Source organism: Camellia sinensis, chromosome 6, assembly GCF_055761805.1.
Source record: "Camellia sinensis isolate YWXY chromosome 6, ASM5576180v1, whole genome shotgun sequence".
Lineage (NCBI taxonomy): Eukaryota > Viridiplantae > Streptophyta > Magnoliopsida > Ericales > Theaceae > Camellia > Camellia sinensis.
Window position 1 is genome coordinate 200,057,631 of NC_138966.1, and position 72,089 is coordinate 200,129,719.

General features: G+C 37.9%; 4 protein-coding genes and 2 long non-coding RNA genes across 6 annotated transcripts in view; 4 read left to right on the plus strand and 2 right to left on the minus strand.

Annotated features, from left to right (window-relative positions):
* Positions 1–14,183: 14,183 nt before the first annotated feature.
* Positions 14,184–14,948, plus strand: LOC114296125 (uncharacterized). Its single transcript, XM_082876911.1, has 2 exons — positions 14,184–14,360; positions 14,463–14,948. The coding sequence occupies exons 1-2, from the start codon at positions 14,184–14,186 to the stop codon at positions 14,946–14,948; spliced, it is 663 nt and encodes a 220-aa protein (XP_082733037.1).
* Positions 14,949–14,981: 33 nt separating this feature from the next.
* LOC145793993 (uncharacterized) lies at positions 14,982–15,434 on the plus strand. Its single transcript, XM_082876912.1, has 2 exons — positions 14,982–15,003; positions 15,109–15,434. The coding sequence occupies exons 1-2, from the start codon at positions 14,982–14,984 to the stop codon at positions 15,432–15,434; spliced, it is 348 nt and encodes a 115-aa protein (XP_082733038.1).
* A 16,878-nt stretch (positions 15,435–32,312) lies between these two features.
* On the plus strand, positions 32,313–32,867 carry LOC114296126 (uncharacterized). The gene is made up of 2 exons (XM_028240417.2): positions 32,313–32,382; positions 32,482–32,867. Exons 1-2 carry the CDS (start codon positions 32,313–32,315, stop codon positions 32,865–32,867), a joined length of 456 nt encoding a protein of 151 aa, XP_028096218.2.
* A 234-nt stretch (positions 32,868–33,101) lies between these two features.
* On the plus strand, positions 33,102–33,554 carry LOC145793994 (uncharacterized). Its single transcript, XM_082876913.1, has one exon. It carries the CDS (start codon positions 33,102–33,104, stop codon positions 33,552–33,554), a length of 453 nt encoding a protein of 150 aa, XP_082733039.1.
* A 14,930-nt stretch (positions 33,555–48,484) lies between these two features.
* Positions 48,485–49,274, minus strand: LOC145793159 (uncharacterized). The gene is made up of 3 exons (XR_014333802.1): positions 49,229–49,274; positions 48,781–48,845; positions 48,485–48,686 (listed from the first exon to the last, which is right to left on the minus strand). It is a non-coding gene; the product is annotated as an uncharacterized LOC145793159 (long non-coding RNA).
* A 45-nt stretch (positions 49,275–49,319) lies between these two features.
* The window catches only part of LOC145793158 (uncharacterized), a 25,613-nt gene continuing 2,843 nt past the window's right edge, over positions 49,320–72,089 (minus strand). The window contains exons 3-5 of the long non-coding RNA XR_014333801.1: positions 61,633–61,689; positions 49,671–49,751; positions 49,320–49,554 (exon numbers count right to left, since the gene is read on the minus strand). This is a non-coding gene — a long non-coding RNA (uncharacterized LOC145793158). The remainder of the gene's footprint in view (positions 49,555–49,670; positions 49,752–61,632; positions 61,690–72,089) is intronic.

The following is a 72,089-nucleotide window of genomic DNA, read 5'->3' on the forward strand; positions in this document are numbered from 1 at the left end:
AGTAAGAAGTATTTTCTCTAAAGGAGGATGACTAGAACTAACAGAAGTAGTGTCAGAAGTTTTCCATTTATGTTTTGTGATTGTATTAATCTTTTTGTAATATTTGTCAACATATTCTAATATAGGTAATTCAAAACCATATTCAATCATAAAATCATACCATTGTTTAGTAATTTTGGACATTTGAGCAGAATTATATTTGGCATAATAAGCATGTCTTTGCGTTCTATTTTCCTTAGATTTGAAGTCAATAAGTAATTTATCTAGATCAGGTTTAAAATCTTTTTTGAGTGTCATTAGTGGAGGATTGACTGGAGGGATAAATTCTTCAAAATCAGTTTGAGTTGGAGAATTATTAGAAGCAATTTCTTCTTCAGGTAAATGTGTGTGCGTAGAATAAACAGGTTTACTAATTTGGGAGGAAGTAGTATTATCAATCCCTTTTAATTTATTAATAGAAGGTTGACCAGTTTGACCAAGATGGATTTGACTATTTTTTCGAAATAATGGAGTATTAAATATTTCATCTTCAGTTTCAATTTCAGTTGGAACACTGGATATACTATGTCGAGAGGATTGACTGCGATTAAATTTAATTCGGACAGTACCATCATTGTATTGTTGAATATCTTGGATTGAGGATTGTTGTTGATTAAGTTTGTAATTTTCATTGACAGTAACCCATTGATCAGGTAAATCAATATTTTTCCATTCAATCATTTGAGGAACATTAATATTGGATTCATGATTACTACTGCTTTGGATTAATAGAGTTTTCTCTTTGGGACTCTTGTGTAAAGCATGAACATTTAAATTAGTTTGCATACATTTATAATGAACACGATATATTAAAGCAATATTATGAACTTTTTCTTTCATGTTAGTAAATGAACCATGTAATTGAATGTTTAATGTTAAAGCATCTAAAATATGTAGATCTCGTAAACTAAGTGTAAAATTAGGAAAATAATTAAAATGTACTGGACCTTTATGAAGACCAGTTTCCATCATACCCATTAAACTATCATTGTAATTAAGAAAATGAGCACCTTTTAAACATAATAAAACAGAGGTATTTCTTCCTACTATGGTTAAGGGATTAATGCCAACTTGAATTAAACCAATATGCATAAAATTATAACCATTATTTAAATGTCGTTTGATTAATTTAGCATCAAGTAATCGGCAGGTTTCTTTGGGTTTTTCTAAAGCATAAACTTGTTCAATAGTTTTAACATGCAGAGCGACTTTAAAAACATTCTGTATAAAAGTAGTTTTATAAATTTCTTTAATTGGTAATTTAGGTATATTCCATCCTGCATCAATTTTATCATTTTGTATTTCAACATCTTCTTCATTAATTACTAATCCTTGATTAGGTATTGAGGGCAAAGTTGTTGACCTAGAACTGACTGATTAGTTACTTCTAAATAATCGATTCATTGTTCTTTTTAATTAATCAGTTTTACAGAGACCTTAATACATACCCTATTCTAGTCATGTTATCACATACCAAAATGGTTTGAGTACAGACCCTAAGGACTTACTCTGGACAGGGAATGAAAGTGGGTGACTTAAACTAGGTGGATAAACACAGACTGATCTTGTGGGTGATTAAGAGGAACTGAAAACTAGATTAATCAAATAAACAACAGAATTGATTAATTAGAAGAAATAAAGCAGTGAGAAACAAGATTCAACATAACGATGGCTCTCATACCAAAATAATTATATAAATTATTTTCCGAATTAAATGCTTACAGAAAATAATGTCGAGGCTTGTGTTGGATATAATCTCCTTAAAGTTGATTTTGCCCTCGCTCCGGTGCTTCGAGTTTTACCGGCGTCTACTTCCCAGGATGCAACGACTAATACTTAAATTTGCAGCACTACAAATTTAAGTCTGGTGAACCAAAACTCTATTGTAACTCTCTCTTTTTCTTCCTAAAAATAAATGTAGAAAAGATACAGAAAGACAGAAGAAGAGTAGCAGGAGAAGGACGAAATTCTGATGGAAAAATTGTGTCTTATGAATTGCTGGAAGCATGCTTTATATAGATAGAAAGGTGGCTGTTCCGAACAGGTGCCAACAGATAGGCAACTGTTCGGACAGATTCGAACAGATAGAAAATTTGTTTGAACTGTTTGGACAGTTCCAGATCTATTCGGGAAAGGGTTCAACAAGTTCAAACTTGTTCAGGTGGAAACCAACAGGTATGAAACCTGTTCGGACCTGTTTAGGTGAGAAAAAATTTGGACCAAAATTAATTTAATTTTTTGAAACTGAAATTCAAAATAAAATAAATAAATACAAATGTTTTTGGCCCAAAAAGGATAAGTATTGGGTTGGACAAGCCCAATCTAACCGACCGGCTGGACAGATGGACGACGACGGCGCGCGCATGTGGTTTTAATTTTGGGTCCAATGGGTCTAGCCCACTTCACCCATAACCTCACCCTTCCACAAACTTGGGTACCCCTTGGGGCCAATCCCAAGTATCCAATGCTAAGGTTTATAAACCCAAACATTTCCTCAAGCCTTTCCAATGTGGGACAAGCACATTCACAAATGTGTAGAAAACCCACCAAAAAACTAGTTCCATGAACCCAAAAACGCGCATTGAATTCTCATTCATCAGGAAATGGTTTTAAGCAACCAAATACATGAATTTATTCGCTACGCGGCATTAAACATGAACCCAATTAAAAACGTTAAAAATAACGCTTGGGTCCCACCTTAATTAATGCTCAAAGTAAGAAAAAAATAAGGTAATATAAAAGCCATTTTCCAACAATCCCCCACATTAATGAAATTCACGAGAATGGACATGCAACAAGATGCAAACAAAGAAAGAGTACATTAAGAAGATACACCACATCGAGATAGGTAGCTTTTGGCTTTGAACCTTTTCTAGTGAAAGCCTATTGGACTTACTGGCTAACCAGTGGACACGATGCCTTGAACTGTTCACCTGTTTATGTAAACGAAGACAATAGACTACACATAATGTACCCACAAACACAGTTTGGTTCTTACGGTTGTGTTCATTTTGGCCCTGAACAACGCCTGATAATTTATGAGTGCTCTAGAGAATTTAGCCTTCTCAATTCTCACAGAACCGGCCCAGTTCACACTCATATAGGTGATTTCTTATTAAGAGTATCCTGCTATACCCCACTTGGATTCCCAAGCTATAAGAATCATTAATAGCAAAGCTTATCCTACTAACACTGCAGGTATAACTCTTCTTATCATAGAAATGGGTAGGAGTAAACCTCCTTAGTGATATGTGAAGTCATCCATAATTTGGTTGTCCCTTTGAACCTAGATCTTGGGATCTCCAGTTAACTAGGTTGGGTTGCCAATTTGGTGACTTTTAAGTAATAGGCTTTAATCTCATTCCCCTTGATAAATGGTACACTTGCTTTCTGGCTAGCCCTGTAGTCAATAGATCTGCAATATTCTCCTTTGATTTTACATATTCTATGGAAATTATTCCATGTAAGAGCAAATGCCTAACGGTATTATGTCTTCGACGAATGTGTCGAGACTTACCGTTATACATATGATTATGTGCCCGTCCTATTACTGTTTCACTATCACAATGAATGCATATAGCTGGCACAGGTTTAGGCCACATTGGAATGTCTTCTAAGAAATTACGAAGCCATTCTGTTTCTTCTCCTATTTTATCTAATGTGATAAACTCAGATTCCATTGTCGACCTAGCTACGCATGTCTGCTTGGACAATTTCCAAGAGACTGTAGCACCTCCCAGGGTAAAAACATATCCAGTAGTGGATTTTGAGTCTTTAGTATTCGATATTCAATTTGCATCGCTGTACCCCTCGAGTACTGCTGGATATTTGGTATAATGAAGGCCATAATTCTGGGTATGTCTTAGATACCTAAGTATCCTAATTATCGCTTTCCAGTGATCGGATCCTGGATTACTTGTGTACCTACTCAATTTGCTTACAGCATAGGCTATATCTGGCCTAATGCAATTCATTAAGTACATAAAACTTCTGATTATCCGAGAGTACTCTAATTGTGATATGCCTACACCTGTATTTTTTGACGAATGAAGACTAATATCAACAGGTGTTTTAGCAAGACAGTCGTCATGCTTTCCAAATTTCTCTAGAATCTTCTCAACATAGTGAGACTGAGATAAAGCATATCCTTCAGATGTTTTAGTAATTTTTATTCCTAAAATTACATCTGCTACTCCCAAATCTTTAATGTCAAACTTTTGGTTCGACATTTTCTTTGTGGATTTGATCATGTCATTATCGCTTCCAATAATGAGCATGTCATCCATATAAAGACAAACTATGACATAGCCTTTGTCTGTGCTTTTAATATAGACACATTTGTCACATTCGTTTATTTTAAAACCATCCGAAAGCATAGCATGATCAAATTTTTCATGCCATTGCTTCGGAGCTTGTTTTAATCCATAAAGGGATTTGACAAGTTTACAAACATTTTTATCTTGGCCGGGAACCTAAAACCCTTCCAGTTGTTTCATATAGATTTCCTCATCTAACTCGCCATTCAAAAAAGCTGTTTTAACATCCATTTGATGTATTTTCAGTTTATACAAAGCTACAATCACAATCAACATGCGAATGGATGTTATTCTTGTCACTGGTGAATAGGTGTCAAAATAATCAAAGCCTCATTCTGTCTGTATCCCTTAATAACAAGCCTAGCCTTGTATTTATCTATTGAACCATCTGCTTTCATTTTTCTCTTGAACATCCACATATATCCAAGAGGTTTACATCCTGGTGGAAGATCCACCAATTCCCAAGTATGATTTTGCAGTATTGATTCACAGCCTCTTTCTACAATTGAGCTTCAGGACTTGACATTGCTTCCATGAAGTTTTGAGGCTCATTTTCTAACAGGTATGTTAGAAAATCTGGACCAAATGATTTAGAGATCCTAGCCCTCTTGCTACATCTAGGTTCATCTAATTCATTATTATTTTGGTCTTCATTGCTACCCATAGCAGTATTAAAAGTTCTCTTATTTGAACTTTTCTCTTCAATTTCCTTGCTAGGAAAAATGTGTTAAAAAAACGATGCATTTCTTGACTTAATAATAGTGTTTACATGCATATCCTGATTTTCAGATCTATGAACTAAAAATCTATATGCACTACTATTATTGGCATATCCAATGAACACACAAACAACGGTCTTTGGTCCTATCTTAGTCGTTTTGGGACTAGGGACTGCCACCTTGGCAAAATACCCCCACACTTTGAGGTAATTATAGGTAGGTCGTCGACCTTTCCATAATTCATAAGGAGTTTGATTGAGTTTCTTGTGGGTACCCTGTAAGGATAAAGTTAACAGACAAAATTGCCTTTCCCCACAAGTTCTGAGGTAACCCTGAACTAATCAACATGGCATTCATCATCTCTTTAAGAGTTCGATTCTTTCTCTCAGCAACACCATTTGACTGAGAAGAATAGAGTGCGGTGGTTTGGTGAATGATATCATGTTCAGAACAAAATTCTTCAAATGGTGCATCATACTCACCACCTTTGTCACTCCTCACTATCTTAATAGTTTTGCCAAGTTGATTTTCAACCTCAAGTTTATATTGCCTAAAAGCTTCTATGGCTTCATCTTTACTTCTCAATAAGTAAACATAGCAATATCGAGTGCAATCATCAATAAAAGTAATAAAGTACTTCTTACCTCCTCTAGTTTGAACAAATTTTAAATCATAGATATCTGTGGGAATTAAACTTAAAGGTTCAGTACTTCTTTCAACTTTATTAAATGATGCCTTAGTGAGTTTTGCCTCAACACAAATCTTACATTTATGATTAGGATCAAATTCTAAGTTAGGTAAACATTCTAAAGCAACAAGTCTACGTAAAGAATTAAAATTAACATGTCCTAATCCACCATGCCATAAGAAAGAAGACTCAGCAATATAAACAGAAGATGTGTTCTTATTATTAAAAGCCAAATTAGGTACAACAGTATTTACATTGAGCTTAAAAAGCCCATCACTCATGTGACCTCGCCCCGCATACATTCCACTCTTGGAGAATACAACTTTATCAGATTCAAAGACTAATTTAAACTCATTCTTCATCAACAATAACCCAGAAATCAAATTCTTGAGAATCTCTGGCACGTGGAGTATATTGTTAAGAGTGAGTTCTTTCCCCGAGGTCATTTTTAGCACAATCTTTCCTTGTCCTTCTAGAGTTGAAGTGGAGGAGTTTTCCATAAAAAACTGTTCTCCACTTTCCACCACTTTGTAGGTTGTGAACATCTTCTTATCTGCACAGATATGACGGGTTGCTCCAGTATCCACCCACCATTCCTTGGGATTGCCCACCAAATTTGCTTCAGAGACTACTACAGCAAGATTGATGTCAGCTACTCCATCGGAAAGATAGAAATCCTCAGCTATGTTCACTTGTGCTGGTTTTTGCTTGAACTCCCTCCGTCCATGCGAACGTGACAATCCTTAGCACGATGCCCATCTTTGCCGAACACAAAACACTTGCCTTTGAACCTCTTGTTGAACACGTTGTTGGTCATTTTGTTGATCTTACTAGTGGATCCTTGTTTGGGACCATTGCCATCATGCTTTCGCTTCTTGTTGTTGAACTTTGACCGATGTTCATGTTCCACAACATTTGCTTTAGCCTGTACGACATGGTTTCCTGACTTTTTTTCGGAACCTCGGTTGTCCTCCTCAATTCGGAGCCGCACTATCAGTTCCTTCAATTTCATCTCCTTGCGCTTATGCTTCAGATAATTCTTGAATTCTTTCTAAGATGGTGGCAATTTTTCAATGATTGCCGCTACTTGGAAAGATTCATTGAGAACCATCCCTTCCGCATGTATGTCGTGGAGAATTAATTGGAGATCTTGAACTTGGCTAATAACTATTTTGGAATCCATCATTTTAAAATCCAGAAAATGACCGACAACAAATTTCTTTGTACCGGCGTCCTCTGTTTTATACTTATAATCTAGAGATTCCCACAGTTCTTTAGCTGTGTTTTTCACACTATACACACTGTACAGTGTATTGTCCAACTCATTGAGGATATAGTTTTGACATAGAAAATTACCATGTTTCCATGCATCGACTGTGGCAACCACTTGCCGGTCAGTTTCTCCCTCGTTCAGTGCCGGTGCCTTTTCATGATGAAGCGAGCCAAATTCAATATGGTATGATAAAACATCATCTTTTGTTGTCATCTTTTAAAATCATTACCATGGAATTTTTCTGGCTTCTCCCCATGATTTACCAGTACTGCCGGAGTCATCACTGGCACAACAGGTGTTGGGTTTTGAGTAATAACAGTCTCAGTACTGTTAATTTCAATTGTCATAATTCTAACAAAATAAAAATTGTACCAATCACAAATTTATACAAAAACGAATTTACACACAAAATAAACAGAATAATATTTTGAAACAAAATTCCAATGATAAACTGTATATTACTATTACGTTATCAAATAAATCATTAAACAGTATATTACTACTATTTAATTTCCCGAAACAAAATATTTGTCTGCCTATCACAAAAATAAATAAAAATAAATCTACTTTTAGATTGTTAGAAACCACATAGGTGCATGTGTGTAAATTAAATGTATAAAAAAAATAAAAAATAAAATAAAATAATTCAGAAAATAATTATATAATTATATAAATTATTTTACAAATTAAATGTTTACAGAAAATAATGTTGAGGCTTGTGTTGAACACAATCTCCTTAAAGTAGATGTCGCTCTCGCTCCGATGCTTCGAGTTTTACCGGCGTCTACTTCCTAGGATGCAACGATTAATACTTAAATTTGCAACATTACAAATTTAAGTCTGGCAAACCAAAACTCTGTTATAACTTTCTTTTTTTCTTGGATTAATTACCTAAAAGTCCTATCTACACATTTGGTGGTAGCTTAGGTCCTATCAAAAAAAATTTGAACCAATAAGTCCCATGTACAGGTAAAAAGACGTTTTGTCCTTTAATCCCAAAACTGAGAATGTTCTCAATTTATAATTATCAAAACTAGGAAATTTCTCAATTTTTTTCTAGTATGAACTGAAAATATTATCAAAACTATCAAAACTAAAAAAATTATAATTATCAATTTTGAGAATTTTCTCAATTTTTTTCATGATTAAAATTGAGAATATTATAAATTGAGAAGGTTCTCAATTTCAAAAAACTTAGATCTCTCTCTCAAATGGCAGTGGCATCTGTGAACTCAGTGAAAACTGAGAGTTTGCCGATCTATCTCTGCAAATTCCCTGAGTGAGGTGACAGTAATTTCCTCAATTTACACAACAACTCTGATTTGACGACCACGTCGCAATAATCACCACATGAAATACCAAAGGTTGTATCATTTATGTGTATATATATATATTATCATATTACAGCAACAAACACAATCAATTTTCAATACCTGAAACTACAAAAGGAGAATTCAAGAACTGAATTAATTCACTGATTTAAAGCAAAAAACCACATTCATATACAAGAAACAGACTCAATGTATTGGAAGGAATGAAACCAGAAATACATAAAAGAATCCTCAATCATGCCATTACCATCGCAATGCTCTGCACCAACATCACATATCTTCTCGAAACCCTTATCACCAAGATTGTTCCGTAAAATCTTACCCGGTACGTGCAGCACCATAAACGAGTCATCATCTTTTTTCTCTCGTACAAGCGAAAGTATAGCGAACGAGTAATACATTGGGTTCCACGAGAGCCTCTGCATCATCTGGGGAAACGCATCTCCAACTGAACCAAGATCGACCTGGTACTTCACAAAACAGCCAGAGTAATATCTTTCTATCTCATAAACATCGAATAGTAGCAGCAGCAGCAAGGGTTGAATCGGTGAAGAAGGGGTCACCGGTGTTGCTGACAGTGATACCATGGCAGTGGCAGGCGGTGAGGTCGACGTGGTCGAGGTCGGCGCTGGAGCTGACGACGCACTAGACGGAGGGGAATGAGGAGTCATATGGAGGAGACCAAAGACTGGGTCTGTGGGGGAGGAGAGAGAGAGAAAGAGAGAGTGTGTGGTTGGCAAGGAGGTCTTGGAAGGGTAAATTGGCCTATTAAAAATTAATGGGACTTGAAGGAGCAAATAATTTTATGTAGGACTTATTGGATTATAAGTTTACAAAATGGGACTTGTATGTAAATGGCCATTTTTTCTTCCTAAAATAAATATAGAAAAGATATGGAAAGATAGAAGAAGAATAGTAGGAGAATGACGAAATTCTGATGGAAAAATTGTGTCTTATGAATTGCTAGAAGCATGCTTTATATAGACAGAAAGATGGCTGCTCTGAACAGGTGACAACAGATAGGCAACTGTTCGGACATATTTGAACAGATAGAAAATTTGTTTGAACTGTTTGGACAGTTCCAGATCTGTTCGGGAAAGGGTTCAATAGGTTCAAACCTGTTCGCGTGGAAACCAATAGGTATGAAACCTGTTCGGACTTGTTTGGGTGAGAAAAAATTTGGACCAGAATTAATTTAATTTTTCGAAACTGAAATTCAAAATTAAATAAATAAATACAAATGTTTTTTGCCCAAAAAAATAAGTATTGGACTGAACAAGTCCAACCCAACTGACCGGCCGAACGGACGGATTGCCGGCGGCAGCGCGCGCGCGGTTTTTATTTTGGGTCCAATGGGTCTAGCCCACTTCACCCATAACCTTACCCTTCCACAAACTTGGATACCCATTGGGGCCAATCCCAAATATCTAATGCTAAGGTTTATAAACCCAAACAATTCCTCAAGCCTTTCCAATGTGGGATAAGCACATTTTACAAATGTGTAAGAAACTCACCAAGAAACTAGTTCCACGAACCTAAAAACGCGTGTTAAATTCTCATTCATCCGGAAATGGTTTTGAGTAACCAAACATATGAATTTATTTACTACGCGGCATTAAATATGAACCCAATCAAAAACGTTAAAAATAACATTTGGGTGCCACTTTAATTAATGCTCAAAGTAAGAAAAAAAAAAGAGAAGGTAATATAAAAGTCATTTTCCAACATAAACCCACCCTGGCGTAGGGACCATGGAGAGGTGGTGGATATGAGATAAGGATGCCAGACGGGTTGGTGGTGGATCTGTGCAAAATAGAGTTGGGTGGGGTAAGGGGGGATTTTTTATTTTTTAAAATCAAAATATTCAGTTTTCAAGCATAAAATTCTAACAAAGTAATGAATGTGGTGACTAAAAATATCATTCTCTATCACTATTATTTAATAGAAACAGACATGATTTAGATTCACGCGAAATTAGAATATTAGAATTTAAGTTGAAGAAAAAGTTAAGATTTAATTTATTACAAAGATTAAAGTTTAGTTTTTTTTTACTAAATAATTTTTTTTTAAAATTTTAATGTCTCTCTTACGTGGCACCTTATATAATTTCGTAATTTTAAAATAATGGTAATTATTTGGCCACTCTCCTGAATACTTTGATACATAAGTTTCCAATTTATTATATTTCTATTTTAAAATAACTACATTTTTTCAACCAATTAAGACTTTCTCTTTTTAATTAGTAGACTCTTAAATATTACAAGCCTTCAATTAATTATCTCCCCCGTTCCAAACTTGCCTCCAAAATAACAAAATATTAAGGGATTTTTATTGATAAATTCCATTTAGAAGTGTTTTAACCCAAAAAGTTCGTGAAGGAATTTTTTAATCCATTTAGTCCCATATATATATAGTTTTATTCCACAAAATCTTTTTTCTTGATTTATACTATTTTCTTGGACACTTATACCCTTATATTTAATTTTGATACCCTTATAAATATTTTTTTGAACGGTTAGCAATTTTATGATGTGAACATTAATATTTTAAAATTCACATTGGTAGGAATGTAAAATTGGCCCGTGGGCGGCCCGAAACCCGCCAGTGAGCCGGGGCGGGCCTGGCCCGTTAACAATGTGAATATTCACATTGACATGTTAACATTCACATTAATAGGAGTGTAAAATTGGCCCGCGTCCCGTGGCGGCGCGAAACCCGCCCGCGGCCCAAGGGCGGCCCGGGACGGGCCCGGTCCAGCCCATTGACAATGTGAATATGTACATTGACATGTTAACATTCACATTGATAAGAGTATAAAATTGGCCCGCGGTCCATGGGCTTCGAAAAGCCCGCCCGCGGTCCGGCGCGGGCCCGGCCCGGCCCGTTGACAATGTGAATATTCACATTGACATGTTAATATTCACATTGATAGGAGTGTAAAATTTCTCCGCGCCTCGTGGTTGCCCGAAACCCGCCCACGGCCCGTGGACGGCCCGGGGCGGGCCCGGCCCGGCCTGTTAACAATGTGAATATTCACATTGACATGTTAACATTCACATTGATAAGAGTATAAAATTGGCCAGCAGCCCAGGGCGGCCCCGACCCGGCCCGTTGACAATGTGAATATTCACATTGACATGTTAACATTCACATTGATAAGAGTGTAAAATTGGCCCGTAGCCCGTGGGCGGCCCAAAGCCCGACCGCAGCCCGAGGAGGGCGCAGCCCGACCCGTGACAATGTGAATATTCACATTGACATGTTAACATTAACATTCATAGGAGTGTAAAATTTGCCCGCTGCCCGAAGCTTGCCCGCCGTCCAGGGTAGGCGTGGCCCGGCCCGTTGACAATGTGAATATTCACATTGACATGTTAAAATGTACATTGATAGGAATGTAGAATTGGCCCGCGGCCCGTGGGCTACCCGAAGCCCACCCACGGCCCGGGGCAGGCTCGTTTGGGTCTGGGCCCGAGCATATCCGAGACCCTAGGTTAGGGCTCAAGTCATCACTTTGAAGCCTGGCCCGGCCCATCAGCCCGCTTAAGGCCCATTCAAGGCTTGGTCCGAGGCCCAGCCCACCCGAGGCGCAATGTATTTTTTTGTGGAAAATAATAAAATTTTGGTAGAAAAATTAAAAAGAATTAAAAAAAAATGGCTAGGCTTGCCCAAGCCCGACCTAAGCTCGAGGCTAGGCCTAGGCCCACCGGCCCGACCCGAGGCTCAATCCATCGGCCCGTCCAAAGCCCGAATACCCTTGTGCCAGGGCTAGGGCTAGGGCCTGGGCCTAATTTTTTGGCCCGTGGGCCAGCCCGACCCGGCCCGGGAAAAGCTCGTTTGGGCCCAGGCTCGAGCCTAGTCCGAGACCCTAGGCTAGGGCCTGGGCCATCACTTTGAAGCCCAACCTGGCCCATCGGCCCGGTTAAGGCCCATTCAAGGCTCGGTCCGAAGCACGGCCCTCGCCGAGGCCTAGTGTCTTTTTTTGTGGAAAATAATAAAATTTTGGTAGAAAAAATTAAAAAGAATTAAAAAAAATGGCCAGGCCTGCCCCGGGCCGCCCACGAGCCGTGGGCGGGTTTCGGGCAATCACGTGGTACGGGCTAATTTTACACTCCTATCAATGTGAATGTTAACATGTCAATGTGAATATTCACATTGTAAACTGGCCAGACCGGGCTCGCCCTGGGCCGCTGGCCAATTTTATACTCTTATCAATGTGAATGTTAACATGTCAATGTGAATATTCACATTGACAACAGGCCGGGCTTGGTCCACCCACGGGCCGTGGGCGGGTTTCGGGCAGCCACGAGGCGCGGGCTAATTTTACACTCCTATCAATGTGAATATTCACATTGTCAACGGGCCAGGCCGGGCCTGCCCTGGGCCGCGGGCGGGCTTTTGATTGCCCATAGGTCGCGGGCCAATTTTATACTCTTATCAATGTGAATGTTAACATCTCAATGTGAATATTCATATTGTCAACGGGCCGGACAGGGCCCGCCCCGGGCCGCCCATGGGCCGCGGGCGGGTTTCGTGCAGCCACTGGACGCGGGCCAATTTTACACTCCTATTAATGTAAATGTTAACATGCCAATGTAAATATTCACATTGTCAATGGGTCGGGCCCCTACACATTGACAATATGAATATTCACATTGACGGTGTGAACATTCACATTAGGGGTATTTTGGTAATTATGTCACCCATAGGACTTATTGAAACATAAGAAAATAATGTGAACTAAATGAAACATAAGTAGATGAAAATGGTATTTTTGTCTTCTTATCTCAAATAGGACCTAATGGAATAGTCAAAAAAAATATGGGTTGGATGAAATAAAGCTCTTAGAAAGTAGATTTATCAAAAAAGCTCCCAAATATTAATTCTTCCTCAATTAAAAAATCAAAACTAAACATTCTTCCTATTACTTTAGAAAGAAAAAAAAAAATATTTTTGACTTTTTGATTGAGTATTATTTAGAAAGGATTATTGACAACTAACCACACTCTTCATTTTTTATTAGTTAAAATATTAAAAAAAGTAATTATTTATTTTGCCTAATTTTTATTCTATCTATATACATCAACACTACTCTTTATTTTAGTTATCTATATACACAAACTGTTTGAAGAGTCTTACAACCCCAAGACTCTTCAAATGTAACTATTCTTGATGAATTTTGTTAAAATAGCTATTGTAAGAGCATCCACACCATTCTCTTTAAATTTTTAGTCAAATTATAACTTAAAAAGCTATTTTGCTATTTTAGCTAGTCACATTTTTAGTACTCACTTCATCAAACTCTCTATTTTAATTCAATCTAGTTAAAAAATTATTATTTTTATTGTATTTGTTTTTCTTTCTTTTTTTTATTAAATTAATGAGTTGGCTTGATCAAGTAGCATTTCCAGGGGCTTGATCAAGTAGCATTTCTTGGAGGAAATAGGGGCTTGCAGTTCGGCTCGGGCAACCATCATGCTAATCTCCAATTAAGTTGAAATTTTATGTGGTTGATCTACTCAATCAACTCTAAAATATGAACGGATCGGATCATTAGAAAGTCACTGACACGGTGGCCAACTGGTGCGTTTCGGATAAAATATAAAGACCCCAAATCCAAAACTAGACCATATTCTTCAATCATTCTACTGTACATTCCAACGGCTATATTTATCAACGGTCAAAATTTTTCAAACGGTCATATTCCTCTACTATCAACAATAGCATATGTTCTCTAATTCTCACAATCTAAATGAAATATTTTTCTTTCATTCTATCGTCATTAATTTTTTATATATGAATCTTCATTTTCTAGACATGATTCTTTATGACTCCAACTCCGATGATGAGTTGGAGATAGTTACAATAGCTTCTATGGAAGCCGAGAGTTCATCAAAGTCACGACATGCTGATCGTAAACGACGCGAGTTCCTTTGGCGTAATCCTTTGCAAGGCCATCAAAGGTTTTTTCTCGACTATTTTGCTGATCTACCAGTATATCCTCCCAAATTATTTCGGAGAAGGTTTTGAATGAATTGTTCTCTTTTTCTCCGCATTCAATCTGAAGTAGAAGCTTATGAACCATATTTTGTTCAGAAAAGAAATGGTGTTGGAGTGCTCGGTTTGTCTTCTCTTCAAAAAATAACTACGTCTCTTAGAATGTTTGCTTATGGAGTAGCAGCTAATTTTATGGATGAATACTTGAGGATTGGAGAAAGTACTGCAATGAAAAGCCTAAAGAAATTTGTCAAAGCAGTGGTTGCAATTTTTTCTTATGAGTACTTGAGGTCACTGAACAACGACGACATTGCTAGAATTCTAGCCGTTGGCGAAAGTCGCGATTTTCCTGGGATATTAGGGAGCATTGATTGTATGCACTGGACCTGGAAGAATTGCCCAACTGCATGGAAAGGTATGTATACTGGCCATGCACATGAGCCAACAATTATTTTGGGAGCAGTAGTATCATATGATCTTTGGATATGGCATGCATTTTTTGGGTTACCTGGGTCTAATAATGATATCAATGTTTTAGAACGGTCTTCGGTATTTACCGAGCTTGCTCAAGGGCGTGCTCCTTGAGTTAATTACACCATTAATGGAAATGAATATACCATGGGATACTACCTTGCTGATGGTATATATCCACAATGGGCAACTTTTGTGAAAACAATTCCTTGTCCACAAGGAAAAAAGAATAAACATTTTGCTGAGGCCCAAGAGGCCTATTGAAAGGATGTAGAGCATGCATTTAGAGTGCTTCAAGCACGTTTTGCAATTGTGCGTGGACCTGCACGACCATGGGATCTTCAGACTCTTAAAGATATTATGAAAGCTTGTATAATACTACACAACATGATCATTGAGGATGAAAGAGATGACGGAGGAGAGCAAAACATTGATTATGAACAAATCGATAAAATCCCTCATGCACAAGTGTCACTTGAACGTACACCTGATAACATGGAATTTATTCAACAACATCGTCGCATAAGAGATAGAGAAACTCATTCTCGACTCCAATCGGATTTGGTTGAGCACTTGTGGCAAATTTATAGCCAATCTTAGGTTGGAATAGGCAAATCTATAGCCAATCTGGAATTAATGAGAATGGACCTAAACACTACGTTGGTTCTCATGATTACAACCTTTGCTGTAGCTTGTAATTTTTTTTTTTTTTTTTTTGAACTGTTGTAGCTTGTAAGTTGATTTTTTGGAAAGTCATGTGTTAGACATATAGATTTTGATGATTTGATTTATATTATGTTTTTTTATTTTGTTTGATGAATTCATTTGATCAAAATGTTATAAATTATCCACATTAATTCATCCTATTATTTTGTGGTTTTTGGAGGTGAAAATGACGCCCAAATTCAGCATAAAAATAGTTACAAAACAGCCCCAAATTCAGCACAAAACAACCCCAAATTTAGCACAAAAACAGCTGCAAAGCAGCCCTAAAACAGCAGCAAAATAGCTCTGAAACAATAGCAAAAACAGCAGCAAAAGTATCCGAAACAGCAGTAAAAACAACCTAAAAAATAGCAGTTCAACTCAGTTTCATTCTGAAATAGAATAACCTTTATAGCACCAAACTCCAACAAGTAGAGCTTACAAAATGCCAATGTATTATATAGGCAAAAGTTACAAAATATACATAAACCTTACTTTAGTCAAAAGTCACAAAAAATAACCCCTATTTCTACATCATGAAACCATATAGCACAAAAGGATCCAACTATTTCATCCAAACAAAATCTACCAAACTAACAGTCAAAAGTTACAAAAAACATAACAGTTTCATAAATTACTCAGAACTGTTGCTCTTTCTTCGACTCTCAATGATTTCCATTTGACGTTGATAATAGTATTCTTGTTGCATTGGGGGCATCTCACTCGTATCCATCATCATGATTCTCTCTTCTTTTTTCAATTTCTCCAATTCAGCTTTTTCAACATGAATAATATACGATTTCTCAAGCATTTCAAGTTTTTTCTCAGTTCCTTTCTTTCTATCTTCTTTCATGTCAATTAGCAAGTCTGCAATTGGAGAACTTGTAGTATCTTGGCTCTTCAATTTTTTCAGCCTTTCTTTTCCTTTCTTCTTGCCAATTGGTCTCTCCAATTGTATATGCATATCTCATGAGATCTCATCTTCCTCTAGATTGACTAACTCTGGTGTTGAAGGAGAAGATATGGAATTTCGATTCCTTTTTGGATTCTTCTTTTGGTTCGTCTCAAACCATTTTGGTTGATGCCTCAACACATTCCAACAATGTTTGAATGGGAATGAGGTGTTATGAACCTCCTGGTACATAAGTTTTGCCTTGCCAATCTGGAATATATATATACATATATATATCAAAATTTTAAAATATATTGAATGGTAAATGTTTAAATATCTATGTAACTGATACCTTGTCTTGCTCATTCACATCGCTTTCACGCATTGATTCAATTTGAGCAAAGTACCCACAAAACTTATTGGTTCCAAGTTGAATGATTGACCACCAGTTCATCAAAGAATTATCAGTACGTTCACTAATAAATGTTTTGTGCTCGTGGAAGTACTCCCCAACGCTCCTCCAGAATCTCTTACTTTTTTTTCTCATTTCCATGCACTGTATCCACGCTAGTATTAAGCCAAGCTGATATAAGCAAATTGTCTTCTTCTTTAGAAAAGTTGCCACTGCATGATGTTTTCGTAGCAGATTCTTTTTTGGTTGAAAACTGAGATTATTGGCTAGCACCTTGACTAACTTGGTTCAGATATTGAGACTTCATGAATTGGTTGTCAAGGTTGGAGCCTTCTTGTAAAAGATTGGTCAAGAAGGGGTCTCCACTTGAATCCATCCTACAAGATAGAGTGAATCAAATCAGAATGAATCTAGCGTTCAAGATAGAGTGAAAATTTTCAAATTGAATCCATTCCAACAAGACAGTAAGTTAGCACTTTCATATAGAATAAAATCAATTCAATGAAGCCTACTAAGACCACCTCCAACCCTTAACTCAAATTTGGGGAAAAGAGCACATGTTTTAAGTTTTCGTTGGATTAAATAAGAGGAGTTAACAGCTTTTTTCTGTTACAAAAATTAAATTTGATATGAATTTGAGTGAAGAATTTGAGTCTCCCTTTGAGTAAAACTCAAGTTGATATAAGTTTGAGTAAAGGATTGAGCTTGGAGGAGTGTTTTGATAATTGTTTACTAAAATTTGAATTTTTTTCTTTTTTGAAAGGCAAAAAGAAGATTTTATTATGTAGACAAAATTACATAACAAAAGCTTAATATAAGGAAGCATCATAGGTAGCTAAGCTAACATCCCAACAAAGTTAATATGGAAGCAACTACCCAATCAAATGCTAGCAAACATTGCAAACAAGGTTGGCAAAAAAGTGTTGGTAAGGCACCAACACAACCAACTCCCAGCAAGCCAGAAAATGCCCTCTAGATTGTGCAGGAAATCAATGATACTCCACACCATACCAGCAAAGCATCCATTTGAAAACTAGCATATTCACCACACTTCACACCTTCTAAACCTTATCCATATTGTTATACTCTAAAATGGTATGCTGAGAAAGATTAAAATCTTAAAGCACTACTTCCTTTCTATTCTCCTTAAAGAAAATAGAGACCAAAAAGTGGAGTCGAAGATTAAACAATAGGCAGAGGTAGGATGACTTAATTGTAACTAAAAAAAAGCTGCGGATGACCATTTCTTGCCCCTTTGACACAAGAGGACTTTATCTTTCTCTTTAATTTCATTTGTCTATGCACATCAAGAACATTAGCTTTATATGCCTCAGATTTCCGACAATAGAAAAGTTTCAATGCCTTAATTAGATATATAGAAGGTAACAAACATAAAGGGCTAAACATTTGGTTTTGGCTTAATTTGTTGTCTAACTTGAGCACACTTCCCCTTTATTTTTTCTACTTGTTCTTATTGTAATTCAACTTTATCTATCCTCTTTGTGAGAGTTATATTCAATGACATGAACAATCAACAATACATTTCACATTTGATCACTTTTAACTAAATAGTGGTAGACATTGGGGCAAATTAATTTATGCACTAATTACTCAACAAAAATCTTAAAATTATATCATAGTTGTATACAATGTGTATATATATAAAAAAAAACCCATAAAGCTCACAAACTATATATTTTCTTTACCCAATTTTAAAGATTTTAAAAATATACAAGTAATCTAAGCTTTTCAATATCAACATATATATACATATGCATTCGCTTTCATTGAGGCAATTTATCAAACAGTTGTGATACAAAAATTTTGTGCATACAAATTTTCAAAGATGTTCAAACAACTTAATTCAATCAAAGAGCCATTGATGGTTCTCAAATAAAATTACAGACCCCAATTCAACCAATCTAATCCAAATCTAGAGTACAACACAGAGAGAGAGAGAGAGAGAGAGAGAGAGAGAGAGAGAGAGAGAGAACCTGAGTTTCAGATATGGTGAAAGCAAATGCTGTGGAGTGGTTGCCGCTATGTAGTTTTGGCGCAGAAGAGGAAAAGGGTAGAGCTTGGCGGGAAAAAAAATAATAAAAAAATGAATAACGATAAACAGTAGCTCGGTAGCATCATCAAATTTTGGCGCCCTTGTAGTGAGATTGATGCGCCTGGTTTTTTGGAGTTCATCTCGCTAGTTTAGCTGGAGAAGCTGTCTACCAAGTTTGATGAGGTTGCTCTAATAGGTAAACCACTGAAGTGACTAAAATATAATATTATTAGTTACAATAGTTAACAAGTATCATTTAAAGAGTCCTTTAAAGATTAGGGCTGAGCAAGAAATCCGTATAATCTGTAATCATATCCGGTCCAGTCTAATCCGGTAGATTTGGATTAATTTTTTGAAGCCGTGGTTCGGTTCCGGATTAGAAATTTAAAAATTCGTAGACCACTGATTGGTTTAGTATTGAACCCCACGATTCCGAATTGGAACCGATCCGGACCGTATACAAATAGTCTATCTTTATACTATAGACCCTCTCATATAATATCATTTCTTATTCCATATAAAAGCTAAACCAGTTTTCTTATTGCTTTTATTTGATGTTATATTTAGTTTTAATACAGAGAAGAACTCTGCATTGTGTAATGTGCATCCAGTTTTATTGCTTTTGTTTGTTGCTTTTGTTTATTGCTTTTGTTTGATATTATGTTTATGTTTTTATGAAATTAAAATATTCTATATATTTTTTTTGTTATTTAATTATGTAAATCTGTGATTCTAAACCGATCTAATCTGTGTTCAAACGAATTGGTTCGGATTGATTCCATGATATAAATGAATTGGATTGCTTTCAATTTTTTAAGAACCATAAATAACAAATTAATTTTAATTTTATCTCAATCCAAACAAATCCAAATCATGCTCATCCATATTAAAGATACTCTTAGAATTGCCTTGTGTTACTATGCTACAAATACAAAACAATTTGTTAGAAATTGTTCATAAATGAGACACAAATAGTGGATCCCACCCTTTGTGCCTCATATATGAAATTGTTCTGTATTTGTAGGTTTTCTTCCTTTTATTATTTTCTATATAAATTTGTTTCTTGATTTCTGCCATTAATTTGTTTCTCAGTTTAGAAGGTAACTGTTATGTAATAATTGTCCTCTTGACAAAATTGGTTATTTTAGTAAGTTATTTAGTTTTTTTAATTATTTTAGTCTGACTAAAATAAAATGCTAAGGCCCCCAAAGTTGGGGATCTTTATAACCCTTAAAATGATATGGACCAATCATGTATTTTTGTTTTATTTTTATTTTTTCCTTTCATTCCTAGACCTATCTCAGATGAGTGAGGGTTATGGGGTTATATTTTTTGAGAGTCTGTACTATTGTTGCTGACTAAAATAGTTATATTTGAGAAGAATGTTAGATTTTTTTAGTTGAATTTAATGTTTGTAAAATAAAAAATAAAATGATTATGGATTTAATATGACATTTTATCTTATTAGCTATTTTAATTTCTTTTTTCTTTTAGTACGTACTATTTTAACCTAAAAAGTCAAAAAAAAGTCACTTCCTAAGCAGGGCCAATATTACATTATACAATTCCAATTTAGAAGGTAAATCTAACCTAAAATTTTTTGGTGATTTTAATTTTTAATAATTTTCCCATTTAAAATCTATTATAATGATTTACCATTCGGGATAAGCTCCCTTATCGGGATAGCATACAATTCTACTTAGAAAAAATCAGAAGTAGAATCAAATTTCTTTCTATATTCATGCACTCTCAAGAGTGAAGAGTAATCATTGTCCTCCCCTATAAATAATGCTCAAAAAGCTTGGTTTCAACAGTGCAAATATACTAGTTGTTCAAAATCCAAAGTTTGAGAGATATGGCAAGTGCTAATTTTAAAGTGGTTCTCTTAGTCATTCTTTTCGTTGTTGTATTTGGTCAGTCTCGATCCCTCTCTTTACCTCTGCTAATTTCAAAGTCGTTCTCTTAGTCATTTTTTTCGTTACTATATTTGATCACTGTCAATCCCTACCTTGATCTCTTTCTTATCTCTTTGTAAATAAATACTAGTTTCTCTGTTCATGCCTCAAAATTCTCCTACGATTTTTTAATTGTGAATTTTTTAAATAGCGCAGCAAAGGATCTCGGCCACTTAAATGGGCTGGTTGTGACTTTTTAAAATTTTGTATTAGGGAAATGATTGAGACCCCCTCCAATCACTATTCCCACCACTCCCACACACATGTGGCGGGTGGTGATTGGAGGAGAAGGAAAAAAAGAAAAAGAAAGAAAAAAGAAAAAATGGCCAATCAGAGAGAGAGGGGGTCAAAGGAGGTGCCTCCTTGAGAGGGTCCAACTCATTTTCCTTTGTATTATGTGTTGTTTTAAATGTTTGCTATAACATTTGTTTTACATTGTAAAATTATTTTAAATAAACTAAAGTTCTATTTTTTTTTGGCAAACTTCACTTTACCCTCCTTTGGTTTGTGCCATATGCGGTTTACCCCTTTGACGTTTAGAAATGATCATATAACTCCCATGTAATTCGTGGACTAAAGTATACCGTTAAACCCGTTAACGATTCAATAAAAAAAAATACTCTTGTATATAAAAAACTTAAGTATGTGAATTACGGATATTTTCATTATTTGTTTAGAAGGCAAAATGTACTTTAACTTCTATGCTTTATTTCATGTGCGATTTACCTTGAAAATTAGTATATAACTCGCTTATGGGATAGAAGCATATGGGAATGCCACGTTGAGTTTGAGAATGTCATATTGGGTTTAGGATGTTACATGTTACATTTATGTTTTGAATTTTAAATTTCCAACCATATAGATATGATCACAAGCTATGATAATATAGGATTTTGCATATATGATATTTCCATTAATCAAGTTATTTTGAATTTCAAAAGCATATGGGAAAGTCCGAATGTCTTGGGAAAATCCCGTTTTGTTCATTTGGGATTACTACTACAGTTTGGACTCAATGTCACGGTTCTGAATCTAATCTCGCAAAGTGCAATGCAAGACTGATAAATCACTAAAGAGTTCAAATCCGGCAAATCGTTTCGGAAAACTAATTTTTGTAAAGAAGTACCAAACATGGACTGCTTTGCCAGATACAGAGTCACAACCTAAATATTTTATTTTGGAAAAATTTAGGAAACCCTGACTCGTGCCTAAGGCCATGTGTCCGTCATCACCAAAGTTGCCTTGGCTCGGGAACTTGGGTACGAGAGGGGAAGGTCATGCAATGAGCACCCCCGCTCGCCCGATCAAAGGATCGGCCTGTACTAAGCATGATATCTTGTTTTTAAAAACACATGTGTTCTTATTCCAGTTATTAAGCCTAGAATTACTATGTAATGCGCACAACAAACTAATATAGACTAGATCGCCTAAGTTGGAACAAAACATTGCATATCCGTTTGTTTGGAAATAATTTGAAGTTTGCTACTCGCAAGTAGGCTAAATTTGAGATTTAATGAATTGTTCCAATTCAAATAATCCAACCTTCACCCACAGGCACTCAGGCAGTTATATCAAATAAGCAGTTAGCCTCATGGAAAGCATGCTATCATGGTAACACTTACACTCATGCAAGATGCTAAAGCATAAACACTCACAGTGTACTCCGAGCCAAAACAGAGAACTAGTTAGAAATCATGCATGACCCTAGTTCATGTTAAGATGGCTAATGCAACGCATAAGAAAATGCATCTAAAATGGGCTCGGCTATTCTAAGATGGCGTATGAAATGCAATAATTCGATACATGTATTCAACTTGGAATTGAAATACAATGCAGTTAGTATGATGCGCCAAGCCCGGTGCATGCAAGACAGATGAATGATGCACGCATGCAGACAGAAAGATGCTAATTGAAAATGCCCTAAAACTAACCACTGAAAGCAGGTAAGTAAAAGGGAGAAAGAAATGGGGATTGGAAGACATGCACACACACACGCACACTTATTACAAAAATGTGCCCTCTCGACGGAGGGTCTGAATGAATAATACAAACCGACTAATTAACTAACTAACAAGCTAATTAATTATTACACAACCAAACGAATAACAAGCTACAACTAATTATTACAACTCTTAATTAATTGAAAAATTAATTAATTAATTACATATTCGAATACTAACTAACAAGTAAGCATTAAAATATGTAAACTAGGCTTCCTCAGCTCTACCTTGAAGAAGTTGAAGATGCATGCTCAATTCCAGTCCCGAAAGCTCTCCAAATACTCTTTAGAGGCTCTGTCTGCAGGGTGTCCTTGAGAATTAGCTGCTGGATCTTACCAAAATAGTGCTGAGGAGTGCACTAGTGGCCTGCCAGCCATGAGGGGCTGCTGCCGACCACCCAGCCGGCCAAGAGTGCACACTGCCGGCCAAGGATGAGAAGGGTGCCGGCCACTGGTGTGCTGTGACACCAAACTGCAACAAAGCACAAAATAGAGGAAAGAAAGGGTCTCCCAAGGGTATGCACGTACTATGCCCCTCCATATCATCTCGAAACATCAATGGAAAGGCATAATTGGATCCAAAACCATCAATCGAGCATCGCAATGCGTGATAGTCAAAGATCCAATTTTTACAAACTCAATAAATGCATGACAAACAAGACACTAAGACCACAACCTTATCATGAGTGATCAAAGGCAATGGAGACCAAAGGAAGATTGGCTCATTTCATCACTTCAAGTATGAAATGAGCTAATCCACATTGTGTTCAAACACAACACCAGGTTGAACACAATGCAATGCAACATAAACATGTAAACAACATGCAAGAATCATGCAATGCGACAAGCATGCGACGACATGCAATGCGACAAGCATGCAATAACAACACAATGGAACAAGCATGCAACAACATGCTATATACCAAGCATGCAACAACATGCAAAAATGGACTAGCATGTAACAACATGCAAACTAGCAAGCATGCAACAACATGCAATGTGACAAGCATGCAACAACACGCAAAGATGGACTTAAACCAAAATGGGCAGACCTCAGGCATGCCCAAATCAGTTGCCAATGGTGATAAAATTAAGGCACATGAAGCATATACAAGCATGCACATGCAATGGCCCATCAAAGAGGCCTAAGAGCACAACTCTCAAGAGTGCTCAAAGAGTGACAAATGTGGAAGTGTAACAACACTAAATGCACTAAAATGAGGTAAAAAATGATGCCAAATCATTCAAACAAAGCAAGCATAGCATGCAAAGGTCCTTAAGCATTAAAGCTAACAAAGAGGACTACAAAGGGGGCATGCAATACACGACACAAATGAATGAAACAATCATGGACAGAGCTGAAATAGGTCAAGACAAAGACCATAACATGCTAAGATGGAGGCTCAAATACCTAGGCAAGATGGCATACATGCTAGGCCATAAGTAAGGCAACAATGCACAACACTTAAAGGCATTCAAGGCATGAAAGAAGTGGGAACATAGCAATGCTATAAGCTCTGAAATAGAGTATTAAATGATGCCAAATCATCTAAATAGCTCAAAGATAGCATGCATGATTCAACAAAACACAAAGCTAGCAAGGCCAATTGCACTACAGCTATACAAAGCATGAAGGGTATAGCAAAGGCAACCCAAAAAAGTCCTAGAACATGTCAAAATGATACTAAAACATGCATGGAATGGAGCGAAAACAAGCTAACATGAAGGGCATAAGGCATGATGCATACAAGGCAAATAAGGTGGATTACACTACACCTATTAAGACCAAGCATGGGATGACTTAACCAATAAAAATCAGATTTATATCATGGCAAAACAACCCCAAAAAAACATTGAAATGGTGGCTCGCAAGCAAAGGCATGAAGGCATACGCAATGGTCCATGTTAAGGCATAAAGGGGCAAACCGTCCAACACATTGAATGAATGATAAATGCAAGTATATGAGCATGAAACATGGTTTAAATCACATAATAAATTATGCCAAATCATTCAAATAGTCCAAGTAAAGCATGCTAATGGACTTGGTGCACAAAGCTAACAGGCTAGATTGAACCATGGCTATACAAAGCAAGCCATGCATGGCCAAAAAAACCTAAATCAGAGCTAGATCATGCTAAAACATGGACAAAAGCTTCTTGAATTTAAGCCAAAAGCATGCTAGAATGACATGTTAAGGCATGATGGATGTTAGGCTAATTCATGGAAATGCACTACAAGTGCATGGAGCATGCAAGAGGTGACCAAACCAAACCCTAACAGAGGTATGACATGGCAAAAAATCATCCAAAACATGCTGAAATGGACTCAAGTCAAGCTAGAATGACATGCTACTTCATGAAGCACACAAAGCTAGTTTGTGAGAAATACACTGCAAGTGTATAAACCATGCAAGGAGTGAGCCCACCAATCAAAATTAGAGTTATAACATGTCCTAAAAGTCACAAAAACATGCTTGAAAAGAGCTAACACAAGCCACAAAAGCATGTTACTTTGTAAGGCTAACAAGGCAAGCAAAGGAGATTTACATTACAAGTGCAATAAGCATGCAAGAGGTGACCAAGACAGCCAAAAACAGAGTTATGGTAGGTCTGATAAGTGACAAAAATGAGCCTAAACAAAGCCATAAAGAAGTAAAAACACATGCTCATTTGGTTGGCCATCAACACTAGCAAACAAGACAAGAGGAGAGGGGACCACCCTCTCCTATTTGGGCCCTCAAAATAGGGTTTTTACCACTGAAAATCCTCTGAATTTCAGTGGTTCTAAGGCCAAAAAGAAGTTGTTTGAAAAGTTTGAAAGTTAGCTCACAAGGCCTTACAAGCCAAGGAGCAAAAGGGAGGACAACCCCCTAGCCAACCAAGGCACAAACTAAGACTTTTAGGACTGAAAAACAGAGGTTTTTGTAGTTCAACACCACCCCCAAAACAGCCCCAAAGTAGTGTGAAAAGATGGCCAAGCAAATGTGTAAAGGGAGAGAGATGTTACCTTGATGCACAGCTGCAAAACTAGCCCAAAATCTGAGCCAAAACACCTTTTGGAGCTCCAACAAGTCCCAAGTAAGCTTCAAGCAACCTCCTCCCAAAGATGGACCACTTTCACCAAGGATGTCTAGGCAAAAGAGAGGTATTTCTCTACTTGCATGCACAAAAGGCAAGAGGGAGAGGCTTTAGAGGGAGAGGCAGAGATCCAACTCTGAAAATTGTAGAGAGAGAGAGAGTTTTAGTGAGAGAAGCTCTCAAAACTTGCTCAAGAAGTTCTCAAATGTTCTAACCCTTGAAAATGAGATGTGAGGCTCTCATATATAGAAAAAGGAGGGCCTTTGGTCGAAAATATCTCAACAAAGACAGCTGAAGCAAAATATCTGTCGAAATCTGCTTTCTGACATCAATGGTTGGCACCTTATCATTGTTGGCCGGCACATTATCATTGTTGGCCGGCAGGGGGTCACTTTTGGATGGCATAGGGCCGGCATTGGCCATTCATGGCTGGCACACTCCCATAGAGGCCGGCAGCAAAAATCCGTCCTAGTCCCTGACTTGTAGCAAGCCTAACTCCTTCATATGGGTGCCTTTTCAGGTCATTCTTGTGTGAAAATTGAAGCCCCGGAAGTAAGCTTTCCAATGATGGCATCCTTGCATCAAAATTCCAACTATGCTAAGAGATATCCCTCTTTTAGTGAAGGCTGCTCAGTTTCGGTCCAACCGGAATGATGCCCAACTTCAACCAAACTTGTTTTCTTCTCTCCTCTTCTCTTTTCTTCAACTCCAAACCCCTAAACAAGGTGTTTTGAAAGATTTTTCAAAATATTTCATCTCTCGTTTATTCATTTCCAATTTGTCCTTGCTCGGTTTATCGAAAGGCGTGACATTTAAAAAAATACGAGCGTCGGGACATCGTAGGAACTTATATTCAAAAATATTTTGAAAGAGAGGATTTTAAGATCTAAAAAAGATTCCAAATAGTTTTGGTCCAAAAGGGGTGTGAAGTTGGGATTTGACTCTCTTCTTGCCGAAGAAACTGAACCTTTGCCCGGCACACCTTTCATCACAAAGTAAACTATCAGTAGTGCCCAAGTCTTAAGAGCGGTCAAAAATGAGATGTCTACACACTGCTACCCATAGCAGTATCAAAAGTTCTTTTATTTGAACTTTTCTCTTTAATTTCCTTGCTAGGAAAAATGTGTTCAAAAAATGATGCATTTCTTGACTCAATAATAGTGTTTACATGCATATCCTAATTTTCAGATCTATGAACTAAAAATCTATATGCACTACTATTATTGGCATATCCAATGAACACACAATCAACGATCTTTGGTCCTATCTTAGTCATTTTGGGACTAGGAACTGCCACCTTGGCCAAACACCCCCACACTTTGAGGTAATTATAGGTAGGTTGTCGACCTTTCCATAATTCATAAGGAGTTTGATTGAGTTTCTTGTGGGTACCGTGTAAGGATAAAGTTAGCAGAAAAAATTGCCTTCCCTTACAAGTTCTGAGGTAACCCTGAACTAATCAACATGGCATTCATCATCTCTTTAAGAGTTCAATTCTTTCTCTCAGCAACACCATTTGACTGAAAAGAATAGAGTGCAGTGGTTTGGTGAATGATACCATGTTCAGAACAAAATTCTTCAAATGGTGCATCATACTCACCACCTCTGTCACTCCTCACTATCTTAATAGTTTTGCCAAGTTGATTTTCAACCTCAAGTTTATATTGCCTAAAAGCTTTTATGGCTTCGTCTTTACTTCTCAATAAGTAAACATAGCAATGTCGAGTGCAATCATCAATAAAAGTAATAAAGTACTTCTTACATCCTCTAGTTTGAACAAATTTTAAATCACAGATATCTGTGTAAATTAAACTTAGAGGTTCAGTACTTCTTTCAACTTTATTAAATGATGCCTTAGTGAGTTTTGCCTCAATACAAATCTCATATTTATGATTAGGATCAAATTCTAAGTTAGGTAAACATTCTAAAGCAACAAGTCTACGTAAAGAATCAAAATTAACATGTCCTAATCCACCATGTCATAAGAAAGAAGACTCAACAATATAAACAGAAGATGTGTTCTTATTATTAAAAGCCAAATTAGGTACAATAGTATTTACATTAAGCTTAAAAAGCCCATCACTCATGTAACCTCGCCCCACATACATTCCACTCTTGGAGAATACAACTTTATCAGATTCAAAGACTAATTTAAATTCATTCTTCATCAACAATGACCCAGAAAATCAAATTCTTGCGAATCTCTTGCACATGGAGTACATTGTTAAGAGTGAGTTCTTTTCCCGAGGTCATTTTTAGCACAATCTTTCCTTATCCTTCTACAGTTGAAGTGGAGGAGTTTCCAATAAAAAATTATTCCCCACTTTCTACCACTTTGTAGGTTGTGAACATCTTCTTATCTGCACAGATATGACAGGTTGCTCCAGTATCCACCCACCATTCCTTGGAATTGCCCACCAAATTTGTTCAGGGACTACTACAGCAAGATTGATGTCAGCTACTCCATCGGAAAGATAAAAATCCTCAGCTATGTTCGCTTGTGCTGGTTTTTTGGTTGAACTCCCTCCATCTTTGCGAATGTGACAATCCTTAGCACGATGCCCATCTTTGCCGCACACAAAACACTTGCCTTTGAACCTCTTGTTGAACCCGTTGTTGATCCCTTTGTTGATCTTACTAGTGGATCCTTGTTTGGGATCATTGCCATCATGCTTTCGCTTCTTGTTGTTGAACTTTGACCTATGTTCATGTTCCACAACATTTGCTTTAGCCTGCATGACATGGTTTCCTGACTTCTTGTCGGAACCTCGATTGTCCTCCTCAATTCGGAGCCACACTATCAGTTTCTTCAATTTCATCTCCTTGTGCTTATGCTTCAAATAATTCTTGAATTCTTTCCAAGAATGTGACAATTTTTCAATGATTGCCGCTACTTGGAAAGATTCACTGAGAACCATCCCTTCCGCATGTATGTCATGGAGAATTAATTGGAGATCTTGAACTTGGCTAATAACTATTTTGGAATCCATCATTTTAAAATCTAGAAAATGACTGACAACAAATTTCTTTATACCGACGTCCTCTGTTTTATACTTATAATCTAGAGATTCCTACAGTTCTTTAGCTGTGTTTTTCACACTATACACATTGTACAGTGTATTGTCCAACTCATTGAGGATATAGTTTCGACACAGAAGATCACCATGTGTTCCATGCATCGACTGTGGCAACCACTTGCCGGTCAGTTTCTCCCTCGTTCAGTGCCGGTGTCTTTTCATGAGTGAAGCGAGTCAAATTTAATGTGATAAGATAAAACATCATCTTTTGTTGCCATCTTTTAAAATCATTGCCATTGAATTTTTCTGACTTCTCCCCATGATTTACCAATACTGCTAGAGTCATCACTGGCACAACAGGTGTGGGGTTTTGAGTAATAACAGTCTCAGTACTGTTAATTTCAGTTGTCATAATTCTAACAAAATAAAAATTGTACCAATCACAAATTTATACAAAAATGAATTTACACACAAAATAAACAGAATAATATTTTGAAACAAAATTCCAATGATAAACTGTATATTACTATTATGTTATCAAATAAATCATTAAACATTAAATTAATACTATTTAAGAAATTAAACAGTATATTACTACTATTTAATTTTCCGAAACAAAATATTTGTCTGTCTATCACAAAAATAAATAAAAATAAATCTACTTTAAGATTGTTAGAAACCACAAAGGTGTATGTGTGTAAATTAAATGTATAAAATAAATAAAAAATAAAATAAAATAATTCAAAAAATAATTATATAAATTATTTTCCAAATTAAATGTTTACTGAAAATAGTGTCGAGGCCTATGTTGAACACAATCTCCTTAAAGTAGATTTCGCCCTCGTTCTGGTGCTTCGAGTTTTACTGGTGTCTACTTCTCAGGATGCAACGACTAATACTTAAATTTGCAGCACCGCAAATTTAAGTGTGGCGAACCAAAACTCTGTTATAACTCTCTTTTTTTCTTCCTAAAAATAAATACAGAAAAGATGTAGAAAGACAGAAGAAGAATAGCAGGAGAATGACGAAATTCTAATGGAAAAATTGTGTCTTATGAATTGCTAGAAGCATGCTTTATATAGATAGAAAGGTGGCTATTCTGAACAGGTGCCAACAGATAGGCAACTGTTCGGACATATTTGAACAGATAGAAAATTTGTTTGAACTGTTTGGATAGTTCCAGATTTGTTCGGGAAAGGGTTCAACAGGTTCAAACTTGTTTGTGTGGAAACCAACAGGTATGAAACCTGTTCGGACTTGTTTGGGTGAGAAAAAATTTGGACCAGAATTAATTTAATTTTTCGAAATTGAAATTCAAAATTAAATAAATAAATACAAATGTTTTTGCCCAAAAAAAAAAAGTATTGGACTGGACAAGTCCAACCCAACTGACCGGCCGAACGGACGGACTGCCGGCGACGGCGCGCGCGCGGTTTTTATTTTGGGTCCAATGGGTCTAGCCCACTTCACCCATAACCTTACCCTTCCACAAACTTGGATACCCATTGGGGCCAATCCCAAACATCCAATGCTAAGGTTTATAAACCCAAACAATTCCTCAAGCCTTTCCAATGTGGGATAAGCACATTTTACAAATGTGTAAGAAACTCACCAAGAAACTAGTTCCACAAACCTAAAAACGCGTATTGAATTCTCATTCATTCGGAAATGGTTTTGAGTAACCAAACATATGAATTTATTTACTACGCGGCATTAAACATGAACCCAATCAAAAACGTTAAAAATAACATTTGGGTGCCACTTTAATTAATGCTCAAAGTAAGAAAAAAAAAAAAAAAAAGAAGGTAATATAAAAGTCATTTTCCAACATAAACCCACCCTGGCGTAGGGACCATGGAGAGGTGGTGGATATGAGATAAGGATGCCAGACGGGTTGGTGCTGGATCTGTGCAAAATAGAGTTGGGTGGGGTAAGGAGGGATTTTTTATTTTTTAAAATCAAAATATTCAGTTTTCAAGCATAAAATTATAACAAAGTAATGAATGTGATGACTATCATTCTCTATAACTATTATTTAATAGAAACAGACATGATTTAGATTCACGCCAAATTAGAATATTAGAATTTAAGTTGGAGAAATTAAAAAGTTAAGATTTAATTTATTACAAAGGTTAAAGTTTAGTTTTTTTTTACTAAATAATTTTTTTTTTTAATTTTAATGTCTCTCTTACGTGGCACCTTATATAATTTCGTAATTTTAAAATAATGGTAATTATTTGGCCACTCTCTTGAATACTTTGATACATAAGTTTCGAATTTATTATATTTCTATTTTAAAATAACTACATTTTTTCAACCAATTAAAACTCTCTCTTTAATTAGTAGATTCTTAAATATTACAGGTCTTCAATTAATTATCTCCCCCGTTCCAGATTTGCCTCCAAAATAACAAAATATTAATTCTTCCTCAATTAAAAAATCAAAACTAAACATTCTTCTTATTACTTTAGAAAAAATAAATAAATAAAATAAAATAGTTTTGACTTTTTGATTGAGTATTATTTAGAGAGCATTAATGACAACTAACCACACTCTTCATTTTTTATTAGTTAAAATATTAAAAAAAAGTAATTATTTATTTTGCCTAATTTTTATTTTATCTATATACTTCAACACTACTCTTTATTTTAGTTATCTATATACACAAACTGTTTAAAGAGTCTTACAACCCCAAGACTCTTCAAATGTAACTATTCTTAATGAATTTTGTTAAAATAGCTATTGTAAGAGCATCCACACCAATCTCTTTAAATTTTTGCTCAAATTATAACTTAAAAAGATATTTTGCTATTTTAGCTAGTCACATTTTAGTACTCACTTCATCAAACTCTCTATTTTAATTCAATCTAATTAAAATATTATTTTTTTTATTGTATTTGTTTTTCTTTCTTTCTTTTTTATTAAATTAATGAGTTGGCTTGATCAAGTAGCATTTCCAGGGGCTTGATCAAGTAGCATTTCTTGGAAGAAACAGGGGCTTGCGGTTCGGCTCGGGCAACCATCATGCTAATCTCCGATTAAGTTGAAAATTTTTGTGGTTGATCTACTCAATGAACTCTAAAATATGAACGGAATCGGATCATTAGAAAGTCACCGACATGGTGGCCAACTGGTGCGTTTCAGATAAAATATAAGGACTCCAAATCCAAAACTAGACCATATTCTTCAATCATTCTACTGTACATTCCAACAGCTATATTTATCAACGGTCAAAATTTTTCAAACGGTTATATTCTTCTACTATAAACAATAGCATATGTTCTCTTATTCTCACAATCTAAATGAAATATTTTTCTTTCATTCCATCCTCATTAATTTTTTATATATGGATCTTCATTTTCTAGACATGATTCTTTATGACTCCGACTCCGATGATGAGTTGGAGATAGTTACAATAGCTTCTATGGAAGCTGAGAGTTCATCAAAGTCATGACATGCTGCTCGTAAACGACGCGAGTTCCTTTGGCGTAATCCTTTGCAAAGGTTTTTTCTCGACAATTTTGCTGATCCACCAGTATATCCTCCCAAATTATTTCGGAGAAGGTTTCGAATGAATCGTTCTCTTTTTCTCCGCATTAAATCTAAAGTAGAAGCTTATGAACCATATTTTGTTCAGAAAAGAAATGGTGCTAGAGTGCTCGGTTTGTCTTCTCTTCAAAAAATAACTGCAGCTCTTAGAATGCTTGCTTATGGAGTAGCACCTAATTTTATGGATGAATACTTGAGGATTGGAGAAAGTGCTACAATGAAAAGCCTAAAGAAATTTGTCAAAGCAGTGGTTTCAATTTTTTCTGATGAGTACTTGAGGTCACCGAACAACGACGGCGTTGCTAGAATTCTAGCTATTGGCGAAAGTCGCGGTTTTCCTGGGATGTTAGGAAGCATTGATTGTATGAACTAGACCTGGACGAATTGCCCAACTGCATGGAAAGGTATGTATACTAGCCATGCACATGAGCCAACAATTTTTTTGGAACCAATAGCATCATATGACCTTTGGATATGACTTGCATTTTTTGGGTTACCTGAGTCTAATAATGATATCAATCTTTTAGAGCGGTCTTCCGTATTTACTGAGCTTGCTCAAGGGTGTGCTCCTCGAGTTAATTACACAATTAATGGAAATGAATATACCATGGGATACTACCTTGTTGATGGTATATATCTACAATGGGCAACTTTTGTTAAAACAATTCCTTGTCCACAAGGAAAAAAGAATAAACATTTTGCTGAGGCCCAAGAGGCCTATAGAAATGATGTAGATCGTGCATTTAGAGTGCTTGAAGCACGCTTTGCAATTGTGCATGGACCTGTACGACCATGGGATCTTCAGACTCTTAAAGATATTATGAAAGCTTATATAATACCACACAACATGATCATTGAGGATGAAAGAGATGGCGGAGGAGAGCAAAACATTGATTATGAACAAATCGATAAAATCCCTCATGCACAAGTGTCACTTGAATGTACACCTGATATCATGGAATTTATTCAACAACATCGTCGCATAAGAGATAGAGAAACTCATTCTCGACTCCAATCGGATTTGGTTGAGCACTTGTGGCAAATCTATAGCCAATCTTAGGTTGGAATAGGAAATCTATAGCCAATCTGGAATTAATGAGAATAGACCTAAACACCAGGTTGGTTCTGATGATTACAACCTTTGCTGTAGCTTGTAAGTTTTTTTTTTTTGAACTGTTGTAGCTTGTAAGTTGATTTTTTGGAAAGTCATGTGTTAGACATATTGATTTTGATGATTTGATTTATATTATGTTTTTGATTTTGTTTGATGAATTCATTTGATCAAAATGTCATAAATTATCCATATTAATTCATCCTATTATTTTGTGGTTTTTGGAGGTGAAAATGAAGCCCAAATTCAACATAAAAATAGTCACAAAACAGTCCCAAATTCAGCACAAAAACAGTCACAAAATAACCCCAAATTCAGCACAAAAATAGCCACAAAACAGCCCCAAATTCAGCACAAAAACAACTGCAAAGCAGCCCCGAAACAGCAGCAAAAACAGCAACAAAAGTATCCGAAACAGCAGTAAAAACAACCCAAAAAATAACAGTTCAGCTCAGTTTCATTCTGAAATAGAATCACCTTTATAGCACCAAACTCCAATAAGTAGAGCTTACAAAATGCCAATGTGTTATATAGGCAAAAGTTACAAAATATACATAAACCTTACTTTAGTCAAAAGTCACAAAAAAGAACCCCTGTTTCTACATCATGAAACCATATAGCACAAAAGGATCCAACTATTTCATCCAAACAAAATCTACCAAACTAACAGTCAAAAGTTACAAAAAACATAACAGTTTCATAAATTACTCAGAACTGTTGCTCTTTCTTCGACTCTCAATGATTTCTATTTGACGCTGATAATAGTATTCTTGTTGCATTGGGGGCATCTCACTCGTATCCATCATTATGATTCTCTCTTCTTCTTTCAATTTCTCCAATTCAGCTTTTTCAAAATGAATAATATACGATTTCTCAAGCATTTCAAGTTTTTTCTCAGTTCCTTTCTTTCTATCTTCTTTCATGTCAATTAACAAGTCTATAATTGGAGAACTTGTAGTATCTTGGCTCTTCAATTTTTTCAGCCTTTCTTTTTCTTTCTTCTTGCCAATTGGTCTCTCCAATTGTATATGCGTATCTCATTAAATCTCATCTTCCTCTAGATTGACTAACTCTGGTGTTGAAGGAGAAGATGTGGAATTTCGACTCCTTTTTGGATTCTTCTTTTGGTTCGTCTCAAACCATTTTGGTTGATGCCTCAACACATTCCAACAATGTTCGAATGGGAATGAGGTGTTATGAACCTCCTGGTACATAAGTTTTGCCTTGCCAATCTGGAATATATATATATATATATCAAAATTTTAAAATATATTGAATGGTAAATGTTTAAATATCTATGTAACTGATACCTTGTCTTGCTCATTCACATCGCTTTCACGCATTGATTCAATTTGAGCAAAGTACCCACAAAACTTATTGGTTCCAAGTTGAATGATTGACCACCGGTTCATCAAAGAATTATCAGTACGTTCACTAATAAATGTTTTGTGCTCGTGGAAGTACTCCCCAACGCTCCTCCAGAATCTCTTACTTTTTTTTCTCATTTCCATGCACTGTATCCAAGCTAGTATTAAGCCAAGCTGATATAAGCAAATTGTCTTCTTCTTTAGAAAAGTTGCCACTGCGTGACTTTTTCGTAGCAGATTCTTTTTTGGTTGAAAACTGAGATTATTGGCTAGCACCTTGACTAACTTGGTTCAGATATTGAGACTTCATGACTTGGTTGTCAAGGTTGGAGCCTTCTTGTAAAAGATTGGTCAAGAAGGGTCTCCACTTGAATCTATCCTACAAGATAGAGTGAATCAAATCAGAATGAATCTAGCGTTCAAGATAGAGTGAAAATTTTCAAATTGAATCCATCCCAACAAGACAGTAAGTTAGCACTTTCATATAAAATAAAATCAATTCAATGAAGCCTACTAAGACCACCTCCAACCCTTAACTCAAATTTGGGGAAAAGAGCACATGTTTTAAGTTTTCGTTGGATTAAATAAGAGGAGTTAACAGCTTTTTTCTGTTACAAAAATTAAATTTGATATGAATTTGAGTGAAGAATTTGAGTCTCCCTTTGAGTAAAACACAAGTTGATATAAGTTTGAGTAAAGGGTTGAGCTTGGAGGAGTGTTTTGATAATTGTTTATTAAAATTTGAATTTTTTTCTTTTTTGAAAGGCAAAAAGAAAATTTTATTATGTAGACAAAATTACATAACAAAAGCTTAATATAAGGAAGCATCATAGGTAGCTAAGCTAACATCCCAACAAAGTTAATATGGAAGCAACTACCCAATCAAATGCTAGCAAAAACTGCAAACAAGGTTGGAAAAAAAGTGTTGGTAAGGCACCAACACAGCCAACTCCCAGCAAGCCAGAAAATGCCCTCTAGATTGTGCAGGAAATTAATGGTACTCCACACTATAGCAGCAAAGTATCCATTAGAAAACTAGCACATTCACCACACTTCACACCTTCTAAACCTTATCCATATTGTTATACTCTAAAATAGTATGCTGAGAAAGATTAAAATCTTAAAACACTACTTCCTTTCTATTCCACTTAAACAAAATAAAGACCAAAAAGTGGAGTTGAAGATTAAACAATAGGCAGAGGTAGGATGACTTAATTATAACTAAAAAAAAGTTGGGGATGACCATCTCTTGCCCCTTTGACATGAGAGGATTTTATCTTTCTCTTTAATTTCATTTGTCTATGCACATCAAGAACATTAGCTTTATATGCCTCAGATTTCAGACAACAGAAAAGTTTCAATGCCTTAATTAGATATATAGAAGGTAACAAACATAAAGGGCTAAACATTTGGTTTTGGCTTAATTTGTTGTCTAACTTGAGCACACTTCCCCTTTATTTTTTCTACTCGTTCTCATTGTAATTCAACTTTATCTATCCTCTCTCTGAGAGTTATATTCAATGACATGAACAATCAACAATACATTTCACATTTGATCACTTTTAACTAAATAGTGGTGGACATTGGGGCAAATTAATTTTATGCACTAATTACTCAACAAAAATCTTAAAATTATATCATAGTTGTATACAATGTGTATAAAAAAAAAAAAAAAAAAACCATAAAGATCACAAACTATATATGTTCTTTCTCAATATGATAGAAATTTTCTTTACCTAATTTTAAAGAATTTAAAAATATACAAGTGATCTAAGCTTTAAAATATCAACATATATATATGCATTCACTTTCATTGAGGCAATTTATCAAACAGTTGCGATACAAAAATTTTGTGCATACAAATTTTCAAAGATGTTCAAACAACTTAATTCAATCAAAGAGCCATTGATGGTTCTCAAATAAAATTACAGACCCCAATTCATCCAATCTAATCCAAATCTAGAGTACAGCAGAGAGAGAGAGAGAGAGAGAGAGAGAGAGAGAGAGAACCTGAGTTTCAGATATGGTGAAAGCAAATGCTGTGGAGTGGTTGCCACTATGTAGTTTTGGCGCAGAAAAGGCAAAAGGGTAGAGTTTGGCAGGAAAAAAAATAATAAAAAAATGAATAACGATGAACAGTAGCTCATTTGTTGTAACGAGCTACTTAGCATCAAATTTTGGCGCGCTTGTAGCGAGATTGATACGCCTGGTTTTTTGGAGTTCATCTTGCTAGTTTATCTGGAGAAGCTGTCTGCCGAGTTTGATGAGGTTGCTCTAATAGGTAAACTATTGAAGTGACTAAAATATAATAATTTTAGTTACAATAGTTCACAAGTATCATTTAAAGAGTCCCTTAAAGATTAGGGCTGAGCAAGAAATCCATATAATCCATAATCCTATCCGGTCCAGTCTAATCCGGTATATTTGGATTAATTTTTTAAATCCGTGATTCGGTTCCGGATTAGAAATTTAAAAATTCGTAGGCCACAGATTGGTTTAGTATTGAATCCCACGATTCCGGATTGGAACCGATCCGGCCCGTATATAAATAGTCTATATTTATACTATAGACCCTCCCATATAATATCATTTCTTATTCCATATAAAAGCTAAACCAGTTTTCTTATTGCTTTTATTTGATGTTATATTTTGTTTTAATACAGAGAAGAACTCTGCTTTGTGTAATGTGTATTCGGTTTTATTGCTTTGGTTTGTTGCTTTTGTTTGATATTATATTTATATTTTTATGAAATTAAAATATTCTATATTTTATTATTATTATTTAATTATGTGAATTTGTGATCCTAAACCCATCTAATCCGTATTCAAACGAATTGGTTCGGATTGATTCCATGATATAAATAAATTGAATTGGTTTCAATTTTTTAAGAACCATAAATAACAAATTAATCTTAATTTTATTTCAATCCAAATCATGCTCACCCATATTAAAGATACTCTTAGAATTGCCTTGTGTTACTATGCTACAAATACAAAACAATTTCTTAGAAATTGTTCATAAATGAGACATAAAGAGTGGGTCCCACCCTTTGTGCCTCATATATGAAATTGTTCTGTGTTTGTAGGTTTTCTTCCTTTTATTATTTTCTATATAAATTTGTTTCTTGATTTCTGCCATTAATTTGTTTCTCAGTTTAGAAGGTAACTGTTATGTAATAATTGTCCTCTTGACCAAGTTAGTTATTTTAGTAAGTTATTTAGTTTTTTAATTATTTTAGTCTGACTAAAATAAAAATGCTTAGGCCCCCAAAGTTGAGGACCTTTATAACCTTTTAAAATGATATGAACCAATTATGTGTTTTTGTTTTATTTTTATTTTTTCCTTTCATTCATGGACCAATCTCAGGTAAGTGGGGGTTATGGGGTTGTATTTTTTGAGAGTCTGTAGTATTGTTGCTGACTAAAATAGTTATATTTGAGAAGAATGTTGGATTTTTTTTAGTTAAATTTAATGTTTGTAAAATAAAAAGTAAAATGATTATGGATTTGATATGACATTTTATCTTATTAGCTATTTTAATTTCTTTTTTCTTTTAGTACATACTATTTTAACCTAAAAACTCAAAAAAAAAGTCACTTCCCAAACAGAGCCAATATTACATTATACAATTCCAATTTAGAAGGTAAATCTAACCTAAAATTTTTTGGTGATTTTAATTTTTAATAATTTTCCCATTTAAAATCTATTATAATGATTTACCATTCGGGATAAGCTCCCTTATCGGGATAGCATACAATTCTACTTAAAAAAAATCAAAAGTAGAATCAAATTTCTTTCTATATTCATGCACTCTCAAGAGTGAAGAGTAATCATTGTCCTCCCCTATAAATGATGCTCAAAAAGCTTGGTTTCAACAGTGCAAAAATCCAAAGTTTGAGAGATATGGCAAGTGCTAATTTTAAAGTGGTTCTCTTAGTCATTCTTTTCGTTGTTGTATTTGGTCAGTCTCGATCCCTCTCTTTATCTCTGCTAATTTCAAAGTTCTTAGTCATTTTTTTCGTTACTATATTTGATCAGTCTCGATCCCTCTCTTGATCTCTTTCTTCTCTTTGTAAATAAATACTAGTTTCTCTGTTCACGCCTCAAAATTCTCCCACGATTTATTAATTGTGAATTTTTTAACAACAATGTTAGGTATAATAAAAAATCTTTCATAAAAATAATCATGAAAGTTTTGGGACCCTTGAATTACATTTAGAATAAAATACCATACACTAATCAAGATAATCCAAAGATCATAAATCTTTTATGTTCATTTTCATGAAAAAAAATTTATGATCCCTAACTTTTCTCATTTTTTAAATAGCGCAGCAAAGGATCTCGGCCACTTAAATGGGCTGGTTGTGACTTTTTAAAATTTTGTATTATGTGTTGTTTTAAATGTTTGCTATAACATTTGTTTTACACTGTAAAATTATTTTAAATAAACTAAAGTTTCATGTTTTTGGTAAACTTCACTTTATCTTCCTTTGGTTTGGGCCTTATCGGTTTATCCTTTTAACGTTTAGAAATAGCTATATAATTCTCATGTGATTTGTGGACTGAAGTATACCGTTAAGCCCGTTAACGATTCAATAAATAAAAAAAAAAAAATTACTCTTGTATATAAAAAAAACTTAAATATGTGAATTACGGATATTTTCATCATTTGTTTAGAAAGCAAAGTGTACTTTAACCCCTATATTTTATTTCATGTGCGATTTGCCTTGAAAATGAGCATATAACTCGCACTCGCTTATGTCTGTTATATGTTTTACATTTATTGTTAAGTTGGACGGAATGTTTAACGATACTCTTTAGTTTACAAATCACATGGGGATTCTGTGGTCATGTCTAAACATTAGAGGATAAACCGCACATAATCCAAACCACATGAAGTAAAGTGAAATTTACCTTCTTTTTTTTTTTGTTTATCCTCAAGTAGGGAAAGGGTATTTTTATATATTCTGGTTACAAATTGTCAACTTACGGCTTGGAATAAGCAGTAACAATTTTTTTTTTTTTTTTTTATATGGACATAAGATTTGTTAATGCAGATTTTGCATATTAAAAATTAAGAAAAAAGGAAAACAGAAACACTCTTAAATTTGTTCAACCACCAGGTTTTTAATTATTAAAATTTTCACGTCATTTAAATTATTATTTTTACCTAATAAGTTATGAAATCTCATATCACATCGATCCCATATGAAATATTAATATGATATATATCTGAAGTTGTTGGATGATATTTTTAGACTCATCCCATCAAAGTGGTTATTAACTGTTTGGTGGTAGGTTTTGGAATCTCAAATGGGGCCACAGAAGTAGCAGAAAAAGAAGACATAAGCATTAAGGAAGTGCACCCATGTAAGACGGATCTAGAATGCAAAGCTTACTGCAAAAAATCGACTGGGTTTGAATGCCTAGGTTACGCATGCCTCGGGAATCCCGATCCGAGATGCATCTGTGCAGGATGTTTTGCTCGTTCTCCCCCTCCTCCACCTCATGCCTTTGTTTGATTCATGTTTCTTAATCTTAGTTTAGTCTAAATATATATATATATATATGCGCGCACTCTTTACAGCAGCATCAACTTTTCAATAATATTTGATAGTTTTGTCTTTATTGTTGATTTGATAATAAAAATGGGCTATATATATTTTCCTGTTTGTTGGTTTTTCTGTTTTTTTATTTGGAAGTTTACCCCAAAAAAAAAAAAATGCAATAAAATTAAGATATTGGCAACCTAAATGCAATAGTGTCTATCTTGGGGTCATGTTTGTATTTATTTCATTTGATTTTGTTCAGATCTCATGTAATATTTTCAGGATATCTTAGTTAGCTCTATATATATGCCTGACGGCAATAACATTTTTTCATCAATAATATTCGATTCAATAATAAAAAATAAATAAAAGTCAGCTATATTTATTTTCCTGTTTGTTGGTTTTTCTATTTTTTTTTATTTGTAATTTTACAAAAAAATAAATAAATTAAGATATTGGGGACCTAAATGCAATACAGTGTGTATCCTGGGATTGTGTGTATTTGTTTCATTTGATTTTGTTCAGATTTCTTGTGTGAGTGATTTTTCGATTACACCACCTAACTCAGTATTCAATTGGAAAGAACTAACAGAATAGATGACACCTAGCTGACCTGCTGGAGAGAACTAGCAGAATAGATAACACCTAACTGACCTGCAACAGAAAGAGAAGATTCCGGTGGTGGTTCGTCCATCCGGAGGCACTCCGACGATCAAGTCAGTATATCTCTCAAACATAATCAATAGTGCTAAACTCACTATTCAGAATATAAATTGCATACCTTAGACCCACGGGGTGCCTCTCTTTTATAGTTAACTCAATCCTTGTCCCACCAGAAGCCTAACACTCTTGCTCAGTGCTTATCCTAGACTCTCTAAGAGATAAAGATAAACTCCCTAAGAGTGTTATCCTATCCATGCTAAAGTCCTTCGTCATTCTAGGACTCTGGTTCCTTATCCGCTTATCTCGGATTCCGATATGTTCGGAGATTATCTCGGCTTCGCCGAGATAACCTCGGCGTCATAACCAGAACACGTGGCACCTCAGCTGATACGTCGGCATCACCTTGGCCACGTATGAGTACTCAGAAAATATATCCCCACACTTCTCATTCAAAAAATAATAATTTTTGTTCAGATTTCATTTAATATTTTCAAGATATCTTTGCTATAGTTAATCAATTTGGACAGCTGAGCATTGAGACTATTTAAACTTATATTTTGTAATTTGGGAACAAAATTTACAAGATTTTGAACTAAAATTAACGCGAATCCAATTAAAAAGTTAGGAATAAACAACCCACATGTCCGTTAACAAATCCAAAAGAAACATAAAGAAAAAAAAAAAAAAAAAAACAGATTTATCTAATTTTTTTTAAAAAAATAGAATTTACATATTAGAAATAGGAGTCCGGATTACAAAAGGTTATCATTTTTATTATTGTTGTTTGTTTTGCCCTTGCTTTTTTTTTATGTCTCGTCTCGCACTAAGGGGTGAACAAATATCAAGTTGAGTTTGGCCAACAATATATAATAAGATTATTTGTGTCATCAGAAGCTCAACCAACTTTGACATTGGATATAACCTAATCATCTCAAACTTGAATTTAAAAGAATGTCTAAATCCTAAATTCACCCACTTAACCCAATAAATATGAATTGTTATTTATATATTTTTATCTTGAAAGGCTAAATTTAAAACATTAATACTACATCATTTAATTATGCCTCTTGATTCTCATGTTTTAAAATTTTTATATAATTTAATAGTTGTAAATTTTTGAAACTCAACAGCAAGAATATTACTAAAAAATACATTTAATTAATAAAAAAAATCACAAACACTTTTGGTTTCACATTTGAAACTCTCATGAAATGTTACAATCTTATTGGGCATCATAATTGATCATATATTTTTTCTTAAAACATGATATTATAATTGCAATGTCATAAGATTTTTTTTTTTCCCTTAAATCATGTTACCATAATTTGTGCTGAAAAAGCTCAGCCCATGTCCACATCAAGGTAGCATTACCACAATAATTTTTTTTTAATTTAAAAAAATTAATGCATTTAGTCATTGTCAAAAATTATTTTTTAATTTGTGGAAAAGTTAGATAGTTTTTTTTTTTTAAAAAAATAGCCAAAAATAAACAAACTTAATTTTTTCTTTATTTAGCCAAAAAAAAATATATGTATATAAAACTTCCCAAACACGATCTAAATACAAATATTCATTACGCCCAAATTATTTGGATTTAGTCTGCTCAAGTTACATCTTAATTTGTATAGTATTGTTCTTAACATTTCTAAAGAAATTAATAACCATTATGATTTATGCATTTAAATATGTCAACTATACTTATACTCACTCATAGGATAAGTTCAAAGGATAAGTATGGTTAAATATGTCAACCATTAATAACCATTATGTAAAGTCATAGGATAAGTTCTAGTCTCTCTCTCTCTTTCTCTCTCTCTCTAAAAACCTCCTCCCCAGGCCTCTTTTTGGGCCGGTCGGCCGTCGCCTTTGGCTATGGTGGTCGGCTGGCCTAGCTCTTTCCGGCATTCGTTTGTTAGTTTTTTCCTCCAATAAACTTGATTCCCCCATTTTCCCACCTAGGTGTGTTTTGTGTTGCTGCGGTAGATTCGATTTTTTGGTGTTTTGGGGCCTGTTATAGCTGATTCATCAGGGGACATCCAGGATCTTCATTCGTGCGCTCTTTTGCGAGTAGGAGCTTGAGGGGTGAACTCTGGTTCAGATTGGTGGAGAAGTATCGATGCTTTGTTTGGGCGGAAACATAGGTGTCGAAGTCGATCCAGATCTGTCTGGTTTTCATTCGAGCGCTCCTTTTCGGGTGAGAGTTTGAGGGGTGAACTTCTTCCAAATGTATAATGGTGTCCCAGTGGTTGGTCGGTGTTTGGTCGGTGTGTGGTTATGTAGTGGATGTGAGTTAGCGGTGTTGGCTATGGAGTTGCAGCGAAAGAGATAGAGGTAGTAGTGGGAGGTGATCTGTCTTCGGCAGCTAATGTTGGAACTGCAGGGGAGTTTGGTTGGTGAGTTGATCTGTAGTGGGTGTGATTTAGCGGTGTTGGCTATGGAGTTGCAGCGGAAGAGATAACGGTGGCAGTGGGAGATGATCTGTCTTCAGCAGGGGAGTTGAGCAGCATAGGTGTTGGAGTTTCCGGTGTTGGCTATGGAGTTTTCTCGATCGGTTTAGCAGCATAGGTGTGGGCTTTGGGAGTTGTAGCAGCATAGGCATGGTGTGGGCAACAGCATAGGCGTGGTTGGTGTGGGCATAGGGAGTTGCAGTAGTTTAGACCTGGTGTGGGCGTGGGTGGTGAGGGCATTGGGTGTTGTAGCAATATAGGCGTGGGTCTTGGCAGTGTGGGTTGTTGAAATGGTTTAGTTTGGGTGGTGTGGGTATTGGGAGGGTTGCAAATATGGTGAATAAAATAATTGGGTTGAACAGAGGAGTTCAGCAGCTTGGGTGTTGGAAAAGATAATTTTAGTTTGTTGAAAAGAGGTTTTGGTGATTTGGTGGGTTGAATTTGTGGGAAGTCATGTATTTTATTTTCTAATTAAGTCCTTAACTTTTTTTGTTTAAAAAATTGTGAGGCCAAGGGGTTGGTTGTATGGATGCAAGTAGCAGTAGTAGGGTATTTTTATACTTTTCGATTCTCTCTCGATGTATGTCATCTTCCTGTACCTTTAATTTCATGTTGTTAATGAAATTTTTCTTTGTTGATCAAAAAAAAAAAAAAACTATACTTATACTCACGTAATCTTAAGAATATACTTTTCATCCCGGGTGTGTTTGATTAGGGGATTAGGGAGGGACTATTCACTATTCGGATTACTTATCCGAAAAAGTGAGTAGTCTATCTTTTTTTTTTTTTTTAAGTCCGTCGGACATGAAGTCCGGCCGAACTCCTTATCCCCCATATGGGGGATTATACTATCCGCCGGGGGGGTGGGGGGAGGGGGGGTGGAACAGTTTTGGGAGGATTATTTACTGTTGAGATTAGGTGGTAAAATGACCATTTTGACCCTCTACTATTTAATTATGTATTATATTTATAGATATTTTATTGATGTTTTATTTTAAAATTTTGTTTATATTTTATTTAATTTCATTATTTAAATGTTAACAAATGTTTTATTTAATTTCATTGTTTAATTATTATTATTTTTAAAAACAAATTTATTTAAAATTTTAATTAAAAAAATAACATATATTTTTATTGATATTTTATTTATTTTATTAAAAAAATAAATTTATTTAATTGTGTAAAAAATAAAATAAAATAATTTTTTATTTAATCTAGCTAAAAATAATTAAAATATTAAGATATGTTTAATATTGCTATTACTTAGTAAATAATTGAAAAAGGGTAAAATAGTCTTTTGTTCATTTATCATATTCAGTCTGTCTAACTAAACGTTGAATTCACTAAAAAAAATCATTTTCAGACATCTAATTCCATGAAAAAACAAACATAGGATACATATCCAATCCAATCAAATAGTCCGAGGGATTCACAGTCCCAGGATTCAAGTCCGATAGATTCTAATCTCCCCTTATCCAGTCCGTTCAATCAAACACACCCTATAAGTAGTTTTCAAATAACTCTCCTTTTAACAATGTAAAGCAAACAAAAGTATTACCAACTACTAATATAGTCAAGGCTAAGAGGCTTTACAAATTTCGATTGACCTCATTTGTCAAATATATGTTTTAATCAAAAAAATAAAAAGTCATTATAAATTATCATATCACTTAGGGGTTTAAATTTGGCCTGACTCACCCTATTCAGGCTCAGGCCTCAACACCGCCCATGTCGGGTCTCGCGGGCTCCCGCCAAAATTTTGACTGCTTAAGGGCCAAAAAATTAGGTCCAAGCCCAGCCCAGGCCTAAGGGTATTTAGGCCTTAGGCGGGCTGGTAGGCTTGGGCAGGCTTACCTATTTTTTTTGTTTTTTAAAATTTTTTTTACCAAAATTTTATTATTTTTCACTAAAAAAGACACTGGGCCTCGGGCGGGCCGAACTTTGAGTTGGGCCTTAAGTGGACTGATGGGTTGGGTCACGGGCCGAGCTGGGCTTCAAAAATGATGGCCCAGAGGCTCGGGCTGGGCCCGAGCCCACCCCGAGCCTCAAGCAGGCTTCAAGCCGCCCACAGGTTGCGAGTCATTTTTACACTTTTAACATCACTCTTTCTACTTTTCTGCACATTTTTTGTAAAAAATCAAAAAGTTACTAAAATAGTATGTTCTCAAACGAGGTGGTTTTTTCAATCATTCTCTTTGTTATTGAATTTGGTCAGTGTCTCTCCCTCCCTTTTCTATCTCTCTTGTCACTCTTTGGTGTTGTTTGTTGTAAATTAAATGGACACAAGATTTTGCTGCCAAAATCTCACTATTGTCCTCTTGTCTCAAAACACACAACCATATGCAATTATGCATCATGACTCTCATATCTCAAAATTCTCACATGATCCAATAATTATGAGTATTTAGAATAGGACAACAACAAGTTTTGGGGACAAATAATCCTTCATCGTTTAAATTATTTTTTTACTCTTAATTTGTAACTAAAAACACCATATATATACATATAAAAGCAATTTCAATAAATTGCACTAAATAAGAAATTAGTGACTAAATTTGTTTTGATAATTGCATGATTGGTGATGAAACAATGACTGGTGGTGGTGGTAGGTAGGTTTGCTAGTCTCAAATGGGCCAAGAGGAGCAATTGCAGAGCATGATAGGTTCACTACAGCATATAAGACTTTTGGCAACCAATTATTGTGGTCCTTAAAACTATTATTTTGGTTCCTAAATACTTTTTGTGACAAAACTAATTTCGTCACTAAAAAAGTCGCTAAAAGTCCGTCCAAGAAAGTCACAATTGACTTTTAGCGACGAATTTTTAAAAGCGTCCCTAAAGATGACAATTAGCGACAAATTTTCTATCATCACAAAATGTTTGATTTTGCAAAACTAAAATATTTCGTCACTAATAATTCGTCGCAAAATGTCTCCGTTTGGTTGCAAAAAGCAAAATAGTTACCTTTTTAACAACAATTATATTTGGTCATTGAAGGTTAAAAATAACATTTTGAAAGCATTCAATTTCATAACTACAAATTGACATTCACAACCCAAATCTATTCCTGTATATAGAAAAAAACAAGATCAAATCTTGCACACAAGATCAAATCTAATCCAGTATATACAAAAAACAAATTGCAAAAATCAAAACTCTAAATATCCAAATTCACTTCAACATAGTTCATTATATGAATTAAATCCCAAAACAAGATCAAAATAGTTCAACATTATTGTATGAGTTAGAACTGTATGACGACTTCAACTTTATCTTTCTCTCGCACCACCTCTTCACAAGTTCAGTTACAAGAGCAACATGCCCTAAACAATTAGTTGTTTCACGACCACAAAAGCTTATCATCGCCTATAGTCATAGAGAAATGATGAAAATCTTGCACACATGATCATCATCAGAAGCATAAACAAAGTTCAAAAATGTAAAAGAGATGTAGATGAAATCCAAAAATGCATAAACCTTGAAGAACTTAACTAAGGCAAATTGAAGCAAATAAAAGCTCAGATTTTTTTGGCAAATTGCATTTTTTTTTCTTTTCAAAATTTAGAATTTTTGACAACTTGGCGTTGATCTTGAAGAAGAACCAACAATCTTAATTAAAATATGATTGTATACTGGTACATAGATGTATGTACATATGATATGACCATACGATTCAGGGTATCCATTAAATTAAACAAGCTATGATTAACAATCTTAATAATCATTTACAATATCAAACTATTGATGGCTTTAAGAACTCCCAGGACTCTTTCTCACTCCCAAAACGATTAGCAAAAACCAAACAAACAGACCCAAAATATTTTCTGAAAAAAGCATCATCAACCCAGAACAGATAGATTATCAGTACCTACCTACCTACCTCAAATTTAAAAAATAACTTAAGGCCATGTTTGTTTGGGCGGACTGAATTAGTATTCCCATGACTAATAGTCCTAGGACTACGAATCCGTTGGATTATGTATCCTATCTTAACTTCAATTGTTTAACCAAACATCGGATTAATAATTTTATTGGACTATTAGTCCAATCCCAAGCTCATGTCCACCCAAACAAACATGGCCTAAAATAAAATAAGAGAGAGAGAGAGAGAGAGATCAGAGAAGCAGAGAGGGATAAATGCACGCAAAAATGAAACAAATTAGATGGTGGGAATTACAACGCCAATAGCACATGCATAGCTTTCTCTCTCCACCATAAAAAAATACATGCACACACACAAAGAGACAGAAACTTAAAGATAAAGTTGTTCTTAAATGTCTCTGCAATATTTTGCATAGCTATATAGAAAATCATGGGTAACATTGCATTGCAGTTTATATCTTTGAAAAAGAAAGCGTGTAGACAAACTTGGTAAAGAAATGGTATAGGAATTGCACTTTATGGTTCTCTAACTCTTTAACAGATGTCTCACCATTCATGGTTATTCTTCTCCTTTTCCTAATAGGAAAATTTCTTATCCAAAAAGAAGAAAGATCAAACTACAGTGAAACCTTATTCAATGAAAATATCTTTAAGAATAATGTCTTTGTTTACTTTGGAATTTAAGGATAATGTCTTTGGTTCCAGTAACATTTCTGGATGCATCAAATGAAAGACAAAATCATGCACCAAAACAACTTAATCGTTACAGAGGAAGCCCATGTAAAAAGACACGTGCCCTTCATTTAAGACATGTCACATAAACACGAACTGACTTCCATATCCAAAAAACCAATATATTATGCCGATACTTTACTGGATATCTTGGGATGAGGATCTACAAATAATATGCAAATCCATACATCAATCCATATTAAAGCCCTCGAAGGATCAAATTTGTCAACATCAGATATGGAAGCAATAGTGAAATTCGTTATAGGTTATTTGAAACGTTTCAATTGTTTCTCTGAAGTAAGAATGCAGAGTTTGGAAATGCCTAGAATAGCTTATAGAATCAATTACTGAGTACCAGTGCCCAGGACAGCACCAAGTAAGGAAGAGTATGAGGGCATCTGCATCTATAACCGTGAATTTGTGTTGAATCTATCAAACACCTGTAGATTGACAGTCACAATATAAGCGGACAGGTTACAAATAGTATGTTTGAAACAGTACATCTGGAATTCAAATTTATTGTGGATTGCATACCTAAACTTCACAACTTCTTCTATTGTTAGCTCTTTCTCACATAGTGTTGCCCTTTCTTTCTCAACCTTAAAATTTATATGGTATAGAGTATTGGTCAAGCAATCACCTTCTAAAACCTCTTCCAAAGATTTCTTCCTAGTTGATATTGGAGCTGTAAAACATGAAGTCAAATTGTTGTCACTCGAAGTTTTCCACAGTTCCTTTTGATAAAAACCAATCGAATTTATATGCACATGCATAAACACACAGATACCTGGCTTGTGTAGGCATAATGTAACAAAATTAAAAAATAAAAAATAAAAAATTTATATGCATTCTGTGCTTACTGAAAACCGATGGCTCTTTTGTTGGGCAGTCCTTATTGAAGGCATACTTGATTATCTAATCGGTAGCAAATATTAAATAATGTACAAAACATTAATAATTTTCCTTAAATTTAATTTCTTACCTCCTGGAGGGCAGAAGGGCAGTTTGAAGAATGGGTATGCCTTACTGCAAGAACAAAAACACCTCTATTAATTAAGTGAATATATAATCTATACATATATATATATATATATATAGAGAGAGAGAGAGAGAGAGATGCACTTTCCTAAATCAAATGAAGCCTAAAATTTATTAAGGTGAACAGAGAGGTTAGAACGGCTGAGTATTGAAATGTATAAGCTTAAACTTCCCATCAATTCAAATGCTAGCAAACCCATTTGTTCACTCAAACACAAATGGCTGAGGTGGTTGCCCTCGATGTCGCACATCAGGTGATCAAACGGAGTCCTATACAGAGATCGATCGATTTAGCCAAGGAATACATTTTAATAACCTGAACTAGAAAGGCTCTCCTTTAGCCAAAAATAAGATTCATTTATTGGAAACAAGTTTTCAGTACATACCAGGTGGCTAATTCCCTATGAGCGGGCACAACGAATGCATGCGTTATAGGTTTTAGTTTACGTCCCTCGGAGAGGACTTGCCTGTCGCAAGAAAGAGAACAGACAACAATTTATTGCTTAAATAGATTAATAAAAAGGAGAAACAGAGTCAAATGATGATCAAACTAAACTCTATCAACATAGAAGACATGACACTAATTGCATACTAAATCAGCTAATATCAAGGCAATAATGACGTTTATGGTCCTTCAAAACCCAGCCAAGGAATACATTTTAAGAACCTACCCGACCATATGGCAAGGATGATATCAACTGAGGTAAATGCGTAGTCCAAGAAAATTAAAAATCATGGAGGTTAGCTTCCTGAGGATGACACACTAATCACACATCCAAAATAATAATTGAAATTATGACCATTATGAGCAAAGGAATAGCAAAGTGTAGAGCAAGATTAGAAGTCAGAGCATGAGCAAGAGATGCACAATACGACAACAGTACCTGTGGGCATATATTTTCTGAATATCAACACGTGGCATGGTGACACCGACGTGTCAGCCGAGGTGCCACGTGTCCTGGTCGTGACGCCGAGATGATCTCGGCGAGGCCGAGGTTAACTCCGAAGATATCGGAATCCGAGATAAACGAATAATGGACAAGAGTCCTAAGACGAAGAAGGGACTTAACCAAGATAAGGATAAAACTCTTAGGGAGTTTATCTTTATCTCTTAAAGAGTCCAAAGAAAGCACTAAATTGGAGTTCATAGAAGTCATACTTCTAGTAGGACTTGGATTGAGTATATTATAAAAGAGAGGCACTCCCGTGGGTCTAAGGTATGCAATTTATGTTTTGAGTATTAAGTTTTGCACTTGATTATCTTTGAGAGATATACTGACTTGATCGTCGGAGTGCCCCCGGGTGGAAGAACCACCGCCGGAGCCTTTTCTTTCTGTTTCAGGTTGCTAAAGCCATCTATTCTGCCTGTGCTCTCCAGTTGATCACTAAGCAGGCAGTGTGGTCAGATTTTCACCCACACAATTTGGCGCCGTTTGTGGAAACGAAGGAAGAATAGATGGCCAGTAACGGAGAGCAGGAAAATATTGGGGATGACGCTCCCGCTGGGAGTGGCAGACCAATTAACCTTGACATTGAAGGAGATAACCACAATACAGAAGCCCGTGACCAGGGTCACAGAGAGAAAGACGTCATCCAGGAAGGCGACACGTCAAAAAGGACAGACCAAGGAAAGTACTACAATGAAGATAACCTCCAGGTATGGAGGGATAGATGCCTACGGAGGGATGAGGAAGTCAAAGAATTGGCAAACAAGTTGGCAGACCTTCAGTCAGTCGTCAACTTCATGATGCAGAATAATGTTATGCAGCCACCATACCCGCTGCAAGATACGCCGATGCCAGCAACCAACGCCCAGAAGGGCGGAAGAAAAACAATCCCCGACGTCCCTCAGCATACCAGGAGCGGAAGGCATTCTCACCGGCCTTCCAGGGAAGTCGGACGAGAAGAGCCGAGGCAAGAGGAGTCCCGAAGGACGCACCACATGAAGAATCCAGAGCCCAAAGAACATCGGCATGTTCAAAGGCAAGCACTCTGCTTTGACACAACCCATGGAGAAAGATCCAAACGGACCCACTATGAGGCCGAAAGCAGCGTACCAAAAAGACTAAAATCCATAGACAGCCGAGCTCCAGGGAGGAGTAAAGAAGACCTGAGGGACTACCTAAAAAGGAGGCAGCAGAATGTTGAAGCCGAGGTAAACTCCCCAGTAAAACCGAAGACAGCCTTCTCGGTGGAACTGGACAAATTCGAACCACCAAAGAGATTCAATATGTCGAGGTTTCAAATTTATGATGGTAAGTTAGACCCAAACTTTCATGTTGGACTATACCTGAATTCAATGGCGTTATATAGCGGGAACGAGCCATTGCTCTGCAAAGTATTCCCCTCATCCTTTGGGGAAATTGCATCTGATTGGTTCTATAAATTACCAAAGGGAAGCATAAAGACATGGGAAGGCCTGGCCGAGATGTTTGTGGCCAGGTTCGTGACCAACAAGCTGCAACCCCTGAGGGTTGATGCTTTAATGGCTCTAAGAATCACCAAGGAAGAAAGCCTTAGGGCCTATGCGAAGAGGTACTACGAGGTGTTCAACCGAATACCCGAATGCAACCAAGAGGTAGCGGTCGTGTCTTTCAAGAACGGCCTGAAAGATGACTGCCCGCTACGGAAGTCTTTGGCAAAAACATTGCCAAAAAGCATGGAAGAACTCATGGCAAGAATTGAGAAGTATGCTAGAGCCGAAGCGAAGCCGAGGCAACAATGGGCCGACCAAACAAGAAACAGAGTTGAGAAATAAACAGGCGATAACGACGGTATTCCGGATCTCAATCCATAAAGTCTTAGATCAGATTCCAAATCAACCTTATTTCAGGGATCCGGCAAGAGCACCAGGGGAATTCATGGAAAGGAACGTTGGTAGACGTTGTGCCTACCACAATGAAGAAGGGCACCCAACTCAAGGTTGCAGAGCCTTGAAAGCACACTTGGAGGACCTAGTAAGACAAGGCCTTCTGAGGGACCTGGTCGATGAGGCTAGGACAAGGGAAGAACAGGCAAGGTTGCCTCAAGCACCAGCAGCACCGCCTCCCCTAGCACAACTACCACAAGCAGGAGGACCGAGGGTAGTTAATGTGATCCACTCAAGGGTTAACGAAAGCGAAGTCAGAGGAGAGACCCAGAGGGTAAGACATTTACAGCATATCTACCAAGTCGGGGAGAAGAAACATCGGCCAGAAGAATGCCAAGGGCCGATGATAGCCTTTACTGAAGCCGACCTGGAATTGGTCCAACATCCGCATAATGATGCCTTGGTAGTATCCCTCCAAGTTGGGGAGTGCCAAGTGAAACGCATCCTAATAGATCAAGGCAGCTCCTGTGACATCATGTATGTCAGATGTTACAAGGAGCTGGGCCTTCACCCTGATGACTTAGAACAATCCAGCGGCCCGATGGTCGGCTTTAATGGAACGCCGACATGGCCACTGGGCGCAACAAGCTTGGAGGTACAAGCCGGCACTAAGAAGATCCAGACGGAATTTCTGGTAATTGACACGCCCTCACCATACAACATCATCTTGGGAAGGCCGTGGTTGCACGCAATGGGGGCAGTTCCCTCAACGTTGCATCAACTACTGCGGTTCCCAACAGAGCATGGGATTGAAGAAGTCAGAGGGGATCAACTGCAAACAAAAAATTGCTCCATGACAGCAATGAAATCCACCTGTAGTATACGGGAGCCAAGGAAAGCAGATGGAGGTCCTAGAAGACGTCGGGAAGGAACCAGCCGAAAAGAGCGAAGAGGCACTAAAAAAAGTTTTTGTCCAAGAGGACGACGAAGAGCTTTTCTTTCTTCTCGGCTCAGGCTTAGCTAGAGAAGAAGAGAAAGAACTGGAAGATTTTTTAAAGGCAAACATAGAGGTGTTCGCCTGGACACCTTATGAAATGCCAGGCATTGACCCCGAGGTCACTTGCCACAAACTGAATGTCGACAGATCGGCAAAACCTGTGATTCAACGAGCTAGAAGACCGACGTTGATGCACGTCGAAGCAGTAGAAGAAGAGGTAAACAGACTCCTGGAGGCTAGGGCCATCCGAGAAGTCCAGTACCCAACATGGCTGTCTAACACAGTAGTAGTAAAAAAGAAGAATGGCAAGTGGAGGGTTTGTGTAGACTTTACCAGCCTCAACAAAGCTTGCCCCAAAGACAGCTTTCCTCTGCCCAAAATCGACCAACTGGTAGACGCTACTTCAGGACATGAAAGGATGAGTTTTTTGGATGCGTACAGAGGGTACCACCAGATTGCCATGTACCCTCCAGACGAGGAGAAGACCGTGTTCATCACCCCTAAAGGCCTGTACTGTTACAAGGTAATGCCTTTTGGGTTGAAAAACGCAGGAGCAACCTATCAGAGGTTAGTAACAAAGATGTTTAAGCACTTGATTGGCAAAACAGTAGAAGTCTACATCGACGACATGGTCGTGAAGACCAAGGAATCAAAGGGTCATCTTGCCGACCTAAAAGAGGTCTTTGACATACTCAAAAGATATCGGCTCCGACTCAACGCCTCAAAGTGCGCCTTTGGAGTTGGATCAGGTAAATTTTTAGGATATCTAGTGACAAGAAAGGGCATTGAGGCCAGCCCAGACCAAATCAAGACCATCCTGGACTTACAGAGTCCGACATCGGCAAAGCAAGTTCAAGTGCTTACTGGAAGGGCCGTAGCCCTAAACAGATTCATCAGCAGAAGCTCAGATAAGTGCCGACCTTTCTTCAACCTGGTAAAAAAAGCCACGGACTTCCTATGGACAGAAGAATGTGAAGCCGCCTTAACCGACCTAAAAAAGTACTTGACCACAACTCCGGTTCTTTCCAACCCAGTACCAGGGGAGGAACTGTTTTTGTACTTAGCAGTCTCAGAACACGCAGTCAGTGCAGTGCTAATCCGAGAGGAAAAAGGAGAACAAAAGGCTGTTTATTATGTAAGTAAAACTTTGGCCGACGCAGAAACAAGATACCTACCACTGGAAAAATTAATGCTGGCCTTAGTAATGGCTTCAAAGAAATTGAGCCATTACTTTCAGGCACACAAGATTGTGGTCCTAACAGAGCACCCACTGAAGTCCTTGTTGCAACAAGGAGACTTAACAGGAAGGATAGCAAAATGGGCAGTAACCCTGGGCCAGTTTGACCTGGAGTTTAGGCCGAGACCAGCAATAAAGGGCCAAGTTTTGGCCGATTTCATCGCAGAACTCACACCTGAAGCCATCGCGCATCAAGCTCCGTCGAGCTAAGATGAGCATTGTCCCAACAAGCAAAAAGAATCCCAGCCAAAGACAAAAAAGCAAGAGAAACAGAAGCTCAGACCCTGCAGCATCTACATCGGCGATTCATTCAGACTATTCGTCGATGGAAGTTCAAATCGCCAAGGAGCAAGGGAAGGAGTACTGCTGATATCTCCAGATGGAGAAATAGTAGAACAGTCCATCCGTTTGGGGTTCAAAGCCTCCAACAATGAAGCAGAATACGAAGCATTAATTGCAGGGCTAAAACTGGCAGCAGCAGCAGAAGCAGACGAGGTAATTGTTTTTTGTGATTCACAACTCATTGTTAACCAGTCAACAGGAGAATTTGCAGCCAGAGACGAAAGAATGTCGGCATATGCAAAGGAAGTCATCAGACTGGCAGCCCTATTTCAGAACTGCAGATTACTCCAAGTTAGCCGAGATGACAACACCTACGCCGACGCATTGGCTAACCTGGCCAGTTCAATTCAAACTGGAAGAACAAGGACAATTATGATCGACTACATGTCGGCCCCGAGCATAGATAAACAGAGCACCGAACAAGAAGCAATGTGCGTAGACTTGGGACCAAGCTGGATGGATGCAATCATTGCATTCCTAAAAGAGGGGAAGCTGCCAGAAAACCATAAGGAAGCACATAAAATCAGACTGAAGTCGGCCAGATTCAGTCTAACAGCAGAAGACCATCTCTACAGAAGGTCCTTCACTGGGCCGCTTTTAAGGTGCGTACACCCTTTGCAGGTTGAAGATTTTCTTTATGAAATTCATGAAGGAATTTGTGGAAGCCATGCTGGGGGCAGATCATTAGCCTACAGGGCCATTACCCAGGGGTATTGGTGGCCCTACATGCAAAAGGATGCCGAAGCCTATGTGAAGAAGTGTGAACAATGCCAAAGGTTTGCACCTTTGATACATCAGCCAGCTGCTGACCTGAACCCAGTATCCAACCCTTGGCCGTTTGCCCAATAGGGCATGGATCTGGTTGGACAACTTCCCCAGGCAACTGGACAGAGAAAATACTTGCTAGTAGCAACAGACTACTTTACAAAATGGATAGAGGCAGAACCTCTTGCCAAAATTCGAGATGTGGACGTCAAGAATTTTATATGGAGAAACATTATCACCAGATTTGGGATTCCAAGAGCAATAATTGCCGACAACGGAACATAGTTTGACAGCAAACTCATCAAGAACTTTTGTGCAAAATTCAAAATCAAGAATTATTTCTCAACACCAAGTTTTCCTCAAAGCAATGGGCAAGCAGAGGCATCCAACAAAGTAATACTGGATGGAATAAAGAAGAGGCTACAGGCAGCAAAAGGAAAGTGGGTAGACGAGTTGCCCAACGTACTTTGGGCATATCGGACTACGCCGAGAAGATCGACAGGAGAATCCCCCTTTACCATGGCTTATGGCACAGAAGCAGTCATCCCATTGGAGATCGGCATCCCAGGGATCAGAACCTAGGGAGTAGAGAATGGCACCAATGACGTACTCTTAGCCCGAGATCTAGATTTGTTGGAAGAACGAAGAGAGAAAGCTGCAATTCAGCTTGCAATATACCAGCAACAACTTGCCAGAGCTTACAACAAGAAGGTCAATCCAAGAGATTTTCAAGTCGGCGACCTAGTCCTGAGAAAAGTCGTCGGGAACAAGAAGGATCCCAGGGAAGGCAAGATTGGCCCAAACTGGGAAGGACCCTACAGAATTACTTCAGTATTAGGCAATGGGGCTTATCGGCTTGAGGACAATGAGGGCAAAGCATTGCCCAGACCTTGGAATACTTGTAATTTGAAATTTTTCTATCATTAGATGTACATCATATTTTGGCCGATATCATCAATACAGTCTTTTCAGAATTCTTTCAACACATATGATTGAGAAAGTTATGCATTGATGTTTATTGAAGACATAATTAATGTGAACCCAAGTCAAACTCAGGTTCACATTGGGAGCAAAGAAAAGGTAGAGATTATTCCTTATCTTCACTTGTTGAAATTTGTAGCAATTTACAAGTTGAAGTTAAGCCGAGATTATTCCTTAATTCACTTGTTGAAATTTATAGCAATTTACAAGTTGGAATTAAGCTGATTCCTTATCTTCACTTGTTGAAATTTGTGGCAATTTACAAGTTAAAGTTAAGCCGAGATTATTCCTTAATTCACTTGTTGAAATTTGTAGCAATTTAGAAGTTGGAATTAAGCTGATTCCTTATCTTCACTTGTTGAAATTTGTAGCAATTTACAAGTTGAAGTTAAGCCGAGATTATTCCTTAATTCACTTGTTGAAATTTGTAGCAATTTACAAGTTGAAGTTAAGCCGAGATTATTCCTTTATTCACTTGTTGAAATTTGTAGCAATTTACAAGTTGGAATTAAGCTGATTCCTTATCTTCACTTGTTGAAATTTGTAACAATTTACAAGTTGAATTTAAGCCGAGATTATTCCTTAATTCACTTGTTGAAATTTGTAGCAATTTACAAGTTGGAATTAAGCTGATTCCTTATCTTCACTTGTTGAAATTTGTAGCAATTTACAAGTTGAAGTTAAGTCGAGGTTATTGCTTAAGTTCTCATAGCAATATGTGGGTTGTTTAAACCCTAAGGAAGATGCTTAACACTTGTTGAAATTTGTAGCAATTTACAAGTTTATGTTATGCCGACATATGGTCACCAGCCGAGGTATACAGAAACTTACAAGTTGAAGTAAAGGCTAAGTATATTGTTTAAACACTTGTTGAAATTTATTTAACACTTAGAAAAGCTTACAGTATTTGTTAACACTTGTTGAAATTTGTAGCAATTTACAAGTAAGTCAGACAGAAGTCCCTGTTTAATACTTGTTGAAACTTGAGAAGAAGCCTGCAAAGTTTACATTGAGTTGTATATGTTTTATACTTGTTAAAATTTATGCAAGGTTTGCAGGTCAGTATCTTGCCGAAGTAAAAGTTTTACAGTTATACCCGAGGTATGTAACCCCGAGAAGATTGCACAAAGGAAAATTTCTAAATATAGAACCATGACAGAAGCAATCAACAGAACATCACAAGATTAAAAACATCTGTAAAAAGAACAGTTGCAGTTACATATTGAAAAGGCTACGTCGGCCATAAAAAGGAGTTTTACATTGTCTAGAAATTAAAAGAAAGTACAAAGTACAAAGTGCAAAAAAAAAAGAAAAAAGTACAAAAGACGTTATCAAGACTCCTCAGTACTAGCAGCTGTAGGGATTGGGACCTCGGACGATTCTGGAAGAACCTCCTCGGCCACTTTTTCCGCTTGTATCTCGGCATCAATCTCTGCTAATGTTTTCTCAACACTTCTTTCTACCAAGAGAAGATCGGACGATAGCTGCTCAACAACAATTTCCTTGGCTGCCTCCTCAACCTCATCACCCTCCTCATCCAAGGTTAAGTCCGTAACTTGCTCAGGTGGAGGAAGGGACTTGGCTTCGACGGCATCCTTGGGTTTTCTCACCAAGGCTTCTTCATTGATCTGCTTATCTTCATCCTCGGCATCAGCCTCAGACTCTGATTCGCCTTCAGGTGGAGGTGGAGGAAATGGTAAAGGAATAGCGTCGGCCTGGCGCAATGACGAGTCAGCAGGAAGATCAAGCTTCTTTATCAGGGACATCCAACCAAGAGAAAATCCCCTGTTGCATGCCTGCCTGACTTGAAGTTTATAATCCTCTGCAACGTCGGCCATACCCTGGGCATAGGCTTTTTCGTCGGCCTCTTTGACTTCGGCCTCTTTGGTGGCCAGAGCTTGCTGAAGTTCTTTCTCCGCTTGGGCCTTCTTAGCCTCAGCCTCTCTTTTCTCGGCCTCAGCAACTTTTTTAACGGCCTCAGCAGATTCGGCCTTCTCAAGAGCTAAAGTTTGGGCCTTAGTAGCCGCCTCGGCCTGATCTTCCAATTTTTTCATCCTTGATTCAAGAGATTTGATCTCCTTCTTCATGGAAGATGCTTCCCTCTTCATATCAACCAATCTTTGACGGTTTTCAAAAGATTGCATTGAAAATGAATGGGCATGCTGAATGGCCTAAGGAAAAACAGAAGTGTTAGAAAATATTCTCAGTAGGAAACAGAAGGAAAAATTGCAAGTGCAAACAGGAACACTTACTTGAACGGAGTGTTGGAGCATGAGAGCGTAATTCTCATACTCGCTAAGCTTAGCATTTCGCTCCAAATCATTCGGAAGGAGAAGAGCAGTGCTGAGGGCGGCACCAACGTTAATATCGTCGGCACTTTCACTAGCCATAATAGGCCTATCCTCCAGGGTTAGATCAGGGGTCCATGGAACGTCGGGCTTCTTGGATGCCGACGTCGTCGCAGACGATGACCTTGGCCTCTTTGATTGTGTGGACCCCGAGGGTTGGGTTCTAGCAGACCTCTTGGTGGAAGCAGAGGTTGATTTTTTGCTTTCTGCCAGCTGGGAGATAGGCAAAGCATCCTCAACCTCGGCGTCAGTAGCCTTGGGCTTGGGCTGAGCCTTTTTTTACTCTCTTTGGCTTTGGTGGGAGCATCGCATGCGATGGTTCAACATCAGCGTCGGTTGGAAGGTCGGCAAGAAGATCTTGAACGACAGGCCTTGGACGGACCATCTCGGCAGTCTTTACAAGTCTTCGTCGACGTTTACGTTCTGGAATAGGTATTAAGTAGGGGGCCGAAGTGGATGGAAGATCGGCTGGGTCAGAGGTGGATCCTTGATCTGTTCGGGATGAAGACGCAGTTACAGTTGTAGCAGTAGGAGGGGAATGACTCTTTTTCTTCCTTCTCGGGACGTCGGGTAAAGTGGATTTATATGTTGGAATGAAGTTCAGCAACAGGGGAGCCTTACGCTTATAGATTGGAAGACCAAGAAGCTTCTTTAAATCTTAACCAGGGAAGAAGGATTGACGGAAGTTCTTTGGTGGTTGATGAAGATCTGCAGGACAAGCAAACAGACATTAGAAACAGACAAATTTTAAAGACTTAAATAAAAACAACTAAGCATTGGCACTGGGCTCTTACCCTTGCCCTCTGTAATTGTTCGAGGAAGAGGGTAGAGGTGGACATCTTCATCTGGGCCAAATTCCCAATTTCCCGAAGCAATAAGAAAGTCATCCCCAGCCCCCTTGTTGGAGTCTGGGAGGTTGGCTACAATCTTAAACTCAGTAGACCTCGGCTTAAGGTAATAAACGAAGCCCCTATCTTTCAGGTTAAGGGGGCACATTGTGTAACAGTACTGAAGGTCGGCCAGGGTGATCCTTAGATTTTCCTGCCTAGCTAAAGCTATAATACCGTTAATCACTCTGTAGGAGTTGATAGTAAGTTGCATGGGGTTCAGCCTGTAGAAATGAAGAACTTCGCGAAACAAGGGATCAAGTGGAAGCCGAAGTCCACATTCGGTGAAAGCTACTATAGGAAAGGGCATCGTATGGTCTGTGGGCATAATGGTATCATTATCCCCAGCTAGCTTAAGGTGAACATCGGCTGGGATAGAGAATTCCTGCCTAAAGTATTCGAGTTTTGTTGGGGTGTTTACCCTATGCCTCCACATACCCATTACGTCGGTCTAAACAAAAAGGAGTGTGTTTCAGAAGATGGGCGTTTTAGAAGGATTGCAAAAACCTCGCCAAAGGCCTAGGAAAGGACTGATAAGGCTTGTTTCGGTTTTTCCTAAAATTTGAAGGTTCTACGCACAAATCCCAAACCTAAGAACTATAAAGATCAAGATCGAAGGCACAGATCTGGGACAGATACAAAAAAGAGAAAACAAAGACGAAGTTTTAGATTCAAGAACAAAGATGGACTATCAGAAACACGAATAATACAAAGGGATAAAGGTCAAGAATTATGGCAAGAAAAATGTTGAAACAGTGCAAATGTTCAAAATATAGGAGAAATCGAGCAACAAAGCAGTAATGGTAAAAGCACATAAAGAGAATTAAGAATGAAAGGGAATAATCTTACCAGAACAAATGAAGCCGGGGCAATAGTCGCCAAGCTCAGAAATCGGTTGTGACGGCAGAGAAAGCTTCGCAAAAATGGAAGACAGTTGCAGAAGAAAGATTGAAGCAATGGCAGATTCGAAGAAAAAAGGGCTTTCGGAGAAAGAAGGAGCAAAAAATCAGAATGAAAAAAGAAAGGGACAAAGAAAAGTTTTTGTCAAAAACTTAAAATGGCGGCAAAACAGGGCATTTATTGCGCCTGGAGCACCGGATACGTCAGACGGCGCAGACGAATGAAAAGACAGCCTTAAGGCGCGTCACAGACACGCTCCAATGAAAACAAAACACGTGAAAGTAACGGTTAGATATGCATGACAGCTCATGCGCGTGGGAAAGTACGTTCGAAACCTTGTTCTCCGAAGAGAACACGTCGGCTGGAAGTGGATTAATCTCGGCTTAACAGTTTTTAAGCCATTACTCAGAAAAGGAATATCGAAATATCGGTATAGGTTCCATCACCTCAGAATGCCGAGGTAATAGAACCTAGGGGGCAGTTGTGGGGATATATTTTCTGAATACCAACACGTGGCATGGTGACACCGACTTGTCAGCCGAGGTGCCACGTGTCCTGGTCGTGACGCCGAGATGATCTCGGCGAGGCCGAGGTTAACTCCGAAGATATCGGAATCCGAGATAAACGAATAATGGACAAGAGTCCTAAGACGAAGAGAGGACTTAACAAAGATAAGGATAAAGCTCTTAGGGAGTTTATCTTTATCTCTTAAAGAGTCCAAAGAAAGCACTAAATTGGAGTTCATAAAAGTCATACTTCTAGTAGGACTTGGATTGAGTATATTATAAAAGAGAGGCACCCCCGTGGGTCTAAGGTATGCAATTTATGTTTTGAGTATTAAGTTTTGCACTTGATTATCTTTGAGAGATATACTGACTTGATCGTCGAAGTGCCCTCGGGTGGAAGAACCACCGCCGGAGCCTTTTCTTTCTGTTTCAGGTTGCTAAAGCCATCTATTCTGCCTGTGCTCTCCAGTTGATCACTAAGCAGGCAGTGTGGTCAGATTTTCACCCACACAGTACCACATCAACAAAAAAAAAGAAACAAACTGAATGTTAAAAATGAATGACAAATGCACAAACCTTGTGAAATTTTGGATAGTAACAGAATCATTACGTTTTGAAGCTCTCCATTCAAACCTAGAAACCGTAACAACAAAATGTCAATCATACATTGATACCAGACAAGGAGACTAAATACACAATAGAAAAAAATGATAGGATACAAGTGCAATATAACTCTATTTGATTTCCATTCAATTAGAATATAAGATAAATGGCAAGAAATATCATGAGGTAAGCCAACAATCAAGATATGATAAAGCACATCACATAGTAGACTGTATAAGCCAAAACTAAAATACTTGAGTCTTAGACATATGTAACAAATATTTATCTCTAGAAGGCAATCAAACATGAGTTCTTGATAGATGCTAAAATAACTCCAAAATAGTGGTGTGCAATCATGTAAAAAGATTCTCAAAACAGAGAGCAGTTATACAATGGCATAATAAACAATAACAAAATTAAACCATCATTATCTCCATATAACAGAATAATGTTAAGTGCCACCACCTAACAAAGTCTAAATTCCCACTAAACATTTCAAATCATATGAATGGACCCCCGAAAAGTGATCAAACTAGTATATAATCACAGATATGTGTGTAAATACAACGCAGATTCATAGGCCCTTACTTTAATAATAAGTCTAATAAAACATCTAACATTTTGCAAAATAAACATGTGAATCCAAACTTACTTTCATTCAGGATGCACTGCTATAGGTTAATCTTGTCCAATTGTAGTTTCAATAAGATTTCTAGTTCTATCATCATTGATACCATCACTATCACACTACAACTTCCACTAGAATGCCATCAAGACTACTTTCAAACCACCACACTGCTAGGCTGACACAATAACTATTTTCCTTCAGCTGGTTGTTTGAAAAATTGATATTTTGTAAAAAAAAAAACTTACATCATTTAATGGTGCCAAAACCATAAAAATCTCGAGTCACAAAACAAACATTCAATCAACCGTCTTTAGCTTTAGAAAATTGTGTTATACATATAAATAGAGAGATATAGATATAGATATATAGATGAAGAAGACACTCTCAATAAAATAAAAATTTCCCAACAAGCCATAACCAATAAAATTTGTTTTTTATTTGTGTGGGGATATATTTTCTAAATACCAACACGTGGCATGGTGACACCGACGTGTCAGCCGAGGTGCCACGTGTCGTAGTTAGGCCGAGATAATCTCGGAGTTGCCGAGGTTATCTCCGAAGATATCGGAATCCGAGATAAGCGAATAAGGGACAAGAGTCCTATGACGAAGAGGGGACTTAACCAAGATAAGGATAAAGCTCTTAGGGAGTTTATCTTTATCTCTTAAGGAGTCCAAAGTAAGCACTGAATTGGAGTTCATAGAAGTCATACTTCTAGTAGGACTTGGATTGAATATATTATAAAAGAGAGGCACCCCCGTGGGTCTAAGGTATGCAATTTATGTTTTGAGTATTAAGTTTAGCACTTGATTATCTTTGAGAGATATACTGACTTGATCGTCGAAGTGCCCCCGGGTGAAAGAACCACCGCCGGAGCCTTTTCTTTCTGTTACAGGTTGCTGAAGCCATCTATTCTGCCTGTGCTCTCCAGTTGATCACTAAGCAGGCAGTGTGGTCATATTTTCACCCACACAATTTGGCGCCGTCTGTGGGAACAAAGGAAGAATAGATGGCCAGTAACGGACAGCAGGAAAAAATTGGGGATGACGCTCCCGCCGGGAGTGACAGACCAATTGACCTTGACATTGAAGGAGACAACCACAATACAGAAGCCCGTGACCAGGGTCACAGAGAGAAAGACGTCATCCAGGAGGGCGACACGTCAAAAAGGACAGACCAAGGAAAGTACTACAATGAATATAACCTCCAGGTATGGAGGGACAGGTGCCTACGGAGGGATGAGGAAGTAAAAGAATTGGCGAACAAGTTGGCAGACCTTCAGTCAGTCGTCAACTTCATGATGCAGAATAATGTTATGCAACCCCCATATCCGCTGCAAGATACGCCGAAACCAGCAACCAACACCCAGAAGGGCGGAAGAAAAACAATCCCCGAGGTCCCTCAGCATACCAGGAGCGGAAGGCATTCTCACCGGCCTTCCAGGGAAGTCGGACGAGAAGAGCCGAGGCAAAAAGAGTCCCGAAGGACGCACCACATGAAGAATCCAGAGCCCAAAGAACATCGGCATGTTCAAGGGCAAGTACTCTGCTTTGACACAACCCGTGGAGAAAGATCCAAGTGGGCCCACCACGAGGCCGAAAGCAGTGTACCAAAAAGACTAAAATCCAAAGACAGCCGAGCTCTAGGGAGGAGCAAAGAAGACCTGAGGGACTACCTCAGAAGGAGGCAGCAGAATGTTGAAGCCAAGGTAAATTCCCCAGTAAAGCCGAAGACAGCCTTCTCGGTGGAACTGGACAAATTCGAACCACCAAAGAGATTCAGTATGCCGAGGTTTCAAATTTATGATGGTAAGTCAGATCCAAACTTTCATGTTGGACTATACCTGAATTCAATGGCGTTATATAGCGGGAACGAGCCGTTGCTCTGCAAAGTATTCCCCACATCCTTTGGGGAAATTGCATCTGATTGGTTCCATAAATTACCAAAGGGAAGCGTAAAGACATGGGAAGGCCTGGCCGAGATGTTTGTGGCCAGGTTCGTGACCAACAAGCTGCAACCCTTAAGGGTTGATGCTTTGATGGCTCTAAGAATCACCAAGGAAGAAGGCCTTAGGGCCTATGCGAAGAGGTACTACGAGGTGTTCAACCGAATACCCGAATACAACCAAGAGGTAGCGGTTGTGTCTTTCAAGAACGGCCTGAAAGATGACTGCCCGCTACGGAAGTCTTTGGCAAAAACATTGCCAAAAAGCATGGAAGAACTCATGGCAAGAATTGAGAAATACGTCAGAGCCGAAGAAGATACATCGGGAAACAAAGAGGTAAAGCAAGAAAAGGGAAACGGCTCGCCGAAGCGAGGCCGAGGCAACAATGGGCCGACCAAACAAGAAACAGAGTTGAGAAGTAAACAGGCGGTAACGACGGTATTCCGAATCCCAATCCATAAAGTCCTAGATCAAATTCGAAACCAACCTTATTTCAGGGCTCCGGCAAGAGCACCAGGGGAATTCATGTGAAGGAACATTGGTAGACGATGTGCCTACCACAATGAAGAAGGGCACCCAACTCAAGGTTGCAGAGCCTTGAAAGCACACTTGGAGGACCTGGTGAGACAAGGCCTTCTGAGGGACCTGGTCGATGAAGCCAGCACAAGGGAAGAACAGGCAAGGTTGCCTCAAGCACCAGCAGCGCCGCCTCCCCCAGCACAGCTACCACAAGCAGGAGGACCGAGGGTGGTTAATGTGATCCACTCAAGGGTCAACGAAAACGAAGTCAAAGGGGAGACCCAGAGGGTAAGACATTTACAGCATGTCTACCAAGTCGGGGAGAAGAGACATCGGCCAGAAGAATGCCAAGGGCCGATAATAGCCTTTACTGAAGCCGACCTGGAATTGGTCCAACATCCGCATAATGATGCCTTGGTAGTATCCCTCCAGGTTGGGGAGTGCCAAGTGAAACGCATCCTAATAGATCAAGGCAGCTCTTGTGACATCATGTATGTCAGATGTTACAAGGAGCTGGGCCTTCACCCTGATGACTTAGAACAATCCAGCGGCCCAATGGTCGGCTTTAATGGAACGCCGACGTGGCCACTGGGCGCAACAAGCTTGGAAGTACAAGCCGGTACTAAGAAGATCAAGACGGAATTTCTGGTAATTGACACACCCTCACCATACAACATCATCTTGGGAAGGTCGTGGTTGCATGCAATGGGGGCAGTTCCCTCAACGTTGCATCAACTACTACGGTTCCCAACAGAGCATGGGATTGAAGAAGTCAGAGGAGATCAACTGCAAGCAAAAAATTGCTCCATGACAGCAATGAAGTCCACCTGTAGTATACGAGAGCCAAGGAAAGCAGAAGTTGAAAATGAGGACATGCAGGTCCTAGAAGACGTCGAGAAAGAACCAGCCGAAAAGAGCGAAGAGGCACTAAAAAAAGTTTTCGTCCAAGAGGGCGACGAAGAGTGCTTCTTTCTTCTCAACTCAGGCTTAGCTAAAGAAGAAGAAAGAGAACTGGAAGATTTTTTGAGGACAAACATAGAGGTGTTCGCCTGGACACCTTATGAAATGCCTGGCATTGACCCCGAGGTCACTTGCCACAGACTGAATGTCGACAGGTCGGCAAAACCTGGGATTCAACGAGCCAGAAGACCGACGTTGATGCACGTTGAAGCTGTAGAAGAAGAGATAGACAGACTCCTGGAGGCCAGGGCCATCCGAGAAGTTCAGTACCCAACATGGCTGTCCAACACAGTAGTAGTAAAAAAGAAGAATGGCAAATAGAAGGTTTGTGTAGACTTTACCAGCCGCAACAAAGCCTGCCCCAAAGACAGCTTTCTTCTACCCAAGATCGACCAACTGGTAGATGCTACTTCAGGACAAGAAATGATGAGTTTTCTCGATGCATACAGAGGGTACCACCAGATTGCCATGTACCCTCCAGACGAGGAGAAGACCGCGTTCATCACCCCTAAAGGCCTGTACTGTTACAAGGTAATGCCTTTTGGGTTGAAAAACGCAGGAGCAACCTATCAGAGGTTAGTGACAAAGATGTTTAAGCACCTGATTGGCAAAACAGTAGAAGTCTACATCGACGACATGGTCGTGAAGACCAAGGAATCAAAGGGTCATCTTGCCGACCTAAAAGAGGTCTTCGACATACTCAAAAGATATCAGCTCCGACTCAACGCCTCGAAGTGCGCCTTTGGAGTTGGATCAGGTAAATTTTTGGGGTATCTGGTAACAAGAAAGGGCATTGAGGCCAGCCCAGACCAAATCAAGGCCATCCTGGAACTACAGAGCCCGACATCGGCAAAGCAAGTTCAAATGCTTACTGGAAGGGCCGTAGCCCTAAACAGATTCATCAGCAGAAGCTCAGATAAGTGCAGACCCTTCTTCAACCTGGTGAAAAAAGCCACAGACTTCCTATGGACAGAAGAATGTGAAGCCGCCTTAACCGACCTAAAAAAGTACTTGACCACAACTCCGGTTCTTTCTAACCCAGTACCAGGGGAGGAACTGTTTTTGTACTTAGCAGTCTCAAAACACGCAATCAGTGCAGTGCTAGTCCGAGAGGAAAAAGGGGAGCAAAAGGCTGTTTATTATGTAAGTAAAACTTTGGCCGACGCAGAAACAAGATACCTACCACTGGAAAAATTAATGCTGGCCTTATTAATGGCTTCAAAGAAGTTGAACCATTACTTTCAGGCACACAAGATTATGGTCCTAACAGAGCACCCACTGAAATCCTTGTTGCAACAAGGAGACTTAACAGGAAGGATAGCAAGATGGGCTGTAACCCTGGGCCAGTTTGACCTGGAGTTCAAGCCGAGAACAGCAATAAAGGGTCAAGTTTTGGCCGACTTCGTCGCAGAACTCACACCTGAAACCATCGCACATCAGGCACCGTCGAGCCAAGATGAGCATTGTCCCAACAAGCAAAAAGAATCCCAGCCAAAGACAAAAAAGCAAGAGAAGGAGAAGCTCAAACCCTGCAGCATCTACATCGGCGATTCATTCAGACTATTCGTCGATGGAAGTTCAAACCGCCAGGGAGCAGGGGCAGGAGTACTGCTGATATCTCCAGATGGAGAAATAGTAGAACAGTCCATCCGTTTGGGGTTCAAAGCCTCAAACAATGAGGCAGAATATGAAGCATTAATTGCAGGGCTAAAGCTGGCAGCAGCAGCAGAAGCAGATGAGGTAATTGTTTTTTGTGATTCACAACTCATTGTTAACCAGTCAACAGGAGAATTTGCAGCCAGGGACAAAAGAATGTCGGCATATGCAAAAGAAGTCATCAGATTGGCAGCCCTATTTCAGAACTACAGATTACTCCAAGTTAGTCGAGTTGACAACACCCACACCGACGCATTGGCTAACCTGGCCAGTTCAATTCAAACTGGAAAAACAAGGACAATTATGATCGACTACATGTCGGCCCCGAGCATAGATAAACAGAGCACCGAACAAGAAGCAATGTGCGTGGACTTGGGACCAAGCTGGATGGATGCAATCATTGCATTCCTAAAAGAGGGGAAGCTGCCAGAAAACCATAAGGAAGCACATAAAATCAGACTGAAGTCGGCCAGATTCAGTCTAACAGCAGAAGGCCATCTCTACAGGAGGTCCTTCACTGGGCCGCTTTTAAGGTGCGTACACCCTTTGCAGGTTGAAGATTTTCTTTACGAAATTCATGAAGGAATTTGTGGAAGCCATGCTGGGGGCAGATCATTAGCCCACAGAGCCATTACCCAGGGGTATTGGTGGCCCTACATGCAAAAGGATGTCGAAGCCTATGTGAAGAAGTGCGAACAGTGCCAAAGGTTTGCACCTTTGATACATCAGCCAGCTGCTGACCTGAACCCAGTATCCAGCCCTTGGCCGTTTGCCCAATGGGGCATGGATCTGGTTAGACAACTTCCCCAGGCAACTGGGCAGAGAAAATAATTCCTGGTAGCAACAGACTACTTTACAAAATGGATAGAGGCAGAACCTCTTGCCAAAATCCGAGATGTGGACGTCAAGAATTTTATATGGAGAAACATTATCACCAGATTTGGGATTCCAAGAGCAATAGTTGCCGACAACGGAACACAGTTTGACAGCAAACTCATCAAGAACTTTTGTGCAAAATTCAAAATCAAGAATTATTTCTCAACACCAAGTTTTCCTCAAAGCAATGGGCAAACAGAGGCATCCAACAAAGTAATTCTGGATGGAATAAAGAAGAGGCTGCAGGCAGCAAAAGGAAAGTGGGTAGACGAGTTGCCCAACGTACTTTGGGCATATCGGACTACGCCGAGAAGATCAACAGGAGAATCCCCCTTTACCATGGCTTATGGGACAGAAGCAGTCATCCCATTGGAGATCGGCATCCCAGGGATCAGAACCTAGGGAGTAGAGAATGGCACCAATGACGTACTCTTAGCCCGAGATCTGGATTTGTTGGAAGAACGAAGAGAGAAAGCTGCAATTCAGCTTGCAATATACTAGCAACAGCTTGCCAGAGCTTACAACAAGAAGGTCAATCCAAGAGATTTTCAAGTCGGCGACCTAGTCCTGAGAAAAGTCGTCAGGAACAAGAAAGATCCCAGGGAAGGCAAGCTTGGCCCAAACTGGGAAGGACCCTACAGAATTACTTCAGTATTAGGCAATGGAGCTTATCGGCTTGAGGACAATGAGGGCAAAGCATTGTCCAGACCTTGGAATACTTGTAATTTAAAATTTTTCTATCATTAGATGTGCATCATTTTTTGGCCGATATCATCAATAAAGTCTTTTCAGAATTCTTTCAACACATATGATTGATAAAGTTATGCATTGATGTTTATTGAAGACATAATTAATGTGAACCCAAGTCAAACTCAGGTTCACATTGGGGGCAAGGAAAAAGCCGAGATTATTCCTTAATTCACTTGTTGAAATTTGTAGCAATTTACAAGTTGGAATTAAACTGATTCCTTATCTTCACTTGTTAAAATTTGTAGCAATTTACAAGTTGAAGTTAAGCCAAGATTATTCCTTAATTCACTTGTTGAAATTTGTAGCAATTTACAAGTTGGAATTAAGCTGATACATTATCTTCGCTTGTTGAAATTTGTAGCAATTTACAAGTTGAAGTTAAGCCGAGATTATTCCTTAATTCACTTGTTGAAATTTGTAGCAATTTATAAGTTGGAATTAAACTGATTCCTTATCTTCACTTGTTAAAATTTGTAGCAATTTACAAGTTGAAGTTAAGCCGAGATTATTCCTTAATTCACTTGTTGAAATTTGTAGCAATTTACAAGTTGGAATTAAGCTGATTCCTTATCTTCGCTTGTTGAAATTTGTAGCAATTTACAAGTTGAAGTTAAGCCGAGATTATTCCTTAATTCACTTGTTGAAATTTGTAGCAATTTACAAGTTGGAATTAAGCTGATTCCTTATCTTCACTTGTTGAAATTTGTAGCAATTTACAAGTTGAAGTTAAGCCGCGGTTGTTGCTTAAGTTCTCATAGCAATATATGGGTTGCTTAACCCTAAGGAAGATGCTTAACACTTGTTAAAATTTGTAGCAATTTACAAGTAGGTTAGACCGAGATCACTGTTTAATACTTGTTGAAACTTGAGAAGAAGTTTGCAAAGTTTACATTAAGTAGTATATGTTTTATATCTGTTAAAATTTATGAAAGGTTTGCAGGTCAGTATCTTGCCGAAATAAAAGTTTTGTAGTTATACCCGAGGTATGTAACCCCGAGAAGATTGCACAAAGGAAGCAAAATGAAAAAGCATGCAAAAATTTCTAAGTATAGAACTATGCAGAAGCAATCAACAGAACATCACAAGACTAAAAACATCTATAGAAAGAACAGTTACAGTTACATATTGAAAAAGCTACGTCGGCCATAAGAAGGAGTTTTGCATTGTCCAGAAATTAAAAGAGAGTACAAAGTACAAAGTGCAGAAAAAGAAAGAAAAAGTACAAAAGACATTTTAAATCAAGACTCTTCAGTATTAGCAGCTGCAGGGACTGGGACCTCGGATGATTCTGGCGGAACCTCCTCGGCAACCTTTTCTGCTTCAATCTCAGCATCAATCTCAGCCAGCGTATTGTCCAGATTTCTTTCAGCCAAAAGAAGGTCGGACGATAGTTGCCCGATGGCAATTTCCTTGGGTGCCTCCTCAACCTCATCACCCTCATCATCCAAGGTTAAATCCATGACTTGCTCAGCAGAAGGAGGGGACTTGGCTTCAGCAGCATCCTTGGGTTTCCTCACTAAGGCCTCATCATCATTTTTCCCTTCATCCTCATCCTCGGCATCAGCCTCAGTCTCTGATTCGTCTTCAACCTGACTTGGAGGAGGAAATGGTAAAGGAATGGCATCGGCATTACGAAAGGGCGAGTCAACAGGGATATCAAGTTTTTTTATCAGGGACATCCAACCAAGGGAAAATCCCCTGTTGCATGCCTGCCTGACTTGAAGTTTATAATCCTCTGTGACGTCGGCCATACCCTGAGCATAGGCCTTTTCATCAGCCTCTTTGACTTCGGCCTCCTTGGTGGCCAAAGCCTGCTGGAACTCCTACTCAGCCTGGGCCTTTTTCGCTTCGGCCTCCTTCTTCTCAGCTTCAGCTACTTTTCGGATAGCCTCAGCAGACTCCACTTTCTCTTCAGCCATCTGCTGGGCCTTAGTCGCAGCCTCGGCCTGGTCCTCCAGTTTTTTCATCTTTGATTCAAGAGATTTGATCTCCTTCTTCATGGAAGATGCTTCCCTCTTCATATCAACCAATCTTTGCCGATTTTCAAAAGATTGCATTGAAAATGAATGGGCGTGCTGAATGGCCTGAAGAAAAATAGAAGTGTTAGAAAATATTCTCAGTAAGAAACAGAAGGAAAAATCACAAGTGCAAACAGGAACACTTACTTGAACGGAGTGTTGGAGCATGAGAGCGTAATTCTCATACTCACTGAGCTCAGCATTTCGTTCCAAATCCTTCGGAAGGAGAAGAGCAGTGCTGAGGGCGACACCAACGTTAATATCGTCGGCACTTTCACTAGCCATAATAGGCCTATCTTCCAGAGTTAGTTCAGGGGCCCATGGAACGTCGGGCTTCTTGGACGCCGAGGTCGTCGCAGACGATGACCTCGGCTTTTTTGATTGTGTAGACCCTGAGGGTTGGGCCTCAGCAGACCTCTTGGTGGAAGCAGAGGTTGATTTTTTGCTTGCTGCCAGCTGAGAAATAGGCAAAGCATCCTCAACCTTGGTGTCAGTAGCCTTGGCCTTGGGCTGAGCCTTTTTTACTCTCTTCGGCTTTGGTGGGGGCATCGCATGCGTTGGTACAGCATCAGCGTCGGTTGGAAGGTCGACAAGAAGATCTTGAACGACAGGCCTTGGACGAACCATCTCGACAGTCTTTACAAGTCTTCGTCGACATTTACGTTCTGGAATTGGTATTAAGTAGGGGGCCGAAGCGGATGGAAGATCGGCTGGATCAGAGGTGGATCCTTGATCTGTTCGGGATGAAGACGCGGTTACAGTTGTGGCAGTAGGTGGAGAAAGACTCTTTTTCTTCCTTTTTGGGACGTCGGGTAAAGTGGATTTATATGTCGGAATGAAGTTCAGCAACAAGGGAGCCTTGCGCTTGTGGATAGGAAGACCAAGAAGCTTCTTTAAGTCTTTTCCAGGGAAAAAGGATTGACGGAAGTTCTTTGGTGGTTGATGAAGATCTGCAGGACAAGCAAACAGACTTTAGAAACAGACAAAATTGTAAAGACTTAAATAAAAACAACTAAGTGTTGGCACTGGGCTCTTACCCTTGCCCTCTTTAACTGATCGAGGAAGAGGGTAGAGATGG

Excerpts from the sequence above, each read along its gene's own strand:
- LOC145793993 (XM_082876912.1), top strand. The coding sequence starts at position 14,982 with ATGGGATACTACCTTGCTGATG. Across the intron at positions 15,004-15,108 it reads GGGATACTACCTTGCTGATG|AGCATGCATTTAGAGTGCTT; the intron begins GTATATATCCAC and ends GAAAGGATGTAG.
- LOC114296126 (XM_028240417.2), top strand. The coding sequence starts at position 32,313 with ATGATTCTTTATGACTCCGACTCCGATGATGAGTTGGAGATAGTTACA. Across the intron at positions 32,383-32,481 it reads AGCTTCTATGGAAGCTGAGA|TATATCCTCCCAAATTATTT; the intron begins GTTCATCAAAGT and ends CTGATCCACCAG.
- LOC145793994 (XM_082876913.1), top strand. The coding sequence starts at position 33,102 with ATGGGATACTACCTTGTTGATGGTATATATCTACAATGGGCAACTTTT.
- LOC114296125 (XM_082876911.1), top strand. The coding sequence starts at position 14,184 with ATGATTCTTTATGACTCCAACTCCGATGATGAGTTGGAGATAGTTACA. Across the intron at positions 14,361-14,462 it reads ACTATTTTGCTGATCTACCA|AAAAGAAATGGTGTTGGAGT; the intron begins GTATATCCTCCC and ends TATTTTGTTCAG.